This window comes from Oncorhynchus clarkii, chromosome 31, assembly GCF_045791955.1.
Source record: "Oncorhynchus clarkii lewisi isolate Uvic-CL-2024 chromosome 31, UVic_Ocla_1.0, whole genome shotgun sequence".
NCBI classification, from domain to species: domain Eukaryota; kingdom Metazoa; phylum Chordata; class Actinopteri; order Salmoniformes; family Salmonidae; genus Oncorhynchus; species Oncorhynchus clarkii.
The window spans coordinates 19001034-19073122 of NC_092177.1; the positions used below are offsets into that span (position 1 = coordinate 19001034).

Consider the following 72089-nt stretch of genomic DNA (forward strand, 5'->3'; position numbering starts at 1 on the left):
GTTTCATAGTGTAGTTTATTCTTCTTTTTATTCAGTTTAGTCACATGATTTCTCATCTTGCAGGATGTTTGCCAATCGGTTGTGCAGCCAGACTTATTTGCCATTCCTTTTGCCTCATCCCTCTCAACCATACCATTTTTCAATTCGTCATCAATCCACAAGGATTTAACCGAGATCTGTCAGGTTGGATGGGGAGCGTCGCTGCACCTGAGTTCAATTTCGAGTCTCATAGCAAAGGGTCTGAATACTTATTTAAATTAGGTATTTCTGTTTTTAATTTTTTAGAATCTTACATTTTTTTTCTTATAACTGTTTTCGCTTTGTCATTATTTGGTATTATGTGTAGATTGATGAGGAAATGTATTTAATCAATTTTAAAACAAGGCGGTAACGTAACTAAATGTGAAAAACGGGAAAGGATCTGAACACATTCCGAATAAACTGTATATACAGAATAGGTTGTCATTTGGTACACATCCCATCTGTTGATGAAGCCACCTGAAATCAATGGCTGCATACCAATTGTCCATCCCTCTCCTCATGGATATCCAAGCATTAGATAGGTGTAAGCATTAGTTTCAGCTTCTTTACATCATTGTTAAATCTCTGAGATGAGAAGAAATGTGCATGTCCACACTTTGGAAGAAGGACAATGGATATGCAGCCAATGTTCATAGTCACAAACCTTGGAGTCATTAGTAAAAAATAATATTCTATAAAAGGTCAAATGATTGACACAAGTTGTTGCAGTAGTAGGTAAGACAATGGATCCAGATCTGTACATGTTAATTGTGGACTTTAAAGTAACAGGCAGGTAGAGCGGGGCCAGGTGGGATAGGGCCAGGCACGGCCAGGTGGGATAGGGCCAGGGTGTCCTCAGTCGCGGTCCAAGAGCCTCAGGCCCTCCGGAAGAGGAGACAGAGAGAGATTATAGATGACTGTTAGTGAGAAAATGACTAACACCATAGTACACTACATACACTGGGGGTAGAGAATAATCAATAGTGTTGCTATGGACACTGGATAATCTGACTAACACAGACACACACCTGTTTGATCTTGTTGAGTCAATTTAGGTAGCATTCAATGTCCTGCGTTTGTGTTAACCATGGCAGCCAGCATTGTAAATAAAGAGATGTGCAGAATGATAATAAGCCTCTGGATCCTTTCCCCATAATGTCTTTAAAAAATATATATTTTACCCACTTTTTCTCCCCAATTTAGTGATATCCAATTGCGATCCAATTACGATCTTGTCTCATCACTGCAACTCCCCAATGGGCTCGGGAGAGGCGAAGATCGAGTCATGTGTCCTCGGAAACATGACCCGCCAAACCGCGCTTCTTAACACCCCCCCGCTTAACTCTGAAGCCAGCTGCACCAATGTGTTGGAGGAAACACTGTTCAACTGACATCTGAAGTCAGCCTGCAGGCGCCCGGCCTGCCACAAGGAGTCGCTAGAGCACGATAAGACAAGTAAAGCCACCCGGCCAAAGCCTCCCCTAACCCGGATGATGCTGGACCAACTGTGAGCCACCCGGTCACGGCCAGGTTGTGACGCAGCCTGGGATCAAAGCTAGGTCTGTAGTGACGCCTCAAGCACTGCTATGCAGAGCTGTGCTGCTCGGGAGACCCCTTAATGTATTTTTCATGTCAGCCAGGCCCACCTTTTCAAAGACACACCATTTAATTAAATCTGTAGTTGAGTAAAATAAGAAGATTTGTTCTGGTCACAAAATAATCCAGAGAATTATGGCAAACAGCGCCACATTCAGGCAGAAAACAGAATGTTATATTCTCAGCCAGGACCATCTTTTCAAAGAAAACGAATTATCTCTATTTGAGCCAAATAAGTATTTTGTTGTGATCACAAGAAAATCCTAACAATTCAGGTAAAGAGTGCCACAGTCAGGCAGAAAATCTGAATGTTCTATCATAAAGTGAGAACAATTATTTTCCCTGGCTGATATGGCTGCTACTTAGAAATACTATAACAGTAAATTAACAGATGACATTCACCGCAATAAACTTGTCTCCAATATAATCACATAGTTTATTTACACAGACCCACCACGGACCTTTGACAAATAAATATCCGTGTGAAAAGGCGTCCCATGGTCTGTTTTGTCAACAAACTCAATGTATTCCAAGACTTGTGGTAACCTATGATCCCTATAATTTAGATAGCCTAGTAAACGATGCCCCTCTGGTATGTTCTATTGAGAACTGTCTGGGACTAGTTGTTTTCCTGTTACTACTCAAATATATTTGACTTATTAAGTAAAATATGAAATTAACTGCAATACATTGGTCTCAAATATATTAGCATAACTAGGCTACACAGATCCACGGCAGTCCCACTGTAAAATGAGAGACTGTATTAAAACGTGTCCCAGTCCAACATGCCCAGCTCTGGGCTTCTTCCTTTCTTCTTTTTTTCTCCGTGATCTGCCCAATTCTTTACCCAATTCTTTACTACCATGAACATACAGTGCCTTGCGAAAGTATTTGGCCCCCTTGAACTTTGCGACCTTTTGTCACATTTCAGGCTTCAAACATAAAGATATAAAACTGTATTTTTTTGTGAAGAATCAACAACAAGTGGGACACAATCATGAAGTGGAACAACATTTATTGGATATTTCAAACTTTTTTAACAAATCAAAAACTGAAAAATTGGGCGTGCAAAATTATTCAGCCCCTTTACTTTCAGTGCAGCAAACTCTCTCCAGAAGTTCAGTGAGGATCTCTGAATGATCCAATGTTGACCTAAATGACTAATGATGATAAATACAATCCACCTGTGTGTAATCAAGTCTCCGTATAAATGCACCTGCACTGTGATAGTCTCAGAGGTCCGTTAAAAGCGCAGAGAGCATCATGAAGAACAAGGAACACACCAGGCAGGTCCGAGATACTGTTGTGAAGAAGTTAAAGCCGGATTTGGATACAAAAATATTTCCCAAGCTTTAAACATCCCAAGGAGCACTGTGCAAGCGATAATATTGAAATGGAAGGAGTATCAGACCACTGCAAATCTACCAAGACCTGGCCGTCCCTCTAAACTTTCAGCTCATACAAGGAGAAGACTGATCAGAGATGCAGCCAAGAGGCCCATGATCACTCTGGATGAACTGCAGAGATCTACAGCTGAGGTGGGAGACTCTGTCCATAGGACAACAATCAGTCGTATATTGCACAAATCTGGCCTTTATGGAAGAGTGGCAAGAAGAAAGACATTTCTTAAAGATATCCATAAAAAGTGTTGTTTAAAGTTTGCCACAAGCCACCTGGGAGACACACCAAACATGTGGAAGAAGGTGCTCTGGTCAGATGAAACCAAAATTGAACTTTTTGGCAACAATGCAAAACGTTATGTTTGGCGTAAAAGCAACACAGCTCACACCATCCCCACTGTCAAACATGGTGGTGGCAGCATCATGGTTTGGGCCTGCTTTTCTTCAGCAGGGACAGGGAAGATGGTTAAAATTGATGGGAAGATGGATGGAGCCAAATACAGGACCATTCTGGAAGAAAACCTGATGGAGTCTGCAAAAGACCTGAGACTGGGACGGAGATTTGTCTTCCAACAAGACAATGATCCAAAACATAAAGAAAAATCTACAATGGAATGGTTCAATAATAAACATATCCAGGTGTTAGAATGGCCAAGTCAAAGTCCAGACCTGAATCCAATCGAGAATCTGTGGAAAGAACTGAAAACTGCTGTTCACAAATGCTCTCCATCCAACCTCACTGAGCTCGAGCTGTTTTGCAAGGAGGAATGGGAAAAAATTTCAGTCTCTCGATGTGCAAAACTGATAGAGACATACCCCAAGCGACTTACAGCTGTAATCGCAGCAAAAGGTGGCGTTACAAAGTATTAACTTAAGGGGGCTGAATAATTTTGCACGCCCAATTTTTCAGTTTTTGATTTGTTAAAAAAGTTTGAAATATCCAATAAATGTCGTTCCACTTCATGATTGTGTCCCACTTGTTGTTGATTCTTCACAAAAAAACAGTTTTATATCTTTATGTTTGAAGCCTGAACGGTGGCAAAAGGTCGCAAAGTTCAAGGGGGCCGAATACTTTCGCAAGGCACTGTAACAAAAACCAAATAAATCCCTACTAACTTGTACCACACCCTCCCCCTCACCTTCCCCCAAAACGGCTTCTGCACATGATCAATTATGACTGATCCTATTTCTCTGAGCCTCTCTAACCTCTCTCTGTACTCGAAATTCACCAAATGCAGCACTGTGTTCTCCCCCACAATTACAGCACGTAACCTTCACATTGCTCCCACAACCACCGTAATCATGTGTCCCTCCACACTTTTCTTTCCTTTACACTGAGCAGCTACATGTCCCATTCTTTGCCATTTAAAACACTGCAGTGCATATGGGACACATTCTCTAACATTGAAATTAATGAATCCGTTCTGTTCTTTTTCCGGCAAGACTTTCACTTCTTTGATCCTCTTTCCTACAGATCAACCTTTTGGCCTCAATCACTCTGCCTCCCTTCACATTTTCTTTAATATCATCTATGGACATCTATGGATATATGGATATTTGGACCCCAGTGATGGCTCCCCTCAATCTAGCATAAGCACCAGGTACCTGCATGGCTTTTAATCTTCTTCCCATTCAGTTTTTCCCATCTTCCCTTGCTGAGCGTGGCTACCACACAATATTAACAATCTACCATTTCCATCTACCATTTGCAGCGCTTCACTGCTTTCTGTCTCATGATCTCTCTTCTTCCTACGTCTTTCCACTACTGACCATTCCGGTCCTTGACCCTCTTCCTCCCGCTCCATACCATCAGAACTGACACCCATATTGTTCTCATTCCAGCACAGCTGTTGCTTCACCAACTTTTTCTCCATTTCGTCCATTTAGTCCGCACTATCCGCCTCCATTTTCGACCTTCTCCCACGGCCGCCTGCTCCTTCTGCACCCCACTGGGGCTTCACGACTTCTTCTTTACGTTTTTTGGGCGAATCGCAACCAAATGACAGTTGCATACACCACCTACTGCACTGGAGTGTGAGGCCAGTCACAACCTATCTATACCTCTATATTCTCTTAACTAACCCAGAATTTCTAATTGAATAAAAGCATTCCCTACAAACCTCACTACTCCCATCACCGCACCCATCCACTCACCATTCCTGTCCAACCTCTCTGACCCTGTCAAACAACCTCTACCATTCTACATCATACATTTCACAAAATAATAATAAATGTTCAACCGTTTCCTCTACCAAACAGCCATTACACATTCCAGTACCATGCCCTAATCTCATCCTACACAACATAACTTCCTCCCTTCTGTTCCCATTATATGACATTATCTCCCATACAGATTTCCTAGTACTATAAAAATGTCTGCCCTTACTACTTTCATCCCATTGTCGCTGCCAGAAATCTAACCCAACTCCACCTGTATATCCACAATATTATTTTTCTCAGCTCTTTTTGCTATTATATCTACTATATTATTTCCATTAACTCCTGTATGAGCCAGAATCCAACAGAACAACATTTTAATACCACATTTTTCTTGTTGAATATTGAATATTAAAACATACAATTTACCTGTAGTGAAGCCGCTCTACATTTACATTACATTCAGTCAACTAACAGACTCCCATCCAGAGCGACCCACAGAAGCAATCAAGGTCAAGCGCCCCGCCCAAGGGTGTGTCGATAGATCTCCAACCTGAACCATTGACCTATCGGCCTCTGGCCCAAGCGCCTAACTGCCAGGCCAACAACCATCCAAGATCGCCCCCACAGTTCTCAGAGAAAAACAAAGGAAAACAACAATGCAAAAACAAAAGACATCATGGACAACAAAGGCCAACTGTATACAGTTGAGTGCATGTGTGGGACTATTTACATGCGTGTATGTGTGTGTGTGTCCATGTGGTTGTGCATGTGTGGGACTATTTACATGCGTGTATGTGTGTGTGTGTCCATGTGGTAGTGCATGTGTGCGTTTGAATACAGGTGTGCGTATATGCATGTTTACACGTGAACAAACACCTGCACGGCACTAAATGTAAGAGTGTTGCCCCTCAGTGTCATTCAAACATACTCTTTTTTTGTTTATTTTGACTTTTATCTTTCTGTGATTCTATCCTCTGTCCAGCAACTCCACTCCCACATGTCTCTAGTTCCCCATCCCAACCCTCAGCTTCCCTCAGCCCATATCACCTATCTCTGCTGGCCACCCTCTTCGAATTTCTACACGCCATATATCTACAACAGTACCTTGATACAGATAACTTGAAACCCCATGATAAAGACCACTCCTCTACTGCTACAAAAGCACCTTGAGACAGATAACTTGAAACCCCATGATAAAGACCATTCCTCTACTGCTACAACAGCACCTTGACACAGGTAACTTGAAACCTCATGAGTGGACTGAATTGGTCCACTCACACAGACAGCATCGTGAAGAAGGCGCAGCAGCGCCTCTTCAACCTCAGGAGGCTGAAGAAATTCGGCTTGTCACCAAAAGCACTCACAAACTTCTACAGATGCACAATCGAGAGCATCCTGGCGGGCTGTATCACCGCCTGGTATGGCAACTGCACCGCCCTCAACCGTAAGGCTCTCCAGAGGGTAGTGAGGTCTGCACAACGCATCACCGGGGGCAAACTACCTGCCCTCCAGGACACCTACACCACCCGATGTCACAGGAAGGCCATAAAGATCATCAAGGACATCAACCACCCGAGCCACTGCCTGTTCACCCCGCTATCATCCAGAAGGCGAGGTCAGTACAGGTGCATCAAAGCTGGGACCGAGAGACTGAAAAACAGCTTCTATCTCAAGGCCATCAGACTGTTAAACAGCCACCACTAACACTGAGTGGCTGCTGCCAACACACTGACACTGACTCAACTCCAGCCACTTTAATAATGGGAATTGATGGGAAATGATGTAAATATATCACTAGCCACTTTAAACAATGCTACCTTATATAAATGTTACTTACCCTACATTATTCATCTCATATGCATACGTATATACTGTACTCTATATCATCGACGGTATCCTTATGTAATACATGTATCACTAGCCACTTTATACTATACTATGCCACTTTGTTTACATACTCATCTCATTTGTACATACTGTACCCGATACCATCTACTGTATCTTGCCTATGCTGCTCTGTACCATCACTCATTCATATATCCTTATGTACATATTCTTTATCCCCTTACACTGTGTACAAGACAGTAGTTTTGGAATTGTTAGTTAGATTACTTGTTATTACTGCATTGTCGGAACTAGAAGCACAAGCATTTCGCTACACTCGCATTAACATCTGCTAACCATGTGTATGTGACAAATAAAATTTGATTTGATTTGATTTGATAAAGACCATTCCTCTACTGCTACAACAGCACCTTGCATTTTCTATATTTCAAAAGGAATATTTCTTCCCCTTTTCCAAATGGCACCATCATCTGTATATAAGGCCGCCCCTATGCCCTGTCCAATATCCCAAAAGATAATAATCAATCTTCAACGTGAATAAGATAGTTATAGCACTATCCTGTGGAGTTCCATTTTCCACCTCATATTCTCTTGATAACTCACCCTGACCTGGAAGGTTTAGTCAAACAAGAAATCCATTATCCAGGTGTACATTCTCCCACTAATACCCATTCCATTCAATTCAATCCGTAGACTTTCCTGCCACATTGTATCATATAGTTTTTCAATATCAAAATATACTATTGACATCACATCCTTCATTGCCAAAACTTTGGTCACCTCAATACTAACTTTAACCAATGCATCAAGGGGAGTCCTTCCTTTTCGGAATCCACTCTGGTATGGACTTAATAGACCCCTATGTTCCAGATAACACATCAATCTGCCTACAAACAACTGTTCCATTAGTTTACAGAGATTTACTGTAAGTGCAATAGGTCTTTAACTAGCAGGACTGGATGGGTCTTTACCAGGCTTCACAAAAGGCAAAACCACAGCACGTTTCCATCCTGATGGTAGCACTCCTCTCCTCCATATTTTCTTAAATTAACTCAATTTTTCCCAAAACTTCTGTAGGCAGATGTTTAAACATAATGTAGCATAATCGTTCTTCACCTGGAGCAGTGCAACCACACCCCTCCAAGGCCCTCGTTATTTCAAACGTGTTTAATTAAGCATTCAGTGACTCTCCACAATCACACTTCTTACGGTATACACCTTCATGCATTCTTAGCTTTTCTTCCTTACATCTTTTACATTCATCACTTAGATTGTCAACTTTATGCACTGCTGCAAAAACTCTTCCTAGAGCACCTGCTTATTCTTTGTTTGAAACAGACGTAACATTTTCCTCAGCCAACACGGTATCTGTACTGTCTTTCCTTTCCCCATCATTCTCTTTAACATTTTCCACACATCCCCCAGTTGTTTCCCTTCCTAGAAGAACAGAATTCCCGCCTTGCACCTTTCTTTGCATTCTTAATGACTTTCCTAGCCAACGCTCTCTTTCTCTGAAAGACTATCATGCTATCAAATGTACAATTATTCTTCAAAGTTTTAAAAGCATTATCACAATTGATGGCCTTAGTACATGCTTCAGTCCACCAAGGAACTATCTTTAGTCTACCATTCCCCCCTCTTATTGGAATAGCCAATAAGGCAGCATCCAATATGACTGAATTGACAGATGCAGCACAGTCTTCTACCGACCTTTCCATTGACAATTTATGACCCTCTTTTTCACACAAAGTGTAAAAAAGTTCTGAGTTTGCTTTGTTAAAGCACCAATTTGAAACCAGTTCCCTTTTATGAAACATACGTCAAGATCTATGTTATACATGACCAGTGGCAACCAGTCATTCAGGGCAGATGGGGCAGTGAAAAGCTCTTACAATATTCAATCATTATATTTCTCAAAAACAGGTGCACCACCAAGTCAGAACAGTAGGCGAAATTAAGAGGTGAAAATAGACAAAATTATTAGGCTGAGACATATGGGCTACTAACAGCGTAAATTAATAAAAATGATGGATTGCCTCTTATCCGCTTGTCGTCCCCTTATGCCATAGTTTGTACATCTCAAATGTCAGTATAAACCAAATTTGTTTAAGCAAGTGAGCCATATCAGCTATGTTTTTTTTTAAAGGCAGTAAATGAGGCTGAATTAACTGGTAGGTGTTGGGACTCTGCTGTTGGGACAGCTTTATGTCGGCCCTAACAGTTTGTGGGCACCGTTTGTCACCGTTATAGTGCAATTAATGTATTGTTTAGTATTGAGTAGTGGCTTTGCTGGCATGCAGCCCACTCTTCTTTTTTTTGTTGCCCCACCAAGATTTAGATGCTAAAATAGCCACTGTAAGTTATGTTTTTTTTTAAAGGCAGTAAATGAGGCTGAATGAATTGATTCGCTGCCAGACAAGGCTCTGCTGATAGCCAGGTGTAGCAGTGGTAAGATGTTGGGACTCTGCTGTTGGGGAAGCTTTATGTAGGTCATAACAGTTTGTGGGCACCATTTGTCACCGTTATAGTGCAGTTTATGTATTGTTTAGTGTAGTGTAGTGGCTTTGCTGGCATGCATCCCATATTCTTTTGTTTGTTTGCCCCACCAAGATTTACGTGCTAAAATCACCATTGCACATTACTGGGAAATTATCACTACCTATTGTGGATTCTATCTTCACATCCCACTCACATATACCAGCAATGGAGGACATGACGATGTACCTCTCATTCAATCTTCAACAACTGAACTATTGGAATGTGTGGTATTGCTGCCCCACAAGCTGTTATGCGCATAGACATTTCCACAACATATCTCCTTATCACTTGAACTGGATTTCGTAACTGTGTCTAATTCAGATACAAAAATGGGTTTACAAGGATTATAGTAATTCAACTACGTGATATTACCCCCTTCTCTACACATCTCCACTGCCCCACATTCATGCTCTTTGAAACCATGTATCACTCTATCTGATACACCTTATTTGATAAATGTAGCACACCCACCACCCGGACCCTCTATTCCATCACCTCTCACAGAAATAAACCCAGGTACAATATAATCCAACTGAGGATTAAACCATGTTTCTTGTATACACACCACATCCAGTAAAACATCTAAGCCATGTATAAACTTCTTCAATTCTTGTCAATTGGCTATCAACTCCCGGTATGGGAGTGGCTTTTTGGGCTCCCGAGTGGCGCAGCGGTCTAAGGCACTGCATCTCAGTGCAAGAAGCGTCACTACAGTCCCTGGTTCAAATCCAGGCTGAATCACATCCCGCCGTGAATGGGAGTTTCATAGGGCAGTTCATAATTGGCCCAGCGTCGTCCAGGTTTGGACGGGGTAGGCCGTCATTGTACATTTTATTTTTATTTTATTTCACCTTAATTTAACCAGGTAGGCTAGTTGAGAACAAGTTCTCATTTACAACTGCGACCTGGCCAAGATAAAGCAAAGCACTGTGACACAGACAACAACACAGAGTTACACATGGAATAACATAGAATAAACAATAAACAAGCCAATAACACAATAAACAAGTCAATGACACAGTAGGAAAACATAGTCTATATACAGTGTTTGCAAAAAGCATGAGGTAGGCAATAAATAGGCCATAGTAGCGAAGAATTACAATTTAGCAGATTAACACTGGAATGATAAATGAGCAGATTATGATGTGCAAATAGAGATACTGGTGTGCAAAAGAGCAGAAAAGTACATAAAAACATCATGGGGATGAGGTAGGTAGATTGGGTGGGATATTTACAGATGGACTATGTACAGCTGCAGCGATCGGTTAGCTGCTCAGATAGCTGATGTTTAAAGTTGGTGAGGGAAGTATACGTCTCCAGTTTAGCGATTTTTAGCAATTCGTTCCAGTCACTGGCAGCAGGGAACTGGAAGGAAAGGCGGCCAAATGAGGTATACCTGCTGGAACGTGTGCTATGGGTGGGTGTTGTTATTGTGACCAGTGAGCTGACATAAGGCGGAGCTTTACCTAGCATAGACTTATATGTACCGAGGGCCAGCCAACTAGAGCATACAGGTCACAGTGGTGGGTGGTATAAGGTGATTTGGTGACAAAACGGATGGCACTGTGATAGAGTGCATCTAGGTTGCTGAGTAGAGTATTGGAAGCTATTTTGTAGAATGACATCGCCGAAGTCGAGGATCAGTAGGATAGTCAGTTTTACTAGGGTACGTTTGGCGGCGTGAGTGAAGGAGGCTTTATTGCAAAATGGAAAGCCGATTCTAGATTTGAGGAGAGGGACGGAAGCAATACTGTGACACATAGGCCTGGAAAGTATGACAGAACTTTGCAGGTTATCTCTGCAGTAGATTGCAACTCCTCCCCCGTTGGCAGTTCTATCTTGACGGAAAATGTTGTAGTTGGGTATGGAAATCTCAGAATTTTTGGTGGCCTTCCTAAGCCAGGATTCAGACACGGCAAGGACATCGGGGTTGGCGGAGTGTGCTAAAGCAGTGAGTAAAACAAACTTAGGGAGGAGGCTTCTGATGTTAACATGCAATGCTTTTTTGATCACAGAATTCAACAAATGAGGGTGCCTGGGGACAAGCAGGGCCTGGGTCTACCTCCACATCACCTGAGGAACAGAGGAGGAGTAGAATGAGGGTACGGCTAAAGGTTTTCAAAACTGGTCGTCTAGAGCATTGGGGGACAAAGAATAAAAGGAGCAGATTTCTGGGTGTGGTAGAATAGATTTAGGGCATAATGTGCAGACAGGGGTATGGTGGGGTGCGGGTACAGCAGAGGTAAGACCAGGCACTGAATGATGATAAGAGAGGTTGCATCTCTGGACATGCTGGTTATAATGGGTGAGGTCACCGCATGTGTGGGAGGTGGGACAAAGGAGGTATCAGAGGTATGATGAGTGGAACTAGGGGCCCCATTGTAAACTAAAACAATGATAACTAACCTAAACGACAGTATACAAGGCATATTGAGACATATAGAGACATAAATAGAGACATAAAGCGAGGCATAAAACAATCACAGGTGTTCATTGTGAGAGCTAGATAAGACAACAACGGGTAAGACAACAACAGCTAATCAGCTAAGACAACAACAACAGGTAAAATGGTGTCGGTTAACTACACCCAGAGCCTGAGTTCGCGGCTGGGGCCGACAGATAAACAAAAATAAACAGAATGGAGTACCGTGATTAATGGACAGTCCAGCAGGCATCAGCTATGTAGCCAAGTGATCATAGGGTCCAGGGGACAGCAATTGTAGTGGAGAAACAGTCCGATACTGGTAGGCTGGCAGGTATTATCCAGGCTAAAAAAAAGGGGTGGTATCCGTGCAGAAGGTAAAGACCGCTAGCAGTGGCTAACAATGACTAAATAGCGTGTGGCTAATTAGCTGGTTAGCTGCTGATGGCTAGCTTCTGATGGCTAGGTGGTTCTGGCTATAAGGTCTAAAAAAATAAAAAATAAAAATAGTGGTTCCATATCACATTGGGTGAGGCAGGTTACCGGAAGGTATAATTGATTTAAAATGGAAAAGAATTTGAAATTAAATTGAAATATATACAAAAAAGGACGGAAAATACAGAAGTACACGAGAGGACGAACAAAACACGTCTGCACTGCTACCCCATCTTGGAATGTATGATCATTTATGTACAAGCATTAATGCTTGCATATCACATTAACAATCGGCTGAGGTTCCACTGGCGTCCTCGGCGCGGCCACTATCTGCCGATATGTTGTATCTGGAGTATTTTGAAAACTAGGTCCATTATTCACTTTCCGAACATCCTCATAGGATACATTGTTAGTAAATGTGTACCTCTGCGCTTCCATGGCTTTGAGTTGTACCTCACATCCTCCATATACTGCATGTTCTCTGTCGCAGTTACAACATTTAACTTTAGCATCAGTCCCACATTTCCCATACTAGTGATCCCCAACACTCTTTCCACATCTCATTTGACCTTTGCACACATTAGCAACATGCCCCATCCGATGGCACTTAAAGCACAGAAGTAAAGGTGGTACGTTCTCTTAAACTTTTTCAGCCTGGGACGCAAATTAGAAATGTTTTTCCTGGGACTCAAGCTTAGGAAAATATGCAACTATACGTTCACTACTGTTCAAACGTTTGGGGCCACTTAGAAATGTCCTTGTTTTTGAAAGAAAAGCACATTTTTTGTCTATTAAAATAACATTAAATTGATCAGAAATACAGTGTAGACATTGTTAATGTTGTAAATGACTATTGTAGCTGGAAACGGCAGATTATTAATGGAATGTCTAAATAGGCGTACAGAGGCCCATTATCAGCAACCATCACTCCTGTTCCAATGGCACTTTGTATTAGCTAATCCAAGTGTATAATTTTAAAAGGGTAATTGATCATTATCAAACCCTTTTGCAATTATGTTAGCACAGCTGAAAACTGTTGTCCTGATTAAAGAAGCAATAAAACTGGCCTTCTTTAGACTAGTTGAGTATCTGGAGCATCAGCATTTGTGGTTTCGATTACAGGCTCAAAATGGCCAGAAGCAAAGAACTTCCTTCTGAAACTCATCAGTCTATTCTTCTTCTGAGAAATGAAGGCTATTCCATGCGAGAAATTGCCAAGAAACTGAAGATATTTTACAACACTGTGTACTACTCCCTTCACAGAACAGCTTGAACTGGCTCTAACCAGAATAGGAAGAGTGTGAGGCCCCAGTGAATAACTGAGCAAGAGGACAAGTACATTAGAGTGTCTAGTTTGAGAAACAGACACGTCACAAGTCCTCAACTGGCATCTTCATTAAATAGTACCCACAAAACACCAGCCTCAATGTCAACAGTGAAGAATACAATACATATTTTAAATTCTGAACTAGAATAAACTGATTGATCACACCACACAGACGTAGACCAGAAAATACACACACACACACACACAGTCATAATGAGAGGTGTGTGTCTGGTTGAAGTTTTCAACAATCATGTCTATTCTGGGCTCAGTTTTTAACAGTGCAACACTGAGGTCATACTCAGCATTGACACTGTTTCTGTACTTGTTTTTAAAAAAAAGTAATGTCAGAGTTGAGAACCCTGAATCATATAGTTATGTGGTGCCAAACTGGATCAGAATATCGACTGCTTTCTCAGTCAGGCAGGAGACCGCTTCCTGCTGTAGATGAGAAACCCAGAACTGTATGAGTGTGTTTGCCTCAAAAAGCATCTTGCTTAAATCAGTTTATTCCAGTTCAGAATACAAATTATTACATGTTTTTAACAGCAACAGTTCCAACCTATTCTAGTTTCAACAATAATTTCTACAGTAAGATGTACAGTAGGCCTGATCATTTTTTTTATCTTCATCTGTACTGTTATAAACGCTTTGGTACACCAGAAGTACATTCATTTCCAATGGAAAGCTGCGTTTGCCTTGCAGCATTGCGTTGCAGAGGCAGTTGCAGTGCGTTCTGTGTGGTGCATACGTTCCATTTATCGAACATATGCATCAAATTGTATGAGTAGACTTGACAGAAAGTAGCAACATGTGAATGTCGAATTTTTGTTGCACACATATCCAGTAAATAAATGTGGGATTAAATAATAAAAACAGTTTGATTGCATAGTTTCTTTACATATTTGTATGAATGTATTTGCCAAGTAGCATACATATTATTTACTCGATGACATCTGAACATGTATTGTGAGAGCCTATAATATAATTTCCCTCCAAAATGCATAGTTTTGGAGCAACATGCAATAATAAATAGTCAAGATAGCAGAGAGTAGGCTCTTTCAACAATGAGACCAATGTTGAGGAAGGTGGTTTTGATCGCGCAGTTGGACTGGGACCAGCCCCGCCGAAAGCGTGGGTCTAGAGATGGTTGAAGTCCCGAAAGCATGCAGGGGAGTTCCACTGTCACATTCAAGAGCTTCAACTATTTCGAGAAGAATTTCGAAGTTACTTTCGTCTGAACCGAAGCGAGTTAGATCACCTGCTCAAGATGGTTGGAGCCAGGATCGCTCGGATGGATACCAACTACCGGGAGTCCATTAGCCCAGATGAACGCCTGGCGATTTGTCTCCGGTAAGCTAAATTCTAGTGAATTTTTAAAGCTTTTGATACCGTAATTGATTGATATTAGATATATTTTATGTGCAACCTAGCTAGCTAAAAGGCTCTCTAGTTAATAGCCCTTATGTGACATGAGATGTACTTTTACACAATGTTCATTAGGACTATAACTTTTCCCAAATATTTAACGATGCAATGTTACCAACTGAAAAGAAAGTTGGGGTGCCCTCTATTCTGATGGAGGTAGGCTAGTCTTCTCCAGGACCACTTGTTGTTAATTCATTAAATTCTTCTTGGAATCACTTACACGCTGTGAAAAATGGTTCCAAACGTGTCCTTCTGCTTTCCCCATAGGATAACCCGTTTTGGTTCCAGGTAGAACCCTTTGGGGAAAAGGTTATACATGGAACCAAAAATAACCAATTTCAAGTTACACACAATATTGATCATTATTTTGAATTATATTTCAGATTCTTGGTGACAGGGGACTCCTACAGGACCATTGGATTCAGTTTTGGAGTTGGATGGTCCACAGTGGCAGGCATTGTCCCCTCTGTGGCACAAGCCATTTGGGACTGTCTGGTTGGTGAATACATGCCTGTCCCCAAGGAGGAAGACTGGAGGGCCATTGCTGCCGTGGTCCTGGAGAGGTGGAATTTCCCCAGCTGTCTTGGCTCCATTGACGGGAAACATGTAGTAATCCAGGCTCCAACGTGCTCGGGTTCTCAATTCTACAACTACAAGAGTACATATTCAGTTGTACTCTTGGCTTTAGTAGATGCCATTTACTGTTTCCGTGTTGTCGATGTTGGTGCTTACGGCAAGGGAAGTGATGGCGGGATCCTCCGCGACTCTGCCTTTGGCCAGACACTTCAGGATGGCACCCTGGAGATTCCACCTCCTGCATCACTCCCTGGGGCTGAAGACCTGGGACCCGTTCCACACGTCTTCGTCGGCGACGAGGCCTTCCCTTGAGACCCAACCTCATGAGGCCCTACGCTGGACGTCAGCTGCCATTGCCAACGCTTGTAAGGATCTATAACAAACGACTATCCAGGGAAAGGTTAGTTGTTGAATGAGCCTGTGGGATTCTGGCAGCCAGGTGGAGAACGTATCGGAGAGTGCTTGGTCTCAGCCTCTCAAATGTCGATGCCTGCGTGAAGGCCACGTGTTCTCCACAACTACCTGCAGAGGTCATTCCAGGAGCCGCTCCGGATGGAGATGGGCACGCCAAATGGTCACCTTCCTGATGTCACCAGGGCAGGTGCCAACAACGCCCGCAGACAGGCACTCCAGGTGAGGGAGAAGCTGACCACCTACTTCTCATCGCCAGCAGGTGAAGTCCCATTGCAGTATGCCGTGGAGTGAAACGTCTCTTTTAAGAGCCCCATAACACAAAGGTTATTTTAAGAACCATCCACCATTGTCCATAAAATAGCATTTTCCCCCCAGATTACTTTATGTATCATTGTCTCTCTTCATTTGGAAGCTATATTTAAGTGAAATTTGTGAGTAAAGACCACACCTTAACCCCTTCCCTCTCCCACTAACGTCAGTATTATACACACCTGGCATGGTACACCAGGTGAGCGGGAGCACTAATGAAAGTTATACGACATAGTTAGTATGATAACGAAGGGTAACCTAGGGTCCATACAAATAGTACAGTTTACCACCATGTTCACTGGCCTGACAAAATACAGGTGGAAAAAAAACTAATTAGGAAGAGAATGTTTTTACTTTCATCTTGTCTTAGATCTGCAAAGGTGTAGGGAAGAAATAAGCAGATTAAGTCTAAATTAGATATTAATAAACAACTGAAACAACTGACTATGAAAACATTATAATTTAATACGTATTCAAGTACAGGAAAGAACATGACAGGTATGTGTGTTGTAAAAATGTTTACAAAAATGTAACTATTGAAAGTGCGTGCGTGTAAAAAAACTATATTTAAAAAATGAATGTGTAGCCTGTAATCTGTAAGAGAACAGCAAGAGCATGTATTTTTGGCACAACTGCAGACCGATACAGGGACTACTCATAAAGCCTAGACGTAGTAGGGGAACTTCAGACATGGCCATAAAGAGAGAGAGGGCAGGGCACTGGAGATCTGAGGTACGAAGAGGTGTGTGTGTGTCTCTGTCATAATATGTAGCTATAACACAGCTAAACAAACAAATGGCCCCTGGACGTCACGGACCAGTTGATGGAACATAACTTCACAAAAAGTTGCAACACCCTGGTTTTCAAGTGGTTTTAAATTAAATAAATATATTGACCTTTAGTCTCGCAAGAGACCAAGAGCATCTGTGAAAACTCTGTATGAGTTTCAATTGAGAAATCTATGTAACACTAATAATGAGTACTATCCTAAGACTTTATAAACAAATGAATTGACTGAATTTAAACAGAACTGATGTGTGTGAAAAGAAAGGTACAACGAGGGAGGTCAAAACAACAACCAGACAACTCCTCTTCCTGTCCTTCCTGTGAGCTGGTCGGCTAAATTGACTCCATTTCTGAAAGGGAAGAGAAAAATAACACATACAAGCTTAACATAATATGACACCATAAAAGGTGAGATTTATGTTAAGTAAATACTGCTTGTATAGTGTAGTTAGTGGCATAAATATAGGAACAGTGTGGTAAAGTTGGTAATACTTGCTGTTTACTCATGGAATTTGTATTTCAGATCAAAAGATGAATATGACAGGCAGATATTTCGACAGCAAACTGTTTTAGGATATTTTCTAACCCAGAAACAACAGCTATACATTTGCCTCATATTAATACTTTGATCTGAAATACCAATTAACCTACATAACTATACTGTAAAAATGACCTACTTTACTTCACTGTCGCACACTTATGACACTACCTGTGATGTGGAGAAAAAAAACGGACCATTGAACTCGGCTTCGAAAAGCAGCTGATACATTTTAACCTTGACTGCTGCTTTTCTTCGCTGAGGCAGCCTCTTCAGTGTTGGCACCAGGCTCATGGCAAAGAGGGTCTCTTCATCCTCCTTCCTGTGAGCATCAGGTTGGGATGCATCCCTCTCGACGGCTTGGAGGAGAGCCTCTGCTGAAGTGAGTTGAGTGGATCTGGGGGCTGGTGTGACGTTGTTCCTTTTCGTTTCTCTCTCTGTTTCTTTCCACGGCCACATCCTGTTCAACGAGGTACTCAGTGGTCACTTCCGTGAGGTTCATAATAATCTCAGGTGGTCCTAGATCCAGAGGTGCTTCCTCCATTTCATCATCTTCCATGGCTGCACCGGTAGTGGTCATACTCGTGGATGATGTTGTAGAGGGTCTCACTCCACCGGTGGAGGTGATGGTCGCATTTGAAGGTGACGTTGAGGGTCTTGATGCACCGGTGGCGACAACACTTGTGGATGACGTAGTAGAGGGTCTGGCTGTAAAATTGCCACTCGTTGCCCTAGGCACAATAAATGGATCCAGAAAATAAAGAATGTGGCAGAAGCGCCAAGGCTGCTGGCCTGAAGCTGCTGACCCAGACCTCTTCTTCTCTTTCTCTGCCCTTCTCTCTCTCTGATACCTGTCCCTGAGTCCTCTCCACTTCCTCCTACAGTCTTCTTCTACATAGACATGAACATGATAAACCAAACCATTACCTAGCATAACTATAGTTATTAGATAGCTATCATGGACATGTCACCTACTGTACACATAGACACACACACACACACACGGTTATCTGACCAAATGATCAGGGGTACAGTAGTATCTACTATTTATATTACTATTTATCTAGCATACACACTCACACTCTTTCAAACATGATTATTTGGTAAAGTTATCAGGGGTAGTAACTAGTAGTAACTAGTAACTTTTACACACACACACCTCATTGGCTAGGTTAGCTAGCTAGCTAACGCTAACTAGCCACATCTAGCACAAGCGCACTACTAAACTGACCTGGCAATCCTACTATCGTGGACCCTTGTCTCCAATCAGCATTTTTTGTGTTTATGTCCCTGTAGCTGTCAGCAGTTGTGTCAAAAAGACACGGTTTTGAGGATAATGCGACCATTTGCAAAAGTTACCTGCATCAGTATAGTTGCCTAGCTGCGCAAAATGTTATGCAGCAGTGATGCAACCACGAAGTCGGTGTGTTCGAAGCGTTAGGCTGCTTTAGCTAACCGGATAACTGAGTAGTGATCCTAGCTGCACCCTATTCGGCAGGTTCCCCTCAATGTGTAACAGTACAGTTGTAGTGTCCACTCGACCGCCACTCTTTTTGCTTTTCATCCTTTTTGCTTCAATAACTTTTCCTCCTTTCAGGGAAGCCTTAACTTCTTCCATGGTCATTTCCACTGGCATCCCAGCAATTACTCCTCTCAGTTTAGACATAACATCATGAATGTGACATTTCACCCGACCCCAATATAGTGAGTATATATATATTTTGTTTTACTATTTGCAATGATCAGAACCTTCCCATAACCCAGTGGTTTGGCATCCCTAATCACCCCAATCTTTTTCCTAATGGATTTTGTGAAATGCAACGGATGAAAGTACTTACTTGCTGGTTCTGGGAACACTACCAAAACTTTATAACGTTCTACTCTAACCTCTTAGTCTAGAGTGGTCCTTTACAGGTCTACTCTCAACACTACTCATTGTTTCCCCAGCAGTATTCATCCCTCCATCACTCTCATTTGTAAATGGCTGATCACTGCTGGTCTTATCGTCATTATCATCATCAATTTCCCATTAGAGATTCAGTATCTCTATTGCTTTGAATGCTACAAAGTAAAAAAAAATAATAAGAAAAAAAGCATTTAATATATTGTTTAAATCAATAAAAAAAATAGAGTTGTAGTTGGGGGCAGGTAGGATACTTGTTTCAAAAGTTAGAGAGGGCTGTGTTATTGTTCAGGAGAGGGACTGTAAGGGTTTTCTACAAGGACCCTGAGCATTCCCTTCAGTGGCAAACTATTGTTGGGAGAGGGGTCTATAAATGTGTCATAAATGTGAGGATTATTCCATTGACATTTTGTGTGTCTCAATCTTAAATGTCATGAGGTATTACTCATTTTAAATGAAGGGAAGTTACATTGTGAGAAACATGATTCATCATATCACCTTTGTAAATGATTTTAAAGGGTTAATGACCTTAGGTTTGAGCATCTGTGGTCTCCATTTCAGAAAATCAAAAATTACCTAAAATGTATCATTGGTGTTACTACTCTGACAAGTGGCACAATATTATAATGGTAAAACCTATTTAAAGTCTTTAAGCTGCTATAGTAGTTGATTTGGAATGAGAAGAAGTACACAAATGCATCAGTAAATACAAATAGAGAAAATGGAAGTATATGTTTTCCAAACTCAATGGATTACTTTACAATAATGGATTAATTCAGTAACCAAACATTTCTTAAAGTCATTCATGTTTACAGGTTCCTGTAAATCCATACATCAAGGTAGTCTATGCCCCGCCCATAAATATGCAGGTAAGATCAGGTAAAAAGGGTGAGAACAGGCAAGTCTCCTTTGACAATCGTGTGGTTGAAGAAGGATATGCTAGCATTGCTGCTGCTGCACTAAAGTAATCTGGAACGGTTTTGACAGAAATCTTGGGATTTTGTTGATTTGAATATTAGATCGGCTGGATTAAACTAAGGATATAGACAAGGTGAACATTTTCAACCATGAACAGATTTCGAAAGTGGTTTCACAAACCTAAGGTAAGTGTCTTTTAAAAAATGTAACCATGCAAGTCAGTTTAGAACAAATTCTTATTTACAATGACAGCCTACCGTGGAACAGTGGATTAACTGCCTTGTTCAGGGGCAGAACAACAGATTTTTACCTTCTCAGCTCAGGGATTCAATCCAGCAACCTTTTGGTTACTGGTCCAATGCTCTAACCACTAGGCTACCTGCCACCCATCACAATCTTTTGGCCCTATCAAATGTCTGATACTCTTTTTTGGAAGATTTTATTCAAATCTAATAATTCATAACCCTTTATTATTTGAGGTATTTTAAGAAAAAAATATATTTGTGCATTTCCTAGCAGTTTCTTTGTCTTTTTTGTAAGAAACATGTTTCCCATTATATATTTAAAAAATGGAGCAACAATAATCGTATAAACATTAGCAGTACTATTCCATGTAGAATATCCTGTATTTGAGTCAGACATGCTAGCAGTATTCTTTTTAAACTTCAAACCAGTGGTATGTCCACGTTTCCTCTGTAAACACGGACATGTAAGCTGCTGCCCAGCTAATTACAGTAAGGGCTCCTTTGTCGGTGGCTGCTGGGCTTTGTAATAGAAACACAGCCTCATTTAATAGCTCTGCTTCTGGGCTTTTTTCAGATAGCCACAAGTCATACCCCAGGGGCATTGTTCTCTCTCATTTGTTGAGCTCCTTTTGTTTGTCCAAAGTGTAGAATCTTACAGAAAAAAATATGTACTGTTACTCCCTCCTCAGTCCTTTTACCGTAAAAAATGTGATTAGTCTATTCAGTCTTTCACTTCTTAATGTTACACTATTTGTTTGCCTGAAGAAATCGGACCAACAATTGCTTGCCCAGTTCTACTGTGCTGATGAAGAGCTGAGGCAAGTGGCTGCCAAGCTCAACAGCCTGAATGGCAAGAACGAACCCCAACGCTGTGCCCTGCTGGTCAGCCAGTTCCGCTCCTGCCAGGTAAAGAAAGGCTGTGTCCCAAATGGAACCATATTCCCTATTTGGTGCACTACGTTTGACCAGAGCCCTAAAGGCCCTGGTCAAATGTAGTGCACTACTAAGGGAATAGGGCGCCATTTTGGACACTGATAAGTGAATCATCATCACTTCCTCTTATTGTAATGATAAAAGTAGAGACCTTTAAGATAATGATTCACAAACTGTAAAATAGTATGTGCTATCTTCAATGGGATTTCAATTCCTCTTCTTGGATTTACAACAGGACAATGTGCTGAGCATCCTAAACCAGATCATGAATGAGTGTATTCCAGGCGAGAGAGCCAACCGAGACTTCTATGTCAAGTTCCCAGACGAGATCCAACAAGAGAACCTGGAAGGCCAGCTGTGGTTTGGAGCTGAGGTACCTGCTAGCATAATCTTATCTTGACACTTCAGACGTTCATGTCTCGGCGACAGCATTAAAGAACAATGGCTGGTCATAGCGATTTTAGCTATTATCTTTGAAAAGCTGACTATGTAGAATAACACATTTATGTTATTTATTTGTATTTTTTTTATTTTACCTTTATTTAGCCAGGCAAGTCAGTTAAGAACAAATTCTTATTTTCAATGACGGCCTGGGAACAGTGGGTTAACTGCCTGTTCAGGGGCAGAACGACAGATTTGTACCTTGTCAGCTCGGGGGTTTGAACTCGCAACCTTCCGGTTACTAGTCCAACGCTCTAACCACTAGGCTACCCTGCCGCCCCAATCTCCATAGTGTTTGGCTGCTGGCTCCATCATCATGAACCAGGAGGCTGAGAGCGAGGCAATGCGTCCCCTAGCAAAGGAACTGACTCGCTGCATAGATGAAGTACGGAACATCGCCCGTGACCAGGCTCTTCGCAATCGGAACATCTATACAGAGCTACTGTGCCAGGCCTTGAGAAAATTTGACAACCTGTTTGCAGGTTTCGAGTTCAGGTGAGACGGTGAAAATGATATTTTACTCCCACAGGAAAAGTGGGTTTCATAGCGTAACACACTCACTCTCTTTTTCCTTCTGTACCTCAGCTATGTTTCAGCCATGGTACCAGTCAAGTCCTTTAAACAGTATGACATCCAACAGGATGTCACTGTGCTGTTCTGTGAGACAGTGTCCAGGTGAGAATGTATACATAGTTCTCACCTACTGTACATATGCTTCCTATCAAATAATTGATTTATTAGTCTACTAATAAATGTTACTAAGTCACTTTTTCCCTCATGGATTCTGTTAGGGCACTAAAACGGGGATATATCACTCAAGACCTGATCGATGACTATGAGCCTGCACTCATGTTTACAATCCCACGATTAGCTATAGTGTGGTGAGTGTTCTGAAAAAACTCTCCAATAAATACCTTTTCAATTGTCATTTTTATTGTACAGTATTTGAATAATCTACGTCACTACAAATTCTCAAACCAAATGCCATGTGTCTGTCTAGTGGTCTAATGGTGTTTCCTGATGGCCCCATGAAGCTGGATGGTGAGTTGGAGGACATGTCTGAGTTATTCAGGCCCTTCCACTCTTTACTGAAGAAAATTAGGTACAGTACCTCCATTTCAAAGCCTAGTTTTAACAATAGCATTAGTCTTGTTGAGGTATTTCCAAAAGTCAACATTTTGGTATATGAACAGGAATCTCCTGCGCACGCTCAAGGAAGAAGAGCTTCATTCGTTGGAACGCAACCTCTGTGTCACTCATGAAGAGGGTTTGGTTGCCCGCCGCTGTTCTTCAGCCATACCACATTCAGCCATCACTCTGGCCCAGCAACTAGAGCATACCATGCATGGGAAGCAGGGGGCAAAGTCCCAGTCAAGTGTTCCTCCTCAGGCATGTGTCGTGATGGAGGAGGACAAGGAGGACAACCCTTCCCTCCTGCAAGTTGAACCTGGCCGTTTAGAGTGGGACCCAGAGGTTGAGCTGTCATCCTCCTTGCAGACTGACATCATGGAGATGGAGCTGCTCAGCATGATGTTCTACCAGGCGGGAGATGAGATGTCCAGCTTTCTGTCCCCAGCACCCAGCCAGACTTCATCTCCTTACCCCCAGAGGAGGGGGGCTGCCAGCCTCACCCCCAGCCCCATGGCCTCTCCTCTCAGGCTCCGCAGGGCTGGGAGCAGAGTGTCGTCTGGTGGTTGGTCGTCTGGTGGGTCAAGTGTAGACAAAGAGGAGCGTGTCTTCTACATGGATGACTTGGACGGGACACAGAAGCAAGGCTATTCCCTTCCTAACTCCCCATATCTGAATATGAGGCGGAACATGTCTTGCCCTTCTTCACCGTGGACCAGCTTGTCCAGGAAGTGTGCGGAGGCAGCCCTCCAGCGCAGCAAGAACTGGCCCAGCAGTAGCAGGCTCTCGATCCCAGACCCTGGGGTTCTCTCTGTCCCCCCCATCTGCCTGAATGGGGAGGGGTTGAGCCAGAATGTGAGCCAGGATCTTTTAGAGACGGCAGAGCTGATTGCACTGAGGATGAAGGGGGTGAAACTCTCTGCAACTGTGATCAATCCCCTATCTCCCAACCTGTCTACCTGGACCGAGAAGGTGAAAGAGGAAAAAGATGACGATGAAGACGACGATGAAGAGGATTCACAGCTGCAGTCTCTGAATGAAGGGGCCACATACTGCCAGATCAGCCCCTGTATCTGCCTCCAGTGCCCCAGTCTGCATATATTCCCACCAGACCATGACACCTACGGCTGCCTGACTCCCCAAACCCAAGGTCCCCCCTTATCTGCTGTTAGAAGCCCAGCTCTGAGCCCCAGGGAACAGGGGAAGGAGAGGAGCCATGTGCTGGGCCCACGGTTCTCTTCACTACGGGCCAAGGGTCAACAGAGAGATGGTGTTCCAGCATCTGTTGCCTGCCCCAGCCTGACCCAGTGGAGAACCAATGGAGATGGGAAGGCTGAACAGAGAGTGGTAGAGGCAGAGCCAGAGGATTACACCCTGTCTCAGTTCAGGTAAGTGCTAACCTCATACTTGCTCTAGTTTGAATGACGTAACCCAAAAGTTGATCAATTATACTACTATTACACTACTATAAACCAGTAGATTATACTATTTTCTCTAGTGGCACTTAAAATTACAGAATATAACTATAAACTATATAACTATAAATTACAGAATTTTTATAATACATGACAATAACAGTTTTAGCCTAGCTTTCAATGTCTGAGCAGAACCTAATGTTCCCAATGTCCCCTACTTCTCTCAGCTATCAACCCAGCAGTAATAACACAGAGGGGATTGAGCATCCTGACATCCAGTTGGCCTGCCACAATATCCGATCCCGTTTCAATAGCAGCGGTGACCTCCTTCACCGTCTGTTTGTGTGCATCTCAGGTACAGTAGGTCCTCATTGTCTTTCGCTTTGTCAATATTGTAAAACATTTGCAAATGTTTCCCCCTTTAGAACCCCCTCATTAACCACAAAATTTTTATTTTTCACAAAAAAAAACAAACACGTTTGACAGGCCCACTACGCTAAAAATGAGCATTGAGCTATTAGTGCTTTTTGAGGTCATTTTGGTTTCGGTTCAATAAAAAAAAAAATATCACGGTTTTCAATTTAGTTTTTGATTATTTATTTTTTTACAATAAATGCACTACGCATTATGTGGGTTGAATGCTGTAACAACACTGAATAAAACAATTAATAAAAGTCCCATGATGGTAGTGACTGTCCATTTATTAACAATAATGTATTCACATTACTTTACTTTAATAAAATATTTCAGTTGTGTATATTACATTTATTTTATTTGATGACTTTATTATTTCATTCCAAGTCATCATCTCATCTTTATAGAGCTTCTACCTATGCTGTCTTAACAACTCCCTACTACATCGCACAGTTTGGGCTTGATCGGATTTATCTCTAGAGAAACATTCAAATAATGTAACCGGTTAATCGCTCAGCACTACTAAAAATGGACCAGCCCATCTGTCAATTGCCCGAAATGCCAGATGGCCAGTCTGCCCCTGTATTATGTCATACAGTATCTGGATATGCCTATCCCTGTTTGACATAGCTCTTACATCATAAGACTGAGGGGACAAGTGATCTTAGTCTCTGATAATGTATCAACTCTAACCAGGTGTTGCAGACCAGCTACAAAGCAACTACTCCAGTGACCTAAGAACCATATTGAAGACACTCTTCCAGATAATGACGACTAAGACAGTTCTTGCAGAAGAAGACAAGCAAAGGAAAGGTACTACAGTGCTTGGGCATATAATGTGACAAAACCATGACATGAGAGATTCTACACTGCAAAAAGTTCAATCTAAGCATGCTTAAATATCTTATATTGAGTGATTACTCACTTTTAAGAAATTCTTACCAAGCTAAATTATCTAACATCATTGGCAGAAATGTTTTCTTATTTTAATCTAAAAGTGCTTTTCTCTTATTTTAAGAAATTTGACCTTGGTCATATTATTTGCAGTGTCCGTAGACCACAGGAGGTTGGTGGAACATATATTGTGGACAGGCTGTGGTAATGGCTGGAGAGGAATAGGTGGAATGGTATCAAATACATTCAACAGATAGGTTCCATGTGTTTTAATGTCATTCCATTTGCGCCGTTCCAGCCATTATTATGAGCTGTCCTCCCCTCAGCAGCCTTCTGTGACGTAGATGCATCCAAAATCTCTCGACTCCCAGTTCAATATGGTCTGTGTCCTGTCCATGTCTCACCAGCATCCTTAGGCCTGAGTAACAAGGCTCTGGAGGACTGTGCCTTGTGTATGGAGTGGCTGTCCTCCTCCCCATCGATGGAGCAAGATGTCCAATGTGAAGGTGATGTCTCCTTTTGGTCTTGTCAATTTAACTGTCCCTATTATTATTTTCTAACCATACATCAACAACTTCAATCACATGTAGCGCTCCCAAACTGGGTTCCTGATGAGGCCTGTAGCGTCTGCACAGCATGTAACGCCCCCTTCACCTTAATACGCAAGAAGCACCACTGCAGGAGCTGTGGCAAGGTACCTGTAAATACCCAGACAAGGGTACCATATAATCACCACTCAACTTCCAGCCACACATAGTCACACACTTACTAATGAACACAGACTTGTGAATGTATGCGAATAATTTTGAAATGTATGTCGTCTCAGATCTTCTGTTCTCGCTGCTCTGCCCGCTCAGCGCCTCTACCGCGGTACGGCCAGGTTAAGGCTGTGAGGGTATGCACCCACTGCTACATGTTTCACGTAACGCCATTCTGCCCCTGGAACAGCAACTGACTCAACCCTGGCCCTCATTATTCTATCAATCCAACTGTTTAAGGTAGTTTACTAGCTTATCAATTAAATAGGCATTCACAATGTGGTACCTGTTTTTTTGTGACTTTTAGATGTGTAATAGTAAGAGTATCAAAATGTCATACAAAATGTTTCAACATGTGGAGGACCTTCAATCATTTGTATTGAATAATATTTTATATTGAGTGTTCTTTCTATAACATCACAACTGGGCACTGACATGAGTGAAACCTCTCAGAATGTTTATTACTTTAAGACAAGACAGATATGTTATTCTGCTTCAATCCTTGAGTTGTAGCCACACCATCTGATTTCACACACATATGCAAGAACAAGAGTGCTTTCTCACTACTTAGGAGTGGTTGACAATGTCAAACTGAGTGAGAGGGATCATTAGATAACAATACCATTTCATTCAGCTAGCAGTGCTTTCTTTAACCATTCGTTTCACAAGTTCACGAAGATACAATATAACTGTTGTGTTGCACAATATCCACTACTTTGAATTGTTAGGCTGCTGGGCACGTACAGCTTAACTTTCTTCCGTGCTACTTTTACATTGTCAGCAACCTGGTTGGACAATTCATTGTACTCAAAAACACAACAAGCATCTCCACTAGAAGTTCCATCAGACAGAATTAACATTAAAAGTAACAGTGAGCAATTAGCCCTCTCAGATTAATTTTCTTCCCCCTAAAACAACTATTTCAATCATGGATAACACCTGAAAGATAAGAGCTGTAAAAAAAGAAGAAGCACATTCAAAGACTTCAAGCATTTCAAAACTTCAGCTCAAACAGAACTAATTTTGTCAAATCAAGCAGGACAGAACAAGCCCTCCCCCCAGTGTCCCCAATGTAAAGGCTCAGACAGTCAAGGGAGACTTGACACAGAACGGCTGACTGAAAAAACAACCACCCCATTACAAAAGCCCTTGGTACAACAGCAGTGCAAACCATTAGCTTTCTTTAACTAAACCACTTATAGGACTACCCTGTAGGACACAAGACACATCACAGTAGCCTCTTAAAATAACATATTTCAAATTTGCTCACAAAATATCTGTATATGACAGGATCTTGTCATCCAAGCCAGCTAGTGGCGTGCTTATTTTTTGTTTAGATCGAGGACACAGGAGCGTTTCCCAGGGCAGAGGAAGTGTGGTCAGTGGCAGGGACATCCAGCCTGGCCTCACAGCTAGCTGTTTGCAGACCAAGCCTTCATTACACCACAATGCAGTCCCACTGACCTGAGCAACTGCTTCAGAGACCTGGGATGGAGAAACAGAGCAGGCTGTTAACGAACACTTGCCCCAGAGTCCATGTCTAAGATAACACAAACAAACACAAACAACAATAAGATACATCGACATGCTTCAGTCTGTGGATGGCAGATGCATTTCATTACCTACTAATCTTCTTAAACGTCAGCACTACAGAGATGGAAAGGAGATCTTGTCAACTTGATTCATCTTAATGTGATTATCAAGGATTTGGAAGATCTCCTGAATGTTGGGTACGTATCCTGACTGCAGCTTGGACCAGATTGGTACATCTAAAAGGGAGTGTAGAAAAGATGGGAGACAAAGATGTTTACATATAATTTAACTGAATTTCATCATCACTGAATTAGTTGTGTACATCCATGCAAGGATGTAAAGTGAAGAAAGTGTTTTCAGTGACCCCATTCAACTCACCATTTAGTGTGATTTCAAATGCACCGGTGGACAAGAAGTGGGTCTCCAACATGTTACTGAGGAAGAATGTCATCAGGCACGAGAATATCTGGAAGACAAACAAGTGTGTTTAGTCAAAATCTATTGAAGTTGAAACCGTAAAACCTCACCTTATTTTCTTGAGTCCACGTCCATGCTCTGGGAGTCTCCAGTCCAAGCATAGCGAAGGGATTTTGTCCACTGACAACCAGGGCAATGGCAAGAAGTTTGAAGTAGGAAAATAAATTTCCGAGATATCTGGTGGAGGGCAAAAAGTGGTGATCAGAACACCAAATTCCCTGACGAAATAAATATGTTGACTGGCTACATGGCAAAAACGTGCCATCTTACTTGTTGATGGTTGTGGGAGGGTAATTTTCCCCTTCTATGCGGATGTCCGGGTACAACTGGCTGATAGACCGGGAGTACTCCTGGAACACCTTGCTATACCCTCAGGAGATGCTGTAACACAAAAACTGGTTAGAAATGTGTGTATTTAACATAAATTAGAAGTTATATTATTGAAGTATTTCGTGGCTCCCGAGTGGTGCAGTGGTCTAAGGCACTGCATCTTGAGTGCTTGAGGTGTCACTACAGACAACCTGGTTCGATTCCAGGCTATATCACAACCGGCCGTGTTTGGGAGTGCACAATTAGCCCAGGTTTGGCCGGTGTAGGCCGTCATAAATAAGAATAAGAACTGATTTGCCTAGTTAAATAAAGGCTACATTAAACAAATAAAAATTGCTGGATACTGTGACACTAAATTCCAGACTACCAGCCTGCATATAGTTAGCTAGTTCAGGTAATATGCCGGTTCTTTCATTCTATATTAGGAGCCAAAAAGGCTGTATATAGCTAGGAGGATTAGCGAGCAAGCTCAGCTAAGAACTTACTAGCTAACTAGCTAGTAGCTAGCATCAAACAATGTCCCCAAACGATCAAATGGCTAGTTAGCATAAGCTAGTTAGCATTGACTAGCTAACTGCGCCTGCTATCTAACGTTAGCTAGAAAAATAGCTACATAACAGAGAAAAACGATAATCTTACCAAAACTGGAATTTCAGCACTGGCCCAGTGTAGAGGGCCTGCTTGCTGAGCCTCTGTGGGTCGGCATCCCGCAAACTATCAGCCCCCATATTCAGGCTGTCAGAGGCCTGCGCTGGGTGTTGAGTCATCATGGACCTCCCGACGTAAATGTCTTTTACAGTGACAACTGTGAACAGCAGAAGCGCCGTCAAGATACCCGTTTGGCTATATTCTGCCATTTGAAACGGGGTTTAGGGGACCAACGCCCCGCTTCACAACCAAGTCTATCGACTGGCAAACTACTGTACACCTGACAGTTTTCTTCTGACCCGTCTCCACTGGCAAGCGGCTACAAACTGGCTAGCTCTGTATTAGCAGCAGCTTCATCCTCTTCCTGTAATCTGTGCACTACATCTCTGAAATGCTGCCCCCTGCCGGAGTGGATGCAGCACTATTTGTATGAATACGTTATACTGTATCTCTAATTCTATGGATACACTGTACAGTGTCTTCAGAAAGTATTCATACCCCTTGACTTATTTCAAATGTTGTTTTGTTCCAGCCTGATTTCAACATGGATTAAATCGTATTTGTTTCTCAACCATTCGCACACAATACCCCATAATGACTAAGTGAAAACATGTTTTTAGAAAAGTTAGCAAATGTATTGAAAATAAAATACAGAAATATATAATTTAAATAAGTATTCACACCCCTGATGTTAGAATCACTTATGGCAGCGATTACAACTGTGCATCTTTCTGAGTAAGTCTCTAAGAGTTGTGTACACCTGGATTGTACAATATTTGCCAATTATTATTTTCAAAATTCTTCAAGCTCTAGTTGTTGATCATTGCTGGACAACCATTGTCAAGTCTTGCCATAGATTTTCGAGCAGATTTAAGTCAAAACTGTAACTCGGCCACTGAGGAACATTCACTGTCTTCTTGGTAAGAAAGATCCAGCATAGATTTGGCCTTGTGTTTTAGGTTAGTGTCCTGCTGAAAGGGGAATTCATCTCCCAGTGTCTGTTGGAAAGCAGACTGAACCAGGCTTTCTTCTTTTTATTTTTTATCCTGAAAAACTCTCCAGTCCTTAACGATTCCAAGCATATCCATAAAATGATGCAGCCACCACTATGCTTGAAAATATGGAGCGTGGTACTCAGTAATGTGTTGTATTGAATTTGCCCCAAACATAACACGTTATATTCAGGACAAGAAATTAATTGCTTTGCCAAAAATAATTCTGTATTATTTTAGTGCCTTAGTGCCTTGTTGCAAACAGGATGCATGTTTTGTAATATGTTTTATTCTGTACAGGCTTCCTTCTTTTCACTCTGTCAATTAGTTTAGTATAGTGGAGTAACTACAATGTTGATTCATCCTCAGTTTTTTCCAATCCCACCCATTAAACTCTGTAACTGTTTTAAAGTCATCATTGGCCTCATGGTGAAATCCCTGAGCGTTGTCCTTCCTCTCCAGCAAACGGAGTTAGGAAGGACACCTGTATCTTTGTAGTGACTGGGTGTATTGATACACCATCCAACGTGTAATTAATAACTTCACCATGCTCAAAGGGACATTCAATGTCTGATTTTTTATTTGTACCATCTATGTGAGGCATTGGAAAACCTCCCTGGTCTTTGTGGATGCATCTGTATTTAAAATTCACTGCTCGACTGAGGGACCTTACAGATCATTTATTGTGTGGGGTACAGAGATGAGGTAGTCATTCAAAAATCATGTAAAACACTAATATTGCACACAGAGTGAGTCCATGCAACATATTATGTGACATGTTAAGCACATTTTTACTCCTGAACTAATTTAAGCTTGGCATAACAAAGGGGGATGACTACTTATTGACTCAACATATTTAAGCTTTTCAATTTTAATTAATCTGTAAAAAATGTACTTTGTCATCATGGGGTATTGTGTCTAGGCCAGTGACAAACAAATCTGAATTTAATTCATTTTAAATTCAGGCTGTAACACAACAGAAGGTGGAAAAAGTCAAGGGGTGTGAATACTTTCTGAAGGCACTGTAGCTTTGTATGCAGCTATCATCACTGATGATGGGTGGGGTTATATCTTGCCTGTTTGGCCCTGTCCGGGGGTATCGTCGGACAGTGTCTCCAGTATTTATGCTGCAATAGTTTATATGTTGGGGGGCTAGGGTCAGCCTGTTATATCTAGAGTATTTCTCCTGTCTTATTCGGTGTCCTGTGTGAATTGAAGTATGCTCCCTCTAATTCTCTCTTTTTCTCTCTTTCTCTTTCTCTCTCTCTTTATCTCGGAGGACCTAAGCCCTAGGACTATGTCTCAGGACAACCTGGCCTGATGACTCCTTGCTGTCCCCAGTCCACCTGGTCGTGCTGCTGCTCCAGTTTCAACTGTTCTGCCTGCGGCTATGGAACCCTGATCTGTTCACCGGACGTGTTACCTTGTCCCGGACCTGCTATTTTAGACTCTCTCTCTACCATACCTGCTGTCTCTAACTCTGAATGATCGGCTATGAAAAGCCAACTGACAGTTACTTCTGAGGTGCTGACCTGTTGCACCCTCTACAACCACTGTGATTATTATTATCTGACCCTGCTGGTTATCTATGAACGTTTGAACATCTTGGCCATGTACTGTTATAATCTTCACCCGGCACAGGCAGAAGAGAACTGTCCACCTCTCAGATCCTGGTTCCTCTCTAGGTTTCTTCCTAGGTTCTGGCCTTTTCTAGGTAGTTTTTCCTAGCCACCGTGCTTCTACACCTGCATTGCTTGCTGTTTGTGGATTTAGGCTGGGTTTCTGTACATCACTTTGTGACATCGGCTGATGTAAAAAGGGCTTTATAAATACATTTGATTGAGGATGTTGGGGAGATACTTTCGGAAGGTGCTGTAGCTCAGTATGCAGCTATCATCATTGATGATGTTGGGGAGATACTTTTGGAAGGTGCTGTAGCTCTGTATGCAGCTATCATCATTGATAATGTTGGGGAGATACTTTAGGAAGGTGCTGTAGCTCAGAATGCAGCTATCTTCATTGATGATGTTGGAGAGATACTTTTGGAAGGTGCTGTAGCTCTGTATGCAGCTATCATCATTGATTATGTTGGGGAGATACTTTTGGAAGGTGCTGTAGCTCAGTATGCAGCTATCATCATTGATTATGTTGGGGAGATACTTTTGGAAGGTGCTGTAGCTTTGTATGCAGCTATCATCATTGATGATGTTGGGGAGATACTTTTGGAAGGTGCTGTAGCTCTGTATGCAGCTATCATCATTGATGATGTTGGGGAGATACTTTTGGAAGGTGCTGTAGCTCTGTATGCAGCTATCATCATTGATGATGTTGGGGAGATACTTTTGGAAGGTGCTGTAGCTCTGTATGCAGCTATCATCATTGATGATGTTGGGGAGATACTTTTGGAAGGTGCTGTAGCTCTGTATGCAGCTATCATCATTGATGATGTTGGGGAGATACTTTTGGAAGGTGCTGTAGCTCTGTATGCAGCTATCATCATTGATGATGTTGGGGAGATACTTTTGGAAGGTGCTGTAGCTCAGTATGCATCTATCATCATTGATGATGTTGGGGCAATACTTTTCAAACAAACAGTAAGTAGGAAAATTGAACATGCCATTATTTTAATTGCATAAAGTAAATTCTTACTGAAGGTTTCACATAATATCAAATCAAATCTTATTTGTCACATGCGCCGAATACAACAGTTGTACTGTGAAATGCTTACTTACGAGCCCTTTTCCAACATCACAGAGTTAAAAAGGACGAATATTTACACAAAAAAAAGGATGAAATAGTAACACAATAACAATAACGAGGCTATATACAAGGAGTACCGGTACTGGGTCTATTTGCAGGGGTATGAGGCAGTTGGGGTGATTGAGGTAATATGTACAGTTGAAGTCGGAAATGTATATACACACAGGTTGGAGTCATTAAAACTCGTTTTTCAACCACTCCACAAATTTCCTGTTAACAAACTATAGTTTTGGCAAGTCGGTTAGGACATCTACTTTGTGCATGACACACATAATTTTTCCAACAATTGTTTACAGACAGATTATTTCACTTCTAATTCACTGTATCTCAATTCCAGTGAGTCAGAAGTTTACATACACTAAGTTGACTGTGCCGTTAAACATGTCATGGCTTTAGAAGCTTCTGATAGCCTAATTGACATGATTTGATTAAATTGGAGGTGTACCTGTGGATGTATTCAAGGCCTACCTTCAAACTCAGTGCCTCTTTGCTTGACATCATGGGAAAATTAAAAGAAATCAGCCAAGAGCTCAGAATTTTTTTGTAGACATCCACAAGTCTGGTTCATCGTTGGGAGCAATTTCCAAACGCCTGATGGTGCCACGTTCATCTGTACAAACAATAGTACGCAAGTATAAACACCATGGGACCACGCAGCCGTCATACCGCTCAGGAAGGAGACGCGCTCTGTCTTCTAGAGATGAACGTACTTTGGTGCGAAAAGTGCAAATCAATCCCAGAACAACAGCAAAGGACCTTGGGAAGATGCTGGAGGAAACAGGTGCAAAAGTATCTATATCCACAGTAAAACGAGTCCTATATCGACCTAACCTGAAAGGCCGCTCAGCAAGGAAGAAGCCACTGCTCCAAAACCTCCATAAAAAAGCCAGACTACGGTTTGCCACTGCACATGGGGACAAAGATCGTACTTTTTAGAGAAATGTCCTCTGGTCTGATAAAACAAAAATATAACTGTTTGGCCATAATGACCATTGTTATGTTTGGAGAAAAAAGGGGGACGTTTGCAACCCGAAGAACACCATCCCAACTGTGAAGCATGTTGGTGGCAGCATCATGTTGTGGGTGTGCTTTGCTGCAGGAGGGACTGGTGCACTTCACAAAATAGATGGCATCATGAGGAAAGGAAAATGATGTGGATATATTTAAGCAACATCTCAAGACATCAGTCAGGAAGTTAAAGTTTGGTTGCAAATGGGTTTTCAAATGGACAATGACCCCAGGCATACTTCCAAAGTTGTGGAAAAATGGCTTAAGGACAAGAAAGTCAAGGTATTGGAGTGGCCATTACAAAGCCCTGACCTCAATCCTACAGAAAATGTGTTGGCAGAACTGAAAAAGCGTGTGTGAGCAAGGAGTCCTACAAACCTGACTCAGTTACACCAGCTCTGTCAGGAGGAATGGGCCAAGTTAAACAATTTAAAGGCAATGCTACCAAATACTAATTGAGTGTATGTAAACTTCTGACCCACTGGGAATGTGATAAAAGAAGAAATAAAAGCTGAAATAAATCCTTCTCTCTACTATTATTCTGACATTTCACATTCTTAAAATAAAGTGGTGATCCTAACTGACCTCAGACAGGGAATTTTTACTACGATTAAATGTCAGGAATTGTGAAAAACGGAGTTTAATTGTAATTAGCTAAAGTGTATGTAAACTTCTGACGTCAACTGTACATGTAGGTTGGGGTAAAAGTGACTAGGCAATCAGGATAGATAATCAACAGTAACAGCAGCATATGTGAAGAGTGTGAAAGAGTGTGAGAGTGTGTGTGACTGTGTATGTGGCATCAATATGCATGCATGTGTGTGTGTGTGTTTTTTTGTGTGTGTGAGCATATATAGTGTGTGTGTGTGTGTGTGGTGTGTATTGGAGTGTCAGTGTAGTGTGTGTGTGAGTGTGTGGGTAGAGTCCAGTGAGTGTGCAAGAGAGTCAGTTCAAAAATATTCTGAGTAGCCATTTGAGTAATTGTTCAGCAGTCTTATGGCTTGGGGGTAGAGCTGATCAGAAGCCTTTTGGACCTAGCAGTAGCAGAGAGAACAGTCTATGACTTGGGTGGCTAGAGTCATATACAATCTTCAGGGCCTTCCTCTGACACTGCTTGGTATAGAGGTCCTGGATAGGAGGGAGCTCGGCCCCAGTGATGTACTTGGCTGTATGCACTACCATTTGTAGCGCCTTGGACTCGGATGCCAAGCAGTTCCCATAAGAAGCGGTGATACAGCCAGTCAAGATGCTCTCAATGGTGCAGATGTAGAACATTTTGAGGGTAAGAGGGTCCATACCAAATATTTTCAGTCTCCTGAGGGGGAAGAGGCGTTGTCGTGCCCTCTTCATGACTGTGTTGGTGTGTTTGGACCATGATAGGTCTTTAGTGATGTGAACACAGAGGAACTTGAACCTCTCAACCCGCTCCACTTCAGCCCCGTCAATGTGAATGGGGGCGTGCTCGGACCTCCATTTCCTGTAGTCCACGATCAGCTCCTTTATCTTGCTGACATTGAGGGAGAGGTTGTTGTCTTGTCACTTGTCTTGTTTCATCGTCGTCGGTGTCTTGTTTCATCGTCGTCAGGCCTACCACCGTTGTGTTGTCAGCAAACTTAATGATGGTGTTGGAGTCGTACGCGACCACGCAGTCGTGGGTGAACAGAGACTACAGGAGGGGACTAATATGGAGCACTAAAGATACTTAAAACAGGCTTAGTGTCTCACTGACTTATGAGCAGATCCAATAAATATCCCAAACGATCCAAAAAACAATTGAAATATTATGAAGTGTGTATAATTTGACTCTTCGGCTAAGTAATATCAGACTGCGACTACCAATTTCTGCAACATCTAGTGGAGATTCTTTGCACTACATTTTTTTAATAACCTTGAAAATTGTGTCAAGTGAAAGAGCCTCACCTCAAAACGTTATTTTTAGTACGTCAACTGTATGTGCTTTGTGATCACCAGCTGCAAAATGCAATAAAGGACACATGATATTTGTTGAATATTTAATTTTGAGGCAAAGACAGGAAACAGTCACAAATTGGATGCTTTGATGACGATCAGAAATATGATGATGATCAATGGAGAGAAAACAGAAAGCAGAAATAGCAGACCTGAAGCCAGAGAAACCCCTGGTTGGGCGGGGGAAGGGTATTGGGCTAACTAGCATTGTTGCCTCCCCATCCTCTGCATTATGGTTATGACAATTCAATGTGAAGGATTATTAGTGAATATGTCTTAAAATATAGTTAAAAAACAAACAATATACTCAACAAATGTAAAACGATTGCAGCACATATACAGTACGTCAGTGTGAAGCCCAAATAGTCTTTATGAAAGTCCCTTTGTGAGATTGTGACAATCATGTTACACACAAGTATATTGCAAGAAACAATAATACTGACAGCAGACATGTACAGACATGATAATACCGACAGCAGTCATGTACAGACATGATAATACTGACAGAAGACATTTACATACATGATAATACTGACAGCAGTCATGTACAGACATGATAATACAGACAGCAGTCATGTACATACATGATAATACTGACAGCAGACATGTACAGACATGATAATACTGACAGCAGTCATGTACATACATGATAATACTGACAGCAGACATGTACATCCATGATAATACCGACAGCAGTCATGTAAAGACATGATAATACTGACAGCAGACATGTACATACATGATAATACTGACAGCAGTCATGTACATACATGATAATACTGACAGCAGACATGTACATACATGATAATACCGACAGCAGTCATGTACATACATGATAATACTGACAGCAGACATGTACAGACATGATAATACTGACAGCAGTCATGTACAACTCAAATACAAAATAAATTAACATACTTTACAAACACCACTGGATGACCTCTCTTGACTTAAGGCCATTATTACAGAATGTGATAATGATAACATATCAAAGAAAGAGAGTAAAACAAGAGAGGGTCAGACAGACAGACAGACAGACAGACAGACAGACAGACAGACAGACAGACAGACAGACAGACAGACAGACAGACAGACAGACAGACAGACAGACAGACAGACAGACAGACAGACAGACAGACAGACAGACAGACAGACAGACAGACAGACAGACAGACAGACAGACAGCAAAACACTATTATAATTTTTAAGAAGAAAAACTTAAATAACTGCAGGCACATTCTTTCAAGAAATGTTAACATTAGAACAGTATCTTCGCCTTATGTTGTTTATGTTCAATTGTTCAATTCAAGTCACAGCAGTATTAAAAGGAGATATAATCATTGCAGAGTGGAGGAGCCTCAACAAGGGCAGTTACTCTTATTAACATCTGTCTCTTGTGAAAGCCTAACCCTTCCATCCTCCCTCTCAACATCCCTGTACAGCAGGGACTTCTGGGCTTTCAGCCGACATGCCAGGCACATGAAAATGGAGTCCACATTTTGGCTCTCCTTGGGGTCCTTCGCCGAGGTCTCAAACAGCAGCATGTTGTGGGCATCTGCAAACTTGAGGGCAGTGTTGGAGGGTACTTGGATATGACTAACCAGGTCACACTTGTTACCCACCAGTACCCGAGGCACAGTGGGTGAGACACGGTGCCCGTTGCACTCCTGGATCCACGTCTTCAGGTTCTGGAATGAGGCCATCTTGGTGACGTCGTAAACGAAAACGACAGCGTGCACATTGCGGTAGTAGTGTTCTACCATGCTCTTTCTGAAGCGCTCCTGTCCTGCAGTGTCCCACACCTGAACCTGTTGAGGAGTAATAACACATCCAGTGGTCAGAGAGGAATCTTGTGTATTGGTCAGAGAGAAATGGGAAAACATCTCTAGATAATGCATCACAGTAAACACACACACCTTTGGCTGACGTATCGAATTGCATAGGGAATATGTCGTTTGGAGAGTGTTTGCACATTGGGAAGACGTCGCCAAGACATCAGAATATAATGTTGACGCCTGGCCAACATATAAAAGATGTAGAACTGTAGCATTTAGAATGTAGGTATTCTACACACATCTGAAAGACATCTTGCCAATGAGCAAACAATGTCTAAACACCATCTTCCTGATGTATCCTGTATATATCGTGCCTACGATGGATATAAGTGTGTTATCTGGGATTACGAGGGTTGAGACATAATCAGACATAATCAGAATAAATACTAGACTGGAACATACTACCTAGGAAAATGCGCATTATGTTTGGAGGACCATTGCATTATGTTTGGAGGACCATTGCATTATGTTTGGAGGACCATTGCATTTTGTTTGGAGGACCATTGCATTATGTTTGGAGGACCATTGCATTAAGTTTAGAGGACCATTGCATTATGTTTGGAGGACCATTGCATTAAGTTTAGAGGACCATTGCATTAAGTTTAGAGGACCATTGCATTATCTTTGGAGGACCATTGCATTAAGTTTAGAGGACCATTGCATTAAGTTTAGAGGACCATTGCATTATGTTTGGAGGACCATTGCATTATGTTTGGAGGACCATTGCATTATGTTTGGAGGACCATTGCATTGTGTTTGGAGGACCATTGCATTAAGTTTAGAGGACCATTGCATTAAGTTTAGAGGACCATTGCATTAAGTTTAGAGGACCATTGCATTAAGTTTAGAGGACCATTGCATTATGTTTGGAGGACCATTGCATTATGTTTGGAGGACCATTGCATTATGTTTGGAGGACCATTGCATTATGTTTAGAGGACCATTGCATTAAGTTTAGAGGACCATTGCATTATGTTTGGAGGACCATTGCATTAAGTTTAGAGGACCATTGCATTAAGTTTAGAGGACCATTGCATTATGTTTGGAGGACCATTGCATTAAGTTTAGAGGACCATTGCATTATGTTTGGAGGTTTGGAGGATCATTGCATTAAGTTTAGAGGACCATTGCGTTATGTTTGGAGGACCATTGCATTATGTTTGGAGGACCATTGCATTATGTTTGGAGGACCATTGCATTAAGTTTAGAGGACCATTGCGTTATGTTTGGAGGACCATTGCATTAAGTTTAGAGGATCATTGCATTATGTTTGGAGGACCATTGCATTAAGTTTAGAGGACCATTGCATTAAGTTTAGAGGACCATTACATTATGTTTGGAGGACCATTGCATTATGTTTGGAGGACCATTGCATTAAGTTTAGAGGACCATTGCATTAAGTTTAGAGGACCATTGCATTAAGTTTAGAGGACCATTGCATTAAGTTTAGAGGACCATTGCATTATGTTTGGAGGACCATTGCATTATGTTTGGAGGATCATTGCATTATTGCATTATTGTTAAGTTCCCCAGTTTCAGTGTTGTTGTGTGTGTTTGTATGTGTGCGTTTCAGGATGGCTTCCTGGATTTCAAGCAGCTGATTGGTCGGCCCCATTGCAGATTGGCGCTCTGACCCTGCCCTCTCATCAGGGGATACAGCTGTCTGCAATTACCGACTCCTTCTGCAGCTTTAAAAGCCAGTGTTCCTTTGTTATGAGGGAGAGCGTCTTGGTATGTGCTGGTAAATTTGTCGTAAAGTATTCTGTAGCCTGCAGAGGTATGTGTTTGCTATAGTACCTAGTGCTTTTGATTTATTCAAATTGTTCATGGAGTTTGGTGACTTATTCTGTTACATTTGTTCCCAGGAAGGCACCTTGGGAGTGTTTAGGCAAGAGGCCTGCGGGCATACATATACCCGTACTTTGTCTAGGCACACTAGGTAAGACCTGGGTGGCATTGTGGGTAGGCAGGTAAGATAGGAGCGGGGACTAACTTTTACTTTGGTTCTGTTTATTTATGGAACTAGGCAAGTCGGTTAAGAACAAATTCTTATTTTGAATGACGGCCTAGGAACAGTGGGTTAACTGCCTTGTTCAGGGGCAGAAATACAGATTTGTACCTTGTCAGCTCAGGGATTTGATCTTGCAACCTTTCGGTTACTTGTCCAATGCTCTAACCACTAGGCTATGCTGCTGCCTCTTCTGTCCAGCACCTTTTTGGCCACTTTACTGTGTGAAGAGAACAAATTCCCTGTAAATGGTAACATTCTCTACCTCTGTCATCCTTACCTGCACCTACAGTCACATACTACTTTCACTCCACGGGGAGTGAAAGTGTGTCATCACTGCCCTTCTAATAGCACAGCCACATGACCTGTACTGCTGATTACATTAACAGTATGTACCCTATGCATAGTATAGTGATCAATGCTGTTTGAGATGCTTTCTTATAGCACCTGCGACCTTTGCATGCTATCTTGAACATGAACACTTTCTATGATTACGTAAGAGGACATAGTTACAGTAACCTCAATGTGGTCACAGATGTGTTACTCTTTAGGCCATTAACTGTATAATAAAAGTAATTTTGACTTGTTCTGTTGACCAGGCAACCAAATATCAACATTTTTAAAGGAGAGCTACTGCTTGGATAGCTCCATCTGAGCCACTGACTTAATCCCATTTAACTTTTATTTTTGGTTGAGTTGGAGATGTAAATCCAACATTTAAAAAATCTATTGTAAAAGTGATATTGAATTGTTTTGTCAACCAAAAACAAATATCACCATTTAAACAAGATAAACCTACTGGCTTCGGTTCCAGTTTGTGGTATGATTGTGAAACAGATTGTCTGGTGAGTGGCAGAATGAGATATGTTGTTGTAGCTTAGCTGTGAATGTCTGCTTGAGAGAAATGCCGCCCTCCAGAGTTCTCTCCCTATCCCAGTCTGTCCCCACGTGCTTCAAGATGTCCACCATTGTTCCTGTACCCAAGAAAGCAAAAGTAACTGAACTAAATGACTATCACCCTGCAGCACTCACTTCTGTCACCATGAAGTGCTTTGAGATACTAGTCAAGGATCGTAAACACCTTTACCTTACCTGACACCCTAAACCCACTTCAATTTGCTTACCGCCCCAACAGATCCACAGATGATGCAGTCATCGTTACACTGTCCTATCCCATCTGGACAAGAGGAATACCTATGTAAGAATGCTGTTCATTGACTACAACCCGCCCTGTGCAACTGGGTCCTGGACTTTGACGGGCCTCCCCCAGGTGGTGAAGGTAGGAAACAACGCCTCCACTTCACTGAACCTTAACACTGGGGCCCCACAAGGATGCATGCTCATTTCCCTTCTGTACTCCCTGTTCACCCGTGACCACGCACTCCTCCAACTCAAGATTACAGACGACACAACAGTAGTTGGCATGATTAACAACAATGATGAGACAGCCTACAGGTAGGAGGTGATGCCAAAAAGACCAAGGACAACAACCACCGAGGCGCTGCCTGTTTACCCCACTATCATCCAGAAGGCGAGGTCAGTACAGGTGCATCAAAGCTGGGACCGAGAGACTGAAAAACAGCTTCTATCTCAAGGCCATCAGATTGTTAAATAGCCATCACTAGCACATTAGAGGCTGCTGCCATATATACAGAGACTTGAAATCACTGACCACTTTAATAATGTTGCTATAGTTTGCATTACTCATATATGTATACTGTAATCTGTCCTATTCTACTGTATTTTAGTCCATGATTTGATTTAGTCGTCTATTGTTTAACTTCAATTTTTGATTGAGACGGAGATCAGAAAACCAACATCTTAAATTTGAAATATTGTTTATTTTTAGTTGAATTCTGGGTTGAATTGCAACAATAGCTGTTGATGACTTTACATATGCTATATAGGCCTAAATAGTATCATTAATGATATTGATTCATCAAGTATGGTTACTGTTAAACCTACTATTTGAAATGACTGCAACAGTGAATCTATTTAATCTTTCAGTGGAGGATTCTCAATTATTCTCACAATAGCACATTGCTAAGAGTCTGACAAATATGAAAGCTGAGCACGGCTGGCCTTCAACACTGGATGCCCAGCCAATAGTTTTATCTCATAGGCAAATCTTCAATGTTATATCAACTATGTTTAAAATTGATTCCCATCATGACATAATCCTGGGGTTGAAATTTCACCTTCAAAACAACAGTTGATGAATTTTTGCAAATCCAGTGTGTTTTAATTAAACCGATTCCATATCACAATATGTTGGCAAATTACATTGAAACAACGCTGATTCAACCAGTTTGTGCCCTGTGGGAAGGCACTATATTTTGAAGACTGTATTAGTGTATGCCATTTCTGAATAAAATAACTGATACTTGAACAAAGATGCTCTATTGCTTATGTTTTCATACTGAGGAAAGGTTTATTTTGAGGGTGACTCTCAATGAGAAGTCACGATGAAGACTAATATTGTAAAAACATCACTATCTATTGATGTCACTGTTGCTAGATACGCTGGGATTAGGTCATGTTTGGGGCGGGGGCATTCAGAGGTTGTACTACACTGACATTTTGTGTTTTTATATACACTGAATAAAAGTAAACGCTACATGTAAAGTGTTGGGCCCATTTTTCATGAGCTGAAATAAAAATATCCCAGACATTTTCCAAAAAGCCTATTTCTATCAAATGTGCACATTTGTTTACATCCCTGTTAGTGAGTGTTTCTCCTTTACCAAGATAATCCATCCACATGACAGGTGTGGCATATCAATAAACTAATTAAACAGCATGATCATTACACAGGTACACCTTGTGCTGGGGACAATAAGGTCACTCTAAAATGTGCAGTTTTACACAACACAATGCCACAGATGTCTCAAATTTTGAGGGAGTGTGCAATTGGCATGCTGACTGCAGGAATGTCCACCTGAGCTGTTGCCAGAGAATGTTAATTTCTCTAACATAAGCCGCCTAACAAAATGTTTGAAAATTTGACAGGTCTCACAACCGCAGACCACGTATGGAGTCATATGATGGGTGAGCAGTTTGCTGATGTCAACGTTGTGAACAGAGTGCCACATGATGGTGGTGGGGTCATGGTATGGGCTGGCCTAAACTATGGACAACAAACAATTGCATTTTATCGATGGTAATGTGACTGCACAAAATCCGTGACGAGATCCTGAGGCCCATTGTAAGGCCCTTTTTTTTAAAGGTGACCAACATATGCATATCTGTATTCCCAGTCATGTGAAATCCATAGATTAGAGCCTAATTTATTTAAATTGACTGATTTCTCATCAACTGCAACTCAATGAAATATTTTAGATTGTTGCATGTTGCGTTTATATTTATGTTTAGTTACTAGGCCTTGCAGAGAACGGTTGAACTGGGGATATGATGGTGATCTGAAATTAAACGGTAAATTCCGTAATTTGAGAAGCATGCCAACATTGCTGAAGGTTCTATTAATTCAAAAGATTCAACCTAACAGGCCATTAAATATAAATTGATGGACTCGGGAGAGAAATAATTCTCTACTCGGTTTATTGACATGTCATGCATAGATTTATAACGGTTAAAGCCGAACACATAAATGGTAAATTGACCCAAATAAAAACGACCCTGTCCCGACCAGATGCTAAATTAGTTATGCTAAAATAAATTATTACCTTTATTTTTTCGCCCTCTATTTCCACTGCTTTCTCCCTGAAATCCACACCGATTGTCGCCTCCGTCTTCTCGGGAAAGCTTCCCCCGGTGAAGCGGAAGGTTAAGCAGGTCTTCCCTACATTTGAATCCCCGATTACAATTATTTTAAATATTCGAGTCTGAACACTTGAATCTAAGGACGTGCTGAGATCCACAGATGATGTGAAATTTGTATTTCTTGAGTTTCTCGAACCGGTACCTCCCTCATTTCCAAAAGATTCATTTGCCATTACGCTAAAATGATGTACACAGCTGTGCACTGGTCTCGCGGATGGGGGAAGGTGAGGCAGTCAGGCACCGCAACAACAGCGACCCACTCCCTCACAAGCAGCTTCATTGAAGAAGGCAAAATGCAATTCTTGCAATGTTCCCCTATTTACAAATACTGTAAATATGCATAGAAAATAGTTTCTAGTCAGTAAACACAATGGTAATGTTTAATGTGATTTATAGCCTATATCAAAGAGGAAATGAATAAGGCTACATGTAGGCTAATATTTAACAATCTTTAGATTGTCAACATCTGTCAATATTGTTTATTCCTCTGCCATAGACATTTTATTTTTTACATGTATTCAAATGTAACCTACAAATGTCTTTCACTCAGGTTTGATTTCACACTTGAAAAATCATGTGATCCATTCAGCTGATCAGATGCCATCATCCAAAATGGCGAAAATGCATTGGCCTCTTACCTGTTGTCCAGATAAAACAAGTGTCTGCTGTATAATGCAGCTTTTAAGGTGAAAATCAATACTGAGAGGTTTCAAGTAAGTGAGTGCACCAGTGATGCATATTTTCCACATTGCACTGGATATCCTAGGCCTATTATAAATAAATATTTAGGTCTAGTCATTAAGTGACATTTCCCAAATATGTATTAACAATGTATTAAATAAATTCACAGCTGGTAGAATTAGTTGCTGGGTCTCCATTTTGATTAGCTCTGTTGAACAATTAGAACATTTGTATCACACAAAGCTTCATTTTACGCCCTCTATGAAAGGCTCATTTGTTCCAAATGGTTTGCATAAAATCTGAAAGCATGCCTCAGAATGGGATTCGCACAATCAGAGAGGGCGTACAAACAGATAGATTCCTGTGTAAGTGATTAACTTTTATTTTTTCTATTGTCAGAAGCAACACTAGGCACCTGCAAGCTGTATCTTAGTAAAAAAGGGATATAGATAAACCAACAATGTGAGTTCAGTCAACACAGTATAATTAGATATTTACATACAGGAATATTTATAAATTCAAAGAAAAGAGAGCATTCCCTAAGTCACATCTGTTATGTTTTTATAAGCTTATATTTCTGCCAACAATTAAAGCAGACCTTTTTCTCCTTTCCTTGTTAGTGATACAAGAGTTCACACTATTTTACCTCATATAATATGCACATTAATGGTAAGGTTACATAAATACACTGTACATATGGTATTCTAGAGGATTAAGTTTTACATTCAAGTGTAATTGTCAGATTAGATTAGGGCTTTATGTTGTGGCTCAGATCACCTGAAGATATGTTGCTTTGAAGTCACTTCCTAGAGCATTTTTTGCATTGCATTTGTAAATTCCTGAGTTCATAAGCACTGGGTCTTGTATGACCAAGCTGCCCTCAACCGTCATGTGAATTCCTCCCTGTGCCGTGAAACGGTTGTTGGGAACAAGTGTGGTTCTTCCAGGTAGAGTCCATGTTATCTCAGGCTTTGGTATGCCTGCAGCGATGCAGTTAAGTGTTACTGATGAACCTCTGTGGACTCTAGTGATGGAAGGGGGTGCGTTTGTGATACTTGGAGGATACACCATAACTGCAACTGGGTATGACAACGCAGATGACCCAAATGTGTTGGTGGCCTTGCAGACGTAGGTTCCCCTGTCAAATGTGGCGACCTCTTTGAGTTGAAGTGTGCCATTTGATAAAAATGTAATTCTCCCAATAACCTGGGGCTTGTCCAGGACCAGGCCGTTTGGTAGGGTCCATGTGATTGAGGCCTGTGGCCAGCCATCCACAGAGCACGGCAGGTTCAGAATTTGGCCAAACGTGATCTTCATGATCCCTGTTGTGCCTCGAATCACAGGCTTTCTTCCTGGTTCTAGAGCGTATCGCTTCTCTGCAGTCCCAGCCACGTTTTTCACCAGACAACGGTAAACCCCTTTGTCAGCTGTCACTGGCTGATCGATGCGCAACGTCCCGTTTCCTCTATAGTGAGTGAAGTGTTGATGTCTAGTGCCTGGCATCAGCGCTGTGCCATTTGGCAGGATCCAAACAAACTCTGGGTTTGGCTTACCGCGGGCAGGACACTCCAGAGTGACATCACTTCCGTCTTGTTTTATTGGTAAAATCTCAATGTTCGGCATGGCGAAGCTTGGCTTCTCTGCTATGGATGCCACTTCAAGCTCAATTGCCAGGCTTGCTTCTCCCAAGTGATTTTTGGCCAAACACACATACTGACCCTCGTCTGTCTTCCTCACTCCACGTAGCTCTAGACTCCCGTTCTTGTGGACTTGGAAGCGTCCTCCCAGGTAAGGTGTTGGCAGAGAGAGGCCGTAGGGTGCGGCCCAGGAAACGCGTGGCTCAGGCTTGCCCTCCGCTCTGCAGTCAAGCAGTGTTGTCTGATAAGATACTGCCAACACTTTCATACTGCTTCTTCCACCTTGTTCATTGATGTGTGGCTCTCTTGGTTCTACTTGTATCTTAATGTTCTTGATGTCATCCCCAGCAGAACTCCTTGCCACACAAGCATACTTCCCTTGGTCGGCCAAAGTCACCTTCTTTATCACCAAAGTCCCATCATCTAAGGTTTGGTATTTGATTGAAGAGGATGTGATGACGTCATTGCTTGGGGAGAGCCACACAATGGTTGGTGGAGGCTCCCCAGTCGCCTGACACGTCATATAGGCAGACTCTCCTAGTCGGGCCGTGAGCAACAGCTGAGCCTTGGATGTGATTCGGGGGAAGTCAGGGCCTACTTTGATGCTCACCTTCATCTCATCCTCCCCCAGTTCATTCTTAGCATGGCATGTATAGTCCCCCTCATCCTTCTTTCCCATCTGCTGCAGCAACAGTGTTCCATTCCCGAAGATGACATAGCGGCGAGAACGGGTGCCGCTGTCGTCCGACTGTAGGGCGTTGTTGATCATGGTTCCATCAGGGAGGCTCCAGGACACCTCTGGATCAGGGAGGCCCGAGGCAACACAGTCCACCTGGAAGTTCTCCCCGGAGGTCACCCTCTTCTGAGCTGTGTCCAGATGTTCGATCTTAGGTGGCATCATGAGCACCTGCACCTGGAACAGCTCCATGTCCTCACCGTTGGGCCTCTGGAACATACACAGGTAGCTACCTCCGTCTTTTTCAGTCAGCTGCAGGATCCGTAAGGTCCCATTGGAGAACACGGTGACAGGTCTTTCAGGGCTGATTATGAAAGAAATAGACACACAATATTAATGTTTTTAACAAGGGTTGGAACCGGTTCAGAGTACAGAACCGAAAACCAGAAAATAACAATTACTTGAAGAAAAGAACCCGAACCGAAAACGAAAGTGATCTATACTGTTCCGGAACAGAACTGTCATTTTAGTTAATAACATTAATAACATTATTTTATGTTACTGGCAATTTTTTCCAGTCCCACAAAAATCGCAACGAAGTGCTTCAAGGCAAGCTTCCTCCATCCTCTCTCCTAACCATAACCATTTCTGTTGCATCTCACACCCCACACTTTGACTGGCAGCACAGTGTGTGTGTTTGTCTGTCATTATGATTAAACCATGCTGTTATGACAAAATGCAATTTGCTCTCAATGACTTCACTATACAGATTAAACCACTTACCCACTACAAAGCAAACTCCTCTATCCTCCCTGATTGGTGAAGTAATGTAAGGTCGAGCTAAATGTAAAAAAATATATATATGTATACAGTGGGGCAAAAAAGTATTTAGTCAGCCACCAATTGTGCATGTTCTCCCACTTAATAAGATGAGAGAGGCCTGTAATTTTCATCATAGGTACACTTCAACTATGACAGACAAAATTAGAAGAAAAATCCAGAAAATCACATTGTAGGATTTTTAATGAATTTATTTGCAAATTATGGTGGAAAATAAGTATTTGGTCACCTACAAACAAGCAAGATGTCTGGCTCTCAGAGACCTGTAACTTCTTCTTTAAGAGGCTCCTCTGTCCTCCACTCGTTACCTGTATTAATGGCACCTGTTTGAACTTGTTATCAGTATAAAAGACACATGTCCACAACTCACACTCCAAACTCCACTATGGCCAAGACCAAAGAGCTGTCAAAGGACACCAGAAACAAAATTGTAGACCTGCACCAGGCTGGGAAGACTGAATATGCTACAGGTAAGCAGCTTGGTTTGAAGAAATCAACTGTGGGAGCAATTATTAGGAAATGGTAGACATACAAGACCACTGATAATCTCCCTCGATCTGGGGCTCCACGCAAGATCTCACCCCGTGGGGTCAAAATGATCAGAACCACACGGGGGGACCTAGTGAATGACCTGCAGAGAGCTGGGACCAAAGTAACAAAGCCTACCATCAGTAACACACTACGCCGCCAGGGACTGTACCCATGATGAAAATTACAGGCCTCTCTCATCTTTTTAAGTGGGAGAAATTGCACAATTGGTGGCTGACTAAATACTTTTTTGCCCCACTGTATGTGTGTGTATATATATATATATATATGCTCTCCCTTGGCAGTATATATATATATATATATCAGAGGTTTGAAAAAGAACAAAAAGGAATGATATGAGCCGGTACTTTTTTGGGGTTCTAACCGGTTCAGAACTTTATTTTGCTGCTCAGAACAGTGGAACATAACAAAAAACAATTATGCTTCCGTTCAGAACGAAACAATTAGAAAATAATTTTGGTTCCAACCCCTGGTTTTTAATCAGAAATACAATATGATTTAAGTGACATTGAGAACATTTTAAAATGTATTATGTTGTAAGATACATTCTAATCAAATTATGTGCAATAATTTACACCATTTAGTTACGCTGGATTTTCAATTACAGTGTAATTACATAATGTAACTGCACAATAGATACTTTGTATTTGTACAACGGTGCTTCTCCCATTTCCTGCCTCTCTTGTCTTACTGAATTCTGTGCCACTAGTGTCCCACTGTTTGGGAACCATGTTGAGCAGGAATTAATTGGGTGTACTCGACAGACGCCCTGCAAATTGACCGTAAGGATATTTTTACACTGAAAAAAATGACGTTTTTTTAAAGGTTCTTCCTCAACTCTTAATGTTCCTTAGAGAACTCTTGCCCGATAAAGAACCTTTGAGTTCAGTGTGGGGTTCTTGACGTGGCATCTACGGTATTTAGAATTCTAAATGGTTATTTAGATGGAAGTATGTCCATTTAATAGCACACAGAAAATTGGCCAGTGTTAACTAGTGTTGATATTTCAGTGTAACATTTCTAGTATTGATTCAAGAGTTAAATTAACAATCAGTGGTGTAAAAGAACACACGTGTTGGTGTTAATAACAGAGTTGAACCAAAACCATGCCTATTATTACCATATTTCCCAGCATGCTCTATTGCAGGTTGATTTTTGGTTTATATCTATGTTTTTGCATGTTTCTTGATTGTATGTTTTTTCATGTGCAATATTATTCTACTCAAATATAAATAACAATTTTTCTAAACTAATCAAATCGGTTACTTGGACTTATTGAACCCATTATTAAAATGGTTGCTCCAGTTTAGATCTTGGCTATCCCCACTCTGGGTGGCTTCCAATAGGAATTACACATCACTTTGCAAGCCAGAATAATGTGACTGCTATGCCTGATATGGCCTGTAAACTATGAAAGGCCATTGTATTAGAGTAAAACGGGACTAAAAATGAGGCTTTATGAAATATGTATTGTATTGTCTTAAATCATTGAATTTGAATGATAGCACATTCACTTGGGATCTCACTTGGTGAAGGCCACAGGCCTGAAAATGAATGAATGCAGCAACCATTTCTCTTTCACTATCAAGCACAGTCATGGGTGGTACTGGTAACTAAAATTCACTCAAAAGGCACCCTGGGCAATATGAAAATAATGCTCAACACCTTATTTGCATAAAATAAGGTGCTGAGTGTGTGTAATTCTTCAAAGAACCATCCCATTTAAGGTTCTTCAGAGAACCTAAAATGGTTATCCTATGGCATTGCTCTGGAGAACCTTATTTTTTATTTTTTAAGAATGTAGTCTCTGACAGTGGGACCCATCAGGGTTTCTGACCCTGAGATCACAGGCTGGTTGACCTTGGTCAGGCTCCAGCAGATAGCTTGTTTTGAATTACACTAATTGTGTTTGAAAAAAATAATTGTGTTTGATAAACCTCCCTGAAATTGAGGGCTGTAATAGAGTTGAGAAGTTATTTATAAGGTCACTGGAGGGAAAGCGATTAGAATGATAGTACAGATAATTTAGCTTAATGAATAATTACAGCTATTCTTCAGATCTCTGATACCTAATCGATATCAGCACAGTGTATTATTATTATAGGAAAACTCCTATATAGGTTTGATTACTAGCATGGTGGAGTTACCTGTAGCGATGTTCCAGCAATGTTTTGGATGGTAGCTGCCACAGAGTGCCACGGGGAGTGCCAGTGGACTCTGGACAGTGCAGGTACACAGTGGAGCCATACATGGCTGTGACTCTGTGCTGTTGGGAGGGGTGGTGTGACAGTCGCAGGCTGGGGACCTCCTGCCTGGCCTTCAGGTACAGAACTCTCCTGGCCGCGCCCACTGCGTTGGTCACAGAGCACTCATACCTCCCTGAGTCTTCCGGAGAGATGTTCTTGATGTACAGCGTCCCATTGGGGAAGACAAACAGTCTCCTGCCGAGGATCTGGGAGGGTTTGACATGTACCCCTGCAGGGAGGGTCCACTTTAGCACGGGCGCAGGCTCTCCCTTGGCAGTGCAGTGGACGTACACACTTCTCCCTTCCTGGATGACGATGCTCTCCGAGGCCTCCTCATTGATGGTGGGCGGTAGCGCTGCCACGTGGATGTGAAAAGTCACTGTGTCAGCCCCGGCTGCATTGCTAGCGATACACCTATAGTCGCCTTTACTGGAGAAGTTAGCTGATTGGATCCTCAGGGTGCCGTTAGCCAGCAGAGAGGCTGACCTGTCAAGAGCTCCCACATCACGCACAAAGGTCCTGTCTGGAAGAATCCAAGAGATCTGAGCCTGGGGCTTGCCAGAGGCTACACAGTCTAAGCTTATAGCCTTCCCCAAATACACTGGGACCTCTCTGGAGTGGGGACCTATGATTTTGGGAGGCTGGGTCAGCACAGCCAGGGTAATGACCATTCGGTCTGAGCCAAATGTGTTCTGTGCCGTGCAGAGGTACTGGCCTCTGTCCTGTAGCTGAATGTTTTTAATCACAAAGGTGCCGTTCTTTACAACTTCAAATCTCTGTCCGTGTTTTGTGTTTGCTTGGACGGTAGCACCTGTTGTTGAAAAGAGAGAGAAGCACATTATTGGTACTCTGGATTAGGCTTGCGTCCTAATGTTAATGCAGTGAATTATTTTGGAGTTTTTGTCAAGGGTCTCTCTGTCAAATATTACAGCATGAGTTGAGCACAATCAGGTGGTGCCATTGTGTTAATATATTATACAAATGTCTTTATTTTATTTTTATTTCACCTTTATTTTACCAGGTAGGCTAGCTGAGAACAAGTTCTCATTTACAACTGCGATCTGGCCAAGATGAAGCAAAGCAGTGCGACACAAACAACAACACAGAGTTACACATGGAGTAAACAAACATACAGTCAATAATACAATAGAAAAAGTCTATATACAGTGTGTGCAAATGAGGTAGGATAAGGGAGGTAAGACAATAAATAGGCCATAGTGGCGAAATAATTACAATATAGCAATTAAACACTGGAGTGATAGATGTGCAGAAGATGAATGTGCAAGTAGAGATACTGGGGTGCAAAGGAGCAAAATTTTTTTTTTTAAATAACAGTATGTGGATGAGGTAGTTGGATGGGCTATTTACAGATGGGCTATGTACAGGTGCAGTGATCCTTGAGCTGCTCTGACAGCTGGTGCTTGAAGTTAGTGAGGGAGATTTGAGTCTCCAGCTTCAGTGATTTTTGCAGTTAGTTCCAGTCATTGGCAGCAGAGAACTGTAAGGAAAGGCGGCCAAATGAGGAATTGGCTTTGGGGGTGACCAGTGAAATATACCTGCTAGAGCGCGTGCTATGGGTGGGTGCTGCTATGGTGACCAATGAGCTGAGATAAGGTGGGGTTTTACCTAGCAAAGACTTATCCTTACCTGGAACCAGTGTGTTTGGCGACGAATATGAAGCGAGGGCCAGCCAACGAGAGCATACAGGTCGCAGTGGTGGGTTGTATATGGGGCTTTGGTGACAAAACGGATGGCACTGTGATAGATTGCATCCAATTTGCTGAGTAAAGTGTTGGAGGCTATTTTGTAAATGACATTGCCGAAGACAAGGATCGGTAGGATGGTCTGTTTTACAAGGGTATGTTCGGCAGCATGAGTGAAGGATGCTTTGTTTGCGAAATAGGAAGTCGATTCTAGATTTAATTTTGGATTGGAGATGCTTAATGTGAGTCTGGAGGGAGAGTTTACAGTCTAACCAGATACCTATGTATTTGTAGTTGTTCACATATTCTAAGTCAGAACTGTCCAGAGTAGTGATGCTGGACGGGCGAGCAGGTGCTGGAGGTGATCGGTTGAAGAGCATGCATTTAGTTTTACTTGCATTTAAGAGCAGTTGGAGGCCACGGAACTAGAGTTGTATGGCATTGAAGCTCGTCTGGATATTAGTTAACACAGTGTCCAAAGGGGGGCCAGAAGAATACAGAATAGTGTCGTCTGCGTAGAGGTGGATCAGAGAATCAGCAAGAGCGACATCATTGATGTACACAGAGAAGAGAGTCGGCCCGAAGATTGAACCCTGTGGCACCCCCATAGAGACTGCCAGAGGTCCGGACAACAGGCCCTCCGATTTGACACACTGAACTCTGTCTGACAAGTAATTGGTGAACCAGGCGAGGCAGTCATTTGAGAAACCACGGCTGTTGAGTCTGCTGATAAGAATGTGAAGATTGACAGAGTCGAAAGCCTTGGCCAGCTCGATGAATACAGATGCACAGTATTGTCTCTTATCAATGGTGGTTATGATATCGTTTAGGACCTTGAGCATGACTGAGGTGCACCCATGACCAGCTCGGAAACCAGATTGCATAGCGGAGAAGGTACGGTAGGATTCGAAATGGTCGGTGATCTGTTTGTTAACTTGGCTTTCGAAGACCTTAGAAAGGCAGGGTAGGATAGATATAGGTCTGTAGGTCTGTCTAATCCTTTGCAGCCTCAATTAGCCTATGCATATATTATTTCTGCTGCTCCTTGAATGTTAACAAGCTTGTAAAATATAGTATTTCTGTTGGATATTATTCTTTACGATGGTAAGCTCACAAGAGCCTGAAGTCAAAATATTTATGCCGTGCATTACAGAGAGACTATACTGTAATTCCCTGCAGAGAGGCAATAATTGTTTCTACCCTACAAAGTCTTCCACAATAAAAGTGTTTAAATACCTGTGGAGACTTTAGTCCAGGAGAGCGCTGGCTGTGGGTCTCCTGATGCTTCACAGGGCAGCAGCACATCACCCTCAGCCAGGGCAGACACACTGACTGTGTTCACAGAGCTGATCCTAGGCTTCACCCCACTACCCATCAAGTTGGGGAATGGCAGGGCCGTGCTCAGCCTCCTCTGGCCCCAGTGGCTGTAGTGCCAGCGGCTGCCGTACAGGACACTGGCTGTGGAGTAGGGCCTGTTGGTGGGCTCGGGGAGGGAGGTGGTGGGGGGCACAGGCCAGTACTTGTATGACGGAGTGGGAGGCTGGTAGTGAGGTCTAGGTGTAGGGTGACTGATCTTGGGCTTAGTTGTCACTCTCTTCCCTAGCTGTGAAATACGGTCCAGCTGAGCCTGTCTGTATCTGTTTCTGAGCTTGGAGAGCATTAAGAGGTCCTGCTGTCGGGTCCTGCTGGCTGGGCCTGGGCTCCTGTGGGGTGGGTGGGAGGTCAGCGGGGCTGCCATGCCACTGCCCGGTGAAGCAGAGATGAACGCTGTGGGCCTGACAGTCTCAGCTGTGATTTCTGGTCGATTGGTGACCCCAACGCCCCGGCCCCCTGGGTGGGGGAAAAGCATGGGCCTCTCCGTAAAGAAAGGATGTGGCCCTGAACCATGAACTGAGGGCCACACTTGTAAGCGGCTATAAGGCCAATAGGGGGTGGGAGCGCGGGGTGGAGGGGTGGTTTGAACTCTCATTTGGACATTCTGTTGGTGGATCCAGGGGTGGATGGGGAGACTGGGACTGTCAGGTTTCATTTGAGAGTGATCCTCCTCCTTTTTATATGAGTTTCTGTGTGTGTTCCTCAGAAAATCCTCACTGCCTTTTGCAACGGTTCTCAAATGTGTTTGTGTCTTATCTTGTGATTTTTTAGGAGTTGGATTTAGAAAATGTACTTTTGTTAAAGGGGTTTCTGGCTTTGCAGCTCCTTTATCTAAAACGTCAAGTTTAGTCAGTACGGGTGTTGCCATAGCAACCGTATCATGTGACAAATTAGGTTTTAAATGAATGTTATAATTAATATGAGTGTGCTTTGTTGTTGTTGTTATCTTTGGGGATGTTTGCCTGTTTTGGGTAGTCTGTCTAATAACATCCTGTTTTTTTAAGTTCTCCCATGTCCTCTCCTGTCCAGGCATCTCAGTTAGAGGAGGCAGATTTTCTGCTGAGGTGATTGTCTCTGGTGTAGGCACATGCTCTCTGTTTGAAAGGTTAACTATACTAAGGTCTTTCATCTCTGGTGTTAATGATTTTATGGGAATGCCATCTGATTTGTCTGTAGCAGTGTTGGGATTAATGATCGGATCAACAGGCTCATTGTCATCATGTGTTGAAATAGTGGGTATGTGTTCTGTAATATTGTCCTCCATTTTAGAATTGTCGTTTTGCGATGCAGTAGATTCTTGTTTTTCCACTCTTGTTGCGGGTTGAGGGAGTGTCGCCTGTGGTTTGTGTGATGAGGGGAGGGAGGGTTTCTGAGGTCGAACCCGTCTCTGTGGGGGTCTGCCCCGTCTGTAAGGGGGTCTTCGTCTGTTTGTCCAAATAGGATTGTTCTTCTGGTTCACTCTCTCTCTCTCCCTCCCCACATGCTTGTCTTCTAGATGCATTGGTTGTGTGACGGATTGAGGAGCTTCTGTAACAGACAGATTTATGACCAAGTCTGAATCTGGGTTTGGACCTCCTTTACCTCTACCACGGTTCACAAGTAATGCTTTCCCTCTTGGGGCCTGTGTCACATGTTTTCTAGGTGGAGGACGTAAAGGTTCAGGTTGCTTTTCGGAAAAGTCCAATTCACCTTCTGTTTCTGTGTGGTGATTTGTTTTAGAATGGCTCTTGGTGGGCTTTTTAGTTGTGGTTGTTCTGGTAGTTGAAGGAGGAGCAGTAGTAGTTGTTGTTGTTGTGGTCGTGGTTGTTGTAGTTTTTCTCATGGTAGTAGGAGTGGTAGTAGGAGTAGTAGTGGTAGTAGTGGGTTTAGGAGTAGTAGTGGTAGTAGTAGTAGTAGTGGGTTTAGGAGTAGTAGTGGTAGTAGTAGTAGTAGTGGGTTTAGGAGTAGTAGTAGTCGTGGGTTTAGTAGAAGTAGTGGGTTTAGGAGTAGTAGTGGTAGTAGTAGTAGTAGTGGGTTTAGGAGTAGTAGTAGTGGTTTTGGCTGTCATTGTCGTTGCTGTTTTTGTTGTTGGTGTAGTTGGTGGTGGTCTTGTAGACGGTAGTGTCGGAGGTTTAGCATTAGCTTTGGCTAGGATCTCAGCCCAGCGGTTGGGGTCGAGCTCCTTGACAGACTTATTAGGTTTCCTCTTGTTATCCTTGATCCTCTTCCCTTTCATACCAGGGCGTAAAAACCCTCCAGGGTACCTCTGTTGTCCACCCACCCTCTTAGGAGACTGTGTAGCATGGGGGCCTTTTATCTCCTGGAACCCTGACCCCTCACCTTCATCCTCCTTACTCCCAAACAAAGGTGATTCTCCCCTGGCTGTTTCAACACCAGGTGATTCTTTCTCGACCTCTTCGTTTGCATCCGAGTCTTTCTCCCCTGTGACGACCACGAGATGAGCCAACATGTCTACTCCATAGAGGTTAGCAGCCAAACAGCTGTACTCCCCAGCGTCCTCATGAGTTGTCTTTTTGATCACCAGGGATCCATTTTGATTGACGTAGACCCTCCCCTTTGGTTGCGACGGTTGTAGGATCTGATTTTTAGGGAGGTACCAGCGTGTCTCGCTAGGCTGTGCTGAGTTCACATAGCAAGGGAGTGAGAGGGACTCCCCGCTCTCCACTTCCATCTTCTTCCCATTTAGAGTGTTCGGACTGAGCAGGCGTTCTTTCACTGTCAACCTCACAGGCACCATGTCCACATCAGTCTCTGTGCGGACTAGACAGTGATACAGCCCAGAGTCAGACACACTAGCATTTCCAATGACCAGTCTGCCTCCCTCAGACACCAGCCGGGAATTAGATTCTTCCAGGATAGATAGATCTGGGAGCATCCACTCCACAGACTGTGACCCTGAACTGATAACTGTACACCCCAGACTGACCTCTGAACCCTCCAGCACAGATTGAACTCTCCCAGGGCTTCCTCTCTTTATTAGGGCCCAGGAGGAAGTCACATCCTCCTGCTCTCCCCTACCACTGACGTGCTTGGAGATGAATGTGGTAAAGTCCAGCACCAGTTTTTTCGTGGTGGTTTGCCGTCTGTTCAGCTGCAGGGTGACCCTTGGTTGGAGGAGCCACGTCGGTTCAGCCATTAAGTGTCCTTTGAGATCTGTAAAGTAAGGGGATTCCTCGTTGTGTCCCTGGGAGTACTGAAACGTGACTCTGCTGGTGTTCTCCCTCCTCATCCCCCTCTCCAAGAGAGCAGGGCTCTCGTAGTAGTAGGCCACCAGCCTCCAGAGGTTCTGCAGAGCGTCCCGGTCGATCTCACACTCCAGCAGGCTGACCAGGCTCACGTTGACCGCCACCTCCCCAGACGTCCGCAGGTTCTCCCATGTCACGGAGGAGCTCTCGCTGGGCCGCCGGACATCGCAGGCCACGTGTGCTTTGTTCCCGTGGTTGTCGGTCAGGACAAATGTGAGGTGGCCCAGGGGACGTTCCAGGTCCCTGGTGTAGGGCAGGTCGGGCTCTGAGTCCGCATCGTCCCAGCCGGGGCTGTCCCACTGCTTCAGATCGGACACCAGAGTGGGCCGCTCACAGACCAGCTGGCCAGCAGACAGTCCCAGGACCTGGCTGCCATTTAAGGACTGAGGTGAGGAGCAGACAGCACAGCTCTCACCAGAGGCAGCGTCCCGCTCCTTCTTACACTTAATCACTCCTGACAGAGAGAGACAGAGAGACAGAAAAACAGAGGGACAGAGTGACAGACAGACAGGCAGGCAGACAGGCAGACAAAGAGAGAGAGTGAGAGTGAAAAAGAAAGAAAGAAAGAAAGAAAGAAAGAATGAAAGAAAGAAAGAAAGAAAGAAAGAAAGAAAGAAGAGGTGAGGGTGTCAGAATTGTCATTTTTCAGTTTGTTTACCTTAAAGTTGGTTCAGAGAAAGTTACAGATTACTGCACGCTAATTAGAGCATTGTTTAGTGATCGAGTCATGCAACTATTTATAAATATTAGCAGTCCAACTGGGTCAGAGGAAACAGCACATAAACACTCACATTGATGTATTATACACATGGGCCCAATCATTGTTGTGAAGTGAATGACAAATATGTATGTGTTGGAGTGTATGGCAGACACTGGAGAAATATACAGCACAAACAACTAAAGAGAGAGGGAGAGGGAGAGATGGGAGAGAGAGAGAGGGCAGAGAGACAGATAGACAGGAGAGAGAGAGAGGTCAGAGAGACAGAAAGAGAAAGAGAGAGAGGGAGAGAGAGATAGGGCAGAGAGACAGAAAGAGAAAGAGAGACATGAGAGAGAGATAGGGCAGAGAGACAGAAAGAGAAAGAGAGAGACAGGAGAGAGAGAGGGCAGAGAGACAGAAAGAGAGGGCAAAGACAGAAAGAGAGAGATGGGAGAGAGAGATAGGGCAGAGAGACAGAAAGAGAAAGAGAGAGAGACAGGAGAGAGAGATAGGGCAGAGAGACAGAAAGAGAGAGATGGGAGAGAGAGATAGGGCAGAGAGACAGAAAGAGAAAGAGAGAGAGACATGAGAGAGAGAGATGGCAGAGAGACAGAAAGAGAAAGAGAGAGAGACATGAGAGAGAGAGAGGGCAGAGAGACAGAAAGAGAAAGAGAGAGACAGGAGAGAGAGAGGGCAGAGAGACAGAAAGAGAGAGAGGGCAAAGACAGAAAGAGAGAGATGGGAGAGAGAGATAGGGCAGAGAGACAGAAAGAGAAAGAGCGAGATGGGAGAGAGAGATAGGGCAGAGAGACAGAGAGAGGGCAGAGAGACAGAAAGAGAGAGAGAGGGCAAAGACAGAAAGAGAGAGACAGATAGACGGGAGAGAGAGAGAGGTCAGAGAGACAAAGAGATAGATAGAGACATGAGAGAGAGAGAGGGCAGAGAGACAGAAAGAGAGAGAGAGGGCAAAGACAGAAAGAGAGAGAGAGACAGATAGACGGGAGAGAGAGAGAGGTTAGAGAGAGAGAGGTTAGAGAGAGAGAGAGAGAGAGAGAGAGAGAGAGAGAGAGAGAGAGAGAGAGAGAGAGAGAGAGAGAGAGAGAGAGAGAGAGAGAGAGAGAGAGAGAGAGAGAGAGGCCTCACCCTCATGTTTGTTGTTCCACTCTAGCAGCCACTGGAGATGGCAGTCACAGGTCCAAGGGTTGCCATGCAGGGAGAGCAGCTCCAGTTTGCTGAGGGGCATCAGGGTCCCAGGCTGGAGGTAGTGCAGCTGGTTGTCCGACAGGTGGAGGTGACGCAGCCCAGAGCTCCAGAAGTTCCCCAGGAGAGAAAGGGTGATGAAGCTGTGTGGGTGGAGGTCCCTCAGCTTGTTGCCCTCTAGCTGTAGGAGTTTTAATGATGTTAGCCCACTGAAGGTGTACGGCTCGATGAAGTCTATGTTGTTGCGGTCCAGGTGGAGTCGCACCAGGCTGACCAAGCCCTCAAACATACCAGGGGTGATGGCCTCCAGCTTGTTGTAGCTCAGCTTCAGAATCTGGCAAGAAATAGAAATTGGTTAAAAAAATGTTACATTTAAATGTTTTACAATATGGTTGCCTGTAGACAAGTGACTGAATATTTAATAGTGAGACACAATCCCCTGACTGTTATGCATCTATGTAGGTTATCCTTCTTGTCTTGAATGAGACGACAGACTCCCCTTGGTGCCAGCCTGTCTGTCGGGGGAACTCACCTGCAGAGAGCGCAGGCTGTAAAATGCTCCTGCAGACACGGTCGTGATATCATTCCCATGGAGCATAAGCATCTCCAGCTGGCGGAGTTGTGTGAACTCTGACCCCCCCACGGCCTGGAGGCTGTTATAGCTACACAGAGAGACATCGAGAGGGAGGGACAACATGAGAATGTTGCAGGAGCTGCCTGCCTGTGTGAAATATAAACAAGTAAAGAGCCAATAATCCTGAAAAATCCTCAAAGACATGGAACAGATCAAGCAATCCTTTGGCAGGGAAAGTTGTTTAAAATATGTTACACCAGTGTGAGCCATTCCAACCCCCCACATGTACCGTAGATTGTTGGGTGCAAGTACAGGGCGTTCTTTAAAAACGATTATATATCAGTTCAATTCCCATAACCCAGAGCACCCCATAGTTTCTTGTAAATAGGCTTCTATGTTATACTGGGCTGTCAAATAAAGTGTAACCAGAACATGTTGGCCTATTATATTGGATATTATTAAGATAGAGGACCCGACAGTCTGCTTACACTGAACAAAAATAGAAACACAACATGTAAAGTGTTGGTCCCATCTTTCATGAGCTGAAATAATAAATATTTCTCACAAATTTTGTACACACATTTGTTTACATCCCTGTTAGTGAGTATTTCTCCATTGCCAAGATAATCCATCCACCTGACATGTGTGGCATATCAAGGAGCTGATTGAACAGCATGATCCTTACAAAGGGTACCTGCTGTCTCGCCCTCCGAATGCTCGGCTATGAAAAGCCACCTGACATTTAGTCCTGAGGTACTGACCTGTTTGTTGCACCCTCTACAAACACTGTGGTTATTATTTGACACTGCTGGTCATCTACGAACATTTCAACATCTTGAAGAACAATCTGGCCTTATTGGCCATATACTCTTATAATCCCCACACGGCACAACCAGAAGAGGACTGACCACCCCGCAGAGCTTGGTTCATCTCTAGGTTTCTGCCTTTCTAGGGAGTTTTTCCTAGCCACGGTGCTTCTACATGTGCATTGCGGTCCACGAAAGTACGTCCACAAAGTGATTTTTTTTTTATGGAGGTCAATGAGAGAGTGTTGTCTTTTGTTAACACATTGTTAATTTGCTACGTGAGGCATATTTGATAGAATAGAAGTTTCATCATGGTTAGGCTGTTATGTTTTTATTGAACTAGGCAAGTTAGTTAAGAACAAATTCTTATTTACAATGACGGCCTACCCGGGCTAAACCCAGACGATTCTGGGCCAATTGTGCACCGCCCTATGTGCCTCCCAATCACGGCCAGATGTGATGCAGCCTGGATTCAAACTAGGTACTGCAGTGACACCTCTTGCATTGAGATGCGGTGTCTTAGACCACTAAACCACTCGGGAGCAATGGCTATGAACGTGTTGCTATAAGTGGACTCACGTGACATTTCGGCAACTTTGAAAAAACAACAACTTTATATTGGAGTTGTGCTTGTTGTCAGAGATAGAGGACTCATCATGGATATTATCTGTTTTGGCAAAATGGCTTCCACCATTTTAAAGCAGTCACCTGGGTGGGGATTCATCTGAGTTGGGAGCAAACAGCCAATGAAGAAGAAGAAAAATTGACTACTTTAACATGGACACTATAATGTTCACACACATATCTGCCCTCTTATTGCCTAAAATGGTCCTACCTGATTTTACTGCCTCCCTCCCGCCTTCCATCTTTCAGGACATGCATTACCATTGTTAGAGCGGTCACTTGACCGTCTTGACAATATAATAGACAATCCTTGGGAAGGTATACACTTGTTTCCCCGTGGACCGGTTTGTACATTAAACATTCTCCATTCAGGCTACAAAGGCGCAGATATCCTCCTTAACTCTATTTAATGGCATGCTCTCTGGACAGACGAGTCAAACATATAACCTTTGGCCTCAATTAGAAATGTTATGTTTGTCGAAAACCAAACACTGAGTTCAAACAGAAGAACCTCATCCCAAACGTCAAGAATGGTGGTGGGAGTGTGATAGTTTGGGGATGCTTTGCTGCCTCTGGACCTGGACCTATCAATGACACAACCATGAATTCTGCATTGTATCAGAACATTCTAGAAGAGAATGTCAGGCTATCCGTTCTTGTGCTGAAGCTGAACCGAAAGTTTATCATGCAGCAAGACAATGTTCCTATCCTGACACGCAGATCTACCAAAGAATGGCTGCAGAAGAAGAAATTCCGCATTTAGAATGGCCTAGACAAAGTCCGTACCAAAACCCCATGGGAATGTTGTGGCAGGACCTGACGCCAGCTGTCCATACAAGGAAACCAGAACATGACATTTTGCAAACACTCCAGAGCATGACATTTTGACATCACATGACTATAGCTCACAACCTTGTCACACTCCAGAACATGACATTTTGACATCGTCACACGATGAAAGCACTCCAGAACATTACATTTTGACATCATATAATGATAGCTCACAACCTCGTCACACTCCAGAACATGACATTTTGACATCATATCATTAAATATAACATTTCTACAGTATTTGGAATACAAGACCAATCTTACCCCAGGTTAACCCTCTCTGTGTCCTTGGGCAGGTTACGTGGGGCAGAGGTGAGGTGGCGGAAGGTGCAGTGTACCTCCTTGATGCCAGGGCAGCTGCAGCCTCTGGGGCATGGGGCACACAGGGCAAGCGGAGAGAGGAGCAGCACCAGCAATAACAGCACTGCCCTCAGTCTCAGCCAGGGAGCCAGGTCAGTGACACCCTCAGCAGCCATGGCAGGTCTCTCACGCCATCATCCGACCTGGGACAACATGAAGACACAGGAGGGAAGGTTAGTGTGCTTCAGCAGTTTCACTTTGTAAATGGTATAGCTATTGTTATTGTGATTGAACATTTGCAAACTCTAGAATACCTGTAATAGTGCAAATAAATCAAAATCTTCTTAAGTGGTAGTACAACATGATAACATTACAAAAGCACAAAGGGCTGGAGTGGTATTAAACTGTTGAAAGTAGGCCTAGCTACAGTGTTTGGCTATATTCATTGCTGCATCTCTTGCTTTCGTAACGTTGTCCTTCACTCTTAGAAAAAAAGGGTTCCAAAAGGGTTCTTTGGCTGTCCCCATAGGAGCATCCTTTTTTGTCCCAGCCAGGTAGAATGGAACCCAAAAAGGTTCTACTTGAAACCAAAAGGGTTTCTTCAAAGGGTTCTCCTATCGGGACATCCGAAGAACCCTTTAACGTTAAGAGTGTAAGAATTATGGGAATGAGTTTTAGAATATTGTTTTAGATGTTTCATATCCAAATGCATAGAGCTGCTGCTGAATTCATAGGGGAAAAAACCCATAAGATTATTCCTTAGAAAATGCAAAGCAATAAATACTTATTGCATGCCTGTGCTAGCAGGCCTACGCATTCAAGAGCTCAATTACAAAATCCCCCTTCAAAAGGTTGATGACAAGTACAGTACCTCCCAAACTGCAAAATATTCACCTTGAGGGCAAATAAAACAAGCTACAGTTTCTTGTGTTGTTGGTGCGTTGCCTTGTGTGGACCTTGGTGGTTAGAGGCTAAGCTGTTTGTCATGCCGTGTGTGCAGAGGGTCTATGAGGGAGACATGATTTATCATGTCTGTCGTTGGTATGATAATGACCCATGATGAGTGTGCCAATTTTGGACAGTTTCCTCCCTCCCTCCCCCTCTTCCTGTCCCACCACCTTTGCTGACTCCAGCTGCATGTTGAAATACCCATCTGAGTGAGAATAAAACATACTGACAGCCCAGGCCAGCCCCGCCTAAAGGGACCCTGTAACAGAGTGAAAATACACTCTGTCTGAGGATGACAGGAGTTTGTGTACGAGTAATACGACCATAATATAGTCTTCAATCTGACTCCATTATCATGTGAATGCTGTTGGTCCATAAGCGTATCCGATGGGTCTAGTCAAGGAAGCTAGCCTTGCATTACCACTCTGAATACTGTACACTGAGTTCACAAAACACCTGCTCTTTCTATGACAGACTGACCAGGTGAATCCAGGTGAAAGATCCCTTAATTGATGTCACTTTTTAAATCCACTTCAATCAGTATAGATGAAGGGAAGGAGACAGGTTAAAGAAGGTTTTTTAAGTCTTGAGACAATTGAGACATGAATTGTGTATGTGTGCCATTCAGAGGGTGAATTGGCAAGACAAAAGATTTAAGTGCCTTTGAATGGGGTATGGTAGTAGGTGCCAGGTGCACTGGTTTTGTGTCAAGAACTGCAACGCTGCTGGGTTATTCACGCTCACAGTTTTCCGTGTGTATCAAGAATGGTCCACCACTTAAAAGACATCCATACGACTTGACACCACTGTTGGAAGCATTGGAGTCAACATGGGCCAGCATCCCTGTGGAACGCTTTCCACACCTTGTAGAGTCCATGCTTCGACAAATTAAGGCTGTTCTGTGAAGACGGTGAGGTACAACTCAATATTAGGAAGGTGTTCCTAATGTTTTATACACTCAGTAAGATACATGTGTCCAAGATAACCGTTATGCAATTATTAAGAAGCTGTGAGACAAAGAGCTAACACTGTTTCTTGTGACTAATGTCAGCATGATTGAGTTAACCTCAGCTCAGAGCTGCACAGTTAAGAGGCCAAGCATGTCTGCTATTTGTAGTGTGAATAACATGTATCATTAGACCATACATAAAATAATAATTCACAGAATAATACTCAGACATATGAGGACTACCTTTCATATTCATTTAAAAGTAATCAGATTTATTACAGTTATGCAATAAGAATACACTTATCAAATGGTTCCTACCAGAAGTCTTCGATGTCAAAAGATACTAAATATCTAAAAGTCTAAACGTATAAAACCCCACTATAGTGTAATGGAACCCTACACCAGGAGGTTTACAATGACTCCATGAAGAAAGTTTCCACCAGTCTTTTGTTCTCTGTGGGAATGTCCGGTGCTGGAGGAAGCCACGGATAAGGTATGTTTGACTCTTGTGATAGATGTCAGATGGTCAGCCATCCAGGCATGGCCATAAATCATGATGGAGTCATCACGCTGGGCCTCGGCGCCTGCAAGTCGCTAGACACATCTTCCTCACTGGCCTTCATCATCATCTCTTTATTTTTAGACTACAACCCAAAACACAGCACACACACATCACTGATGACAGGATTGAAAATAGAGAGAGGTTTGTGGTTACAGCAGTCTATGCCAAATGTTTGCTAGTCGTAAAAGTTTGTTAGCTGTGCTTTTAAATCATTGTCAGTAGGTGATCATGCAGGCTTTGCTGGGTATAAACCGTATTGTGTGACAATGTACAAATGTATACCACAGTACTGAAAACATTCTCCAATCTTTGGTGCACACCTGATGACATGTCACGTACCACCAAAAGTTCATAACAAGTAACTGCCAGGCAGTTGGTCATTACATTGATGGGTTTAACACAACCCACAGCTATACACTAGAGCGGACTTTCTCTCCAGTCTTAAATCACCTGGCAGAGCTGAGGCACCACATGCCTGTAATGTATAATATATCTAATTCAGATCGAAATCACATGTGCTGTCTGGGAGTCAAAATAACACATATATGACACCCATATGTTTCCCATATATGACGTAATGTATGTTATGAAGAACCTTCACACTTTTTATTGAGATTTCAAGCAAATTGAAGATGCCATATTAAATATTCAATTTTAGGGATATAATAAAATGAATCTCTCGGACTGTAAAATGTTGGACTAAAGCCCCTTTTCCACATGTCTGTCTTTACTCTGAATTGTGATTAAGCGCTTCACTATGAATTGCGGTTATGTATATCCTAACCACAGGTCAATCAGTCCAAAATGACAGGAACCATATAAAATAACATGAATGTATGTCTTGATTTAAGTGTTGAATTAGTTTCCAACTAGAATTGACTGTTTCTTATAGGTAAATGCTGTGTGCTTAAATAGCCTGTATGTTGACAAATCAAAGATTCTTCAGGCAATTGCTCTTTTGATAACGTATGGTAAATGAATTCAGTCAGACTTGGCGTCAGTTGATTATTCACCTAAGAAAGGAATTTTGTGCATCAGCAATAACTTCTTGCACCAACAACAATGTGAACTTCACTATGTGGCAATATTCTTCAACTCTTGTCAAATACTGTATGTTGCTTACCTGGAAATTCCTCCAAGAAAAAGTCGGTTGACAGCAGTGTTCACAGTAGACAATAAGACACCAGTTCGGTAGAGGAGTGAGGTATCCAGTCTGTGTTTAGTCTTGTTGTGACGCTCTGAGGTAAACCAAGCAGCACTAGGTCTGTGTTAGGAGTGATGGAGGAGAGTTGGGTCTGTTTTGGAGAGGTGGGACCCTAGCTGAGTCTGCACTGGTCCACCCAGCCACACACATCTGGATTAGAGTTTAACTCTAACCCACTCCTCTCTTCCTGAGAGCCTGGCTATACAGGGGAGGAATGCTGTGCTCTGGCTCTGCCTTTGCTTCTCTCTCCTCCACCCCCTCTATTCTCTCTCTCTCTCCACCCTCCCCTCTCTTATTCTAACACTGTTTTGCATATTTTCAGATATATTTGAACAGGTTGGTATCAGATATATTCACATATATACCCCCAAAGATAATCACATTGAAAGCAATGTTGTCAAATACTTTTGTGAATTTTCCAAATTGTGAGGTTGCAATATACCCCCCCCCCACCCGAATATACACCCCCCACCCTCCCCACTCCGATATACACCCCCCCACCCATCCACCTCCCCATTGTAAATATGAGTCAGACAGGTATTATTGTCAGATTGGGCTCTGACATTCCTGTCCCCCTTCTTCCTTTCACCTCCTAAACATATCTTCTTCCCCATGTCTGTGATGACAGGCTTTGCAGTTTGCACCCATCATCCATCCACAGTACCCCCCACCCCATCCATCCACAGTACACCCCCCCAACCATCCATCCCCAGTTTCTCCCATCATCCATCCACAGTAACCCCCCACCACCATTAAGAGTACCCCCTCACCACTGTCCGTCCACAGTACCCCCCCACCACCCATCCACAGTACCCCCCCACCCCATCATCCATCCATAGTACCCCCCCTAACAGATTCTGTTCTGTTTTTTTTCTGTATTCTGCTGTTGTTTCATTTTCTGTCTTTGCCCAGCAGTGTCGGGACAGGATGTGTCTGCTCATCATCAGGCTGACCATGTCTCTCAGCTGCATCTGGCAAATTAATTTGGCTCTCTTCACTTTTTACGGTTTCTCAGCGATAGTCAGACCTTGGAAAATGGTGGAAAGTGAAGAAATAGTAAACCACCCAATCACTCTGATTTTGCTAAATAGATTAGATATACAGGCCAATACCTTGTAGCTACAGTACATGTGTAGCAGAGGAAATAGGAAATCTGAACCATGGAAGCTGGCACAAAAGCCTCAATCACTCCTAAACAAAAGAGAGACAGTCCATTTCTAGACTGAAAGTTATTTTGGTCTTAGTGTATCATTAATTCATCCTCCTTTTCTCTACCAACACAGATAAAGCCATGCCTGCCCTCTGCTTGCGGTACTGTGAGGGTTGACAGGGGAACAATGCTATGAAAGAGATCATGCACAGGAGAGGTCTCACCTTACACGAGTGGGCTCATCTTGCATTCCCAGAACACTGCTGCCAGTACTCTGTCTCTCTGATATGCAGACAACCCACCATGGGCTCCGGTATTAATGCATGCACTCTCTGTTTCATCTTTACAATGGACTTAACGCGTGTAAAACAACACGCTAAGGACAATTTGGGACTAAATAACTAACTCTCTCTCTCTCTCTCACTCACTCACTCACTCACTCACTCACTCAGTCACTCAGTCACTCACTCACTCAATCACTCCTCCAGGGACGGAGTTCCTTTAGATCTCTTAGGTCATTACCCCAGCTAGCCCAGAGCTAAGTGGCAGCAGCATACCAAATCAGGCCCCTCAGCTCTGCTCTTCACCAACTGGACCTGGCTGTCCTTTTGAGCGTGTAACTGCTATGTAATGCTGTGGTGGTGCTGTCCTGGACCAGGTCCATTTGAAGATCAAAGTATCATTGGGTGTTTGATCCAACTTTACTTGTACGTAAAGGGATCAGGTCTTGTTTTGCCTGCTGACCTAAAATCGATGGCAGATAGAACTACTACACCAGAAACCAACTTGCTCTAACCAACTTGCTCCGTAAAGAGCTGGAGCAGTTCACCTCAGGCCTACATCATTAAAAAGGCATCATCAATCATTAACATTCAATTGAGCATTATGCACTCACACAATGAGACCACTCAATAATGGCTATGGTCTATGCGCACCCTGAAAGCACATTCTTAAGATTCCACTCCATCGTGGGAGATGGCGTGATCATGCATTCCACATCTCAATTCATAAAGATGCCAATGATATTTACTTGCAGTTTCACAGTGAGCCAGACCATCATTCTAATGATCTAAAAAAAAAATCAGGATTGGAAATACTCTCCTCCATTTGCCAGGGTTGAACAGAACCCAGCAGTGTGATGCATGATAACCTTTTCACTTTGGGCTACAGTGCTACCACATCTCCAGCAGAGCTGAGTCAAGTATTTAATTATCAAATTAGGCTCAGGATGATTGGATTCCCTGTGATACAAATGGAGAGTTTCACCAATCACATACTAAGGGGTCTCCTTAATCACAATGAAACATACAGTCTATTATCGATGCCTTGCTCTGTCTCTCTCTCATCTCTCACCTTGTCCCTACTCGGTCCATCTCAACCCCTGGCTGCCTGCTCTCTCTCTCTCTCTCTCTCTCTCTGCTACTCTCCTTTTCTCTCTGTCTCTGTCTGTCTACCCCATGTAATCCGTGACCCCCTTTGACAGCCACAAATCAAGTGGTCAACAGCTCAGTGGACAGGAAGTTAAAAGTTCACCGGACATGGTTATCACAACTTCTATCGAATGTGTTTGGCTTGCAATCTTCTCCTTGTGAAGTCAATAAGAGTTTATTCTTCAGGAAGCCTGTGTGGGCCGTGCCAGTTTATTCTTCTGGAAGCCTGTGTGGGCCGTGCCAGTTTATTCTTCTGGAAGCCTGTGTGGGCCATGCCAGTTTATTCTTCTGGAAGCCTGTGTGGGCTGTGACAGTTTATTCTTCTGGAAGCCTGTGTGGGCCATGCCAGTTTATTCTTCTGGAAGCCTGTGTGGGCCATGCCAGTTTATTCTTCTGGAAGCCTGTGTGGGCCATGCCAGTTTATTCTTCTGGAAGCCTGTGTGGGCCATGACAGTTTATTCTTCTGGAAGCCTGTGTGGGCTGTGACAGTTTATTCTTCTGGAAGCCTGTGTGGGCCATGCCAGTTTATTCTTCTGGAAGCCTGTGTGGGCCATGCCAGTTTATTCTTCTGGAAGCCTGTGTGGGCCATGCCAGTTTATTCTTCTGGAAGCCTGTGTGGGCCATGACAGTTTATTCTTCTGGAAGCCTGTGTGGGCTGTGACAGTTTATTCTTCTGGAAGCCTGTGTGGGCCATGCCAGTTTATTCTTCTGGAAGCCTGTGTGGGCTGTGACAGTTTATTCTTCTGGAAGCCTGTGTGGGCCGTGACAGTTTATTCTTCTGTAAGCCTGTGTGGGCCATGCCAGTTTATTCTTCTGGAAGCCTGTGTGGGCCGTGACAGTTTATTCTTCTGGAAGCCTGTGTGGGCCGTGACAGTTTATTCTTCTGGAAGCCTATGTGTGCCGTGCCAGTTTATTCTTCAGGAAGTCTGTGTGCCGTGCCAGTTTATTCTTCTGTAAGCCTGTGGGCCGTGCCAGTTTATTATTCTGTAAGCCTGTGTGGGCCGTGTCAGTTTGTTCACCTCTTCTTCTATAGAGTTTTGGGGCATATCCAGGTTTCCTGGTGAATAATCTCATCTATGACTGGATTGTATTTGTCTCAGTAATTGATCTACCCAAGATCTTGGCATTAACACTTATTTATAATGCGTAACCCTTTCACAGGTCACTGCTCTTTGTGACATTCTGACTTCATGGTGGGATGATTTATCTGAATAACACCTAACCCTTCTGGGTGTCAATGGAGAAAGCCAGGTAGAGAAGCGCTAAGTCACTGAGAAATGTCTCCTTATCAATTAGAAAACAGTTAAGCCTATGGCCATTTGTTATCAATGTACCTTGGTGAGACAATTAATATCCATTGTGAATCTGTCGACAGTGTCCTCATCAAATGACCCATCCCTCCATGTATTTCATACTACGTTTGTTCTCACCCATATTGCCCCCAATTCCAATAACGTGGCGGATCAAGTCTGTCCTTCAGGAATGGACCAATGGAAATCTCTCCTAACCGAGACCAGCTGCAGACAGACAGGATGGAGCAGGGCCAAGAAGAAGGTTATCCCTGGGTAGATAAGTCCATGGCTCCTCAATGCTCTGTCACCCCTCCCTCCTCTGCAGAGCTGTAAATCTCCCTATAGTCAGACCAGACCAGACCAGGGCACGATAGGACAGGATACACTGTGCCTGCCCTGTGCGTGTGTGCAGCCCTGGCAGCTGGACTGTAGGGGAGTAGTCAAACACACTCATGGCGGTCAAGTCAGCCAAATTCACTTCCATAGCAGGAGTTTTATTGGAACAGGACTATCCATTATCAACGCGACTTGACATATTATCCATCATGATTTAGGCTCCAATTGTTTTATAGAGATGAAGCATGGTTAGGGAGACAGCAGATGTCTCTGGTAGTGATATTACCACCGAACAATGCACAACAACAACACCTTTCTTGGTTACACGTTGTGCATTTTATAAGAATGGGCTCCCGAGTGGCGCAGCGGTCTAAGGCACCATCTCAGTGCAAGAGGTGACACTACAGCCCCTGGTTCAAATCCAGGCTGAATCACATCTTGCTGTGATCGGGAGTCCCATCGGTTGGTGCACAATTGGCCCGGCGTTGTCTGGGTTTGGCCGGGATAGGCCTTCATTGTAAGTACAAATGTGTTCTTAACTTTCTTGCCTAGATAAATCAAAAATACAATAATAATATAACATTTTGTGTGTGTGAGAGCGTGAACGAGGACACAGCAAAGCAGGATGTCTTTCATTACCCGGCTGTGGGTGCCAACCCGCCCTCTCCGCCCCCTTTCCCCGTCTAGGGTAGCTGAGGGCCAGCCAGCAGGTGGTGCCGTGGCATCTCCAGTACCTCATCACTCCCAGATGAAGGTAGTAAAGGGATTTGGCAGATCCACTTCTTAATAACGCTCACCTGCTGAGAGGCCCTCTCTGGGAGGCTTATCATCAGCGATGGCAGATAGAAAGGATGCCTTTCAGGTGCCCAGGGTTATCATATCTCTCTCCTCTTTCTTCTCTCTCTTTATCTCTCTCTGATTCTCTCCCTTTCTTTCTCTCCCTTTCCCTCCCCCTTTATCACTCCCTTTCCTGCACTGTGCGGGCTAGGTTGTGCAGAGGGAGAGAAAATGGGTCTTTAACATCTCATCAAAAAACAGATATATGATAGTTGATGCCAAAAACATTGTTTCGCATTTTTTTGTTGTTACCGTTGCCACAATATGTTGTTCACAGCATAAAGAAAGTATAGTATTGTCTGACTTCACCTTTAATATTGCATGTATTGGTAACTTATTTAAAGGAAAATATATAAAAAAATGTAAAAAAATATTTTATATACAGTACCAGTCAACAGTTTGGACACACTTACTCATTCCAGGGTTTTTCTATATTTGAGCTATTTTCTACGTTTTAGAATAATAGTGAAGACATAAAATCTATGAAATAACACATATGGAATCATGTAGTAACCATAAAAGTGTTAAACAAATCAAAATATATTTTATATTTGAGATTCTTCAAAGTAGCCACCCTTTAGGGCTATCTTCTGTATACCACCAATACCTTGTCACAACAGAACTGATTGGCTCAAACGCATTAAAAAGGAAAGCAATTCCACAATTTAACTTTCAACAAGGCATACCTGTTAATTGAAATGCATTCCAGGTGACTACCCCATGAAGCTGGTTGAGAGAATGCCAAGAGTTTGCAAAGCTGTCATCAAGGAAAGGGTGGCTACTTTGAAGAATCACAAATATAAAATATATTTTGATTTGTTTAACACTTTTATGGTTACTACAGGGATTCCATATGTGCTATTTCATAGTTTTGATGTCTTCACTATTATTATAAAATGTAGAAAATAGTAAAAATTAAGAAAAACCCTGGAATGAGTAGGCGTGTCCAAACTTTTGACTGGTACTGTATATATATTTAAAAAAATATATATATATATACAGTGCCTTGCGAAAGTATTCGGCCCCCTTGAACTTTGCGACCTTTTGCCACATGTCAGGCTTCAAACATAAAGATATAAAACTGTATTTTTTTGTGAAGAATCAACAACAAGTGGGACACAATCATGAAGTGGAACGACATTTATTGGATATTTCAAACTTTTTTAACAAATCAAAAACTGAAAAATTGGGCGTGCAAAATTATTCAGCCCCCTT

At 42.8% G+C, this 72089-nt stretch overlaps 4 protein-coding genes and 2 pseudogenes across 4 annotated transcripts; 2 read left to right on the forward strand and 4 right to left on the reverse strand.

Moving 5' to 3' along the window:
- Positions 1-14808: 14808 nt before the first annotated feature.
- LOC139391128 (uncharacterized) lies at positions 14809-16450 on the forward strand (annotated as a pseudogene).
- Positions 16451-17587: 1137 nt separating this feature from the next.
- Positions 17588-19138, reverse strand: LOC139390829 (transcription factor Adf-1-like; annotated as a pseudogene).
- A 1624-nt stretch (positions 19139-20762) lies between these two features.
- LOC139390573 (lateral signaling target protein 2 homolog) lies at positions 20763-27251 on the forward strand. Its single transcript, XM_071137779.1, has 13 exons — positions 20763-20798; positions 21624-21764; positions 22027-22164; positions 22525-22727; positions 22818-22907; positions 23024-23113; positions 23233-23334; positions 23426-24748; positions 25003-25130; positions 25886-26002; positions 26491-26589; positions 26674-26777; positions 26910-27251. Exons 1-13 carry the CDS (start codon positions 20763-20765, stop codon positions 27036-27038), a joined length of 2700 nt encoding a protein of 899 aa, XP_070993880.1. The 3' UTR covers positions 27039-27251.
- Positions 27252-27277: 26 nt separating this feature from the next.
- LOC139390574 (selenoprotein T, 2) lies at positions 27278-30240 on the reverse strand. The gene is made up of 6 exons (XM_071137780.1): positions 29821-30240; positions 29122-29232; positions 28902-29028; positions 28753-28840; positions 28464-28610; positions 27278-28326 (listed from the first exon to the last, which is right to left on the reverse strand). The coding sequence occupies exons 1-5, from the start codon at positions 30036-30038 to the stop codon at positions 28489-28491; spliced, it is 666 nt and encodes a 221-aa protein (XP_070993881.1). The 5' UTR covers positions 30039-30240; the 3' UTR covers positions 27278-28326; positions 28464-28488.
- A 7470-nt stretch (positions 30241-37710) lies between these two features.
- On the reverse strand, positions 37711-44372 carry LOC139390806 (RAB33A, member RAS oncogene family). The gene is made up of 2 exons (XM_071138207.1): positions 44084-44372; positions 37711-38365 (listed from the first exon to the last, which is right to left on the reverse strand). Exons 1-2 carry the CDS (start codon positions 44351-44353, stop codon positions 37916-37918), a joined length of 720 nt encoding a protein of 239 aa, XP_070994308.1. The 5' UTR covers positions 44354-44372; the 3' UTR covers positions 37711-37915.
- An 851-nt stretch (positions 44373-45223) lies between these two features.
- On the reverse strand, positions 45224-66055 carry LOC139390769 (matrix-remodeling-associated protein 5). Its single transcript, XM_071138130.1, has 7 exons — positions 65749-66055; positions 62131-62369; positions 59564-59693; positions 58975-59365; positions 53749-57585; positions 50711-51620; positions 45224-47538 (listed from the first exon to the last, which is right to left on the reverse strand). The coding sequence occupies exons 2-7, from the start codon at positions 62340-62342 to the stop codon at positions 45630-45632; spliced, it is 7389 nt and encodes a 2462-aa protein (XP_070994231.1). The 5' UTR covers positions 62343-62369; positions 65749-66055; the 3' UTR covers positions 45224-45629.
- Between the last annotated feature and the right edge of the window lie 6034 nt (positions 66056-72089).

Excerpts from the sequence above, each read along its gene's own strand:
- LOC139390806 (XM_071138207.1), bottom strand. The coding sequence starts at position 44,353 with ATGGCAAATGAATCTTTTGGAAATGAGGGAGGTACCGGTTCGAGAAAC. Across the intron at positions 38,366-44,083 it reads TAGAGGGCGAAAAAATAAAG|GTTCAGGTGTGGGACACTGC; the intron begins GTAATAATTTAT and ends ACTCCTCAACAG.
- LOC139390769 (XM_071138130.1), bottom strand. The coding sequence starts at position 62,342 with ATGGCTGCTGAGGGTGTCACTGACCTGGCTCCCTGGCTGAGACTGAGG. Across the intron at positions 57,586-58,974 it reads GTGGAACAACAAACATGAGG|GAGTGATTAAGTGTAAGAAG; the intron begins GTGAGGCCTCTC and ends TCTCTCTGTCAG. Across the intron at positions 47,539-50,710 it reads TTGCTGGAACATCGCTACAG|CCCTGAAAGACCTGTCACCG; the intron begins GTAACTCCACCA and ends TTTCATAATCAG.
- LOC139390573 (XM_071137779.1), top strand. The coding sequence starts at position 20,763 with ATGAACAGATTTCGAAAGTGGTTTCACAAACCTAAG. Across the intron at positions 22,728-22,817 it reads TTTGCAGGTTTCGAGTTCAG|CTATGTTTCAGCCATGGTAC; the intron begins GTGAGACGGTGA and ends TCTGTACCTCAG. Across the intron at positions 24,749-25,002 it reads TACACCCTGTCTCAGTTCAG|CTATCAACCCAGCAGTAATA; the intron begins GTAAGTGCTAAC and ends TACTTCTCTCAG.